The 60,948-nt window shown below is 45.7% G+C and overlaps 1 protein-coding gene across 1 annotated transcript; it reads right to left on the bottom strand.

Moving 5' to 3' along the window:
* Positions 1 to 216: 216 nt before the first annotated feature.
* Positions 217 to 28,665, bottom strand: Klf9 (Kruppel like factor 9). Its single transcript, XM_036207879.1, has 2 exons — positions 27,057 to 28,665; positions 217 to 3,690 (listed from the first exon to the last, which is right to left on the bottom strand). Exons 1-2 carry the CDS (start codon positions 27,559 to 27,561, stop codon positions 3,461 to 3,463), a joined length of 735 nt encoding a protein of 244 aa, XP_036063772.1. The 5' UTR covers positions 27,562 to 28,665; the 3' UTR covers positions 217 to 3,460.
* Positions 28,666 to 60,948: the final 32,283 nt, after the last annotated feature.

The following is a 60,948-nucleotide window of genomic DNA, read 5'->3' as shown; positions in this document are numbered from 1 at the left end:
GTTACCTCAACACATAAATATTCCCCTCCAGCATAAAGCAGTGGTTTCCAGTGGCCTCCATTCCATGCACCCCACAGAGGTCTGAGAGCAAACATGGCCGAGCTGAAAGGCACAGGGGTAAATCACCTCTGTGCTTGTCATGGAATTCTGTGAACACGGCTTAACACGGCAAACCGTGACCCTACAGAAGGACATAATGGCTGCAACAACTTAATCTTTATCATTTATTATTTTTATTTGGACAACATATATACATATGTACAAAATACCTACGGTCAGAATCCTCTTTTATAATTTCATTTGATTTACAAAAACGGGACAGCAAAATAACTTAGGTCACTAATACTGTACAAAAATAAAACTGATTAAAACAGTTGTAAAGATCAGTATCTTACAGTGTTACAGACCATTCATCCGCTGTGAAAGAACATCTTATCTACCCAGAGTGATGAGTACGGTGCTAAATCTATCTGCAAACTGACAAACTAATTGGTTTCTGTAATTGTAACTACCAAATATAATTCTCAAAAGAAGCGTGATGTGGAGCTTAAAGCCAGGGTATCATTCCACAATGGAGAAGGGCTTTCTTCTTCCCTAACCAAGGAGAGGAGATATCTTAACTCTAAAACTAGTATATTTTCCATGAATGACAACTACTTACAGTATTAGATAAAATGACTTCTCTTTCTTTTTAAACACCTGCGGTAGTCTCTCAAAAAATTCAGTTTGGTTAAAAAAGTAAACAAAAATTACTATCCTGCATTTGGATTTTTGTAAGTTAAATCCATGGTCTTTTTAATATAAAAAGTAACTGTTTCATAGTTTTAGTGCTCAATGAACTTAGTAGTCCTATTTGAACCGTATCTCCATGTAGTAAATCTAATTAGAATGCTGCTTCCTGTTTTGCAACACAAAACAGGACTGATCACAGAGAATAAAAAGCCTTGAGTTGATACGTTACGTTACTAGAACATATAAGAGAATATCAAATGTGTGTCTGTCAACAACTTGAAAAGGCAATTATAGCAACTCTTCCGGGAAGTATATTGTGCATTTTCTTTTTAAACAAGTTGCTGCGTTTATATCCATCTAAGTGTTTGACAAGAGCCACATACAGATTTACTCCTGAAACATTAAGATTGTCTTTCACTGACTTGGTTTTCCTTCCTTTCTTTCTACGAGGGAAAGCTGAGTTTATACAAGTTAGCAAGTTGCTAGGCAACCTCAAACTCCTCACTCACTAAAAGGCAGCGCGCAGAGTACCCTATGCATAGCCTTTTCCATGAGCTCAGGAAGAAATAGGCAGCCTAACCTATTTCATATGGAAGAACAGATGTCCTTAAAACTTATTTTGGACACAGAAATTAAAATTTGGTTTAAAATAAGCGTTTCAAAAATCTGAAACAGAGGTAGAAAGTGTTCTTTATTTTTCCTGACATGTTTTCTCGTGAGAAAACACTTTCCTTTTTAGCTCATGGACTGCTCCCAGTCCCTAATGTTAAAAGCAGTTCTCTGGATAGAACCACTATGACTGCGTTGGTTAAACAGAAAACACTGTGCTAATGATGGCTGTTGTATTGGAAGTCGGAGTCAGCTGTGCCCCGTGCCCACTGCCGGAGCACCGATGCTGAGATGGAGTGAGCATGTGCTGGGTGAAATGTGGAGCTCCTTGCAGGTGAGAACCCCGAGTTTACACACCATGTGCAGCAGCACATGGCTAAACTAGAGTGCACCATAGCTCCCTGTTTTAAATATCAGATAAAATCATCAGAAAGTGGTATTTCTGAAGGAAAAAAATGTAAACATTTCCCCACGATCACTGCTGACTCCCCTCAAATGAGGTTTTTGTTTGTTTTCATATGTTGTTGTTTTTTTGTTTTTTTTTTGTTTTTTTTTTAACTATGAAAACTGAGTTTGTCTTTTCTGGCCGTGTAAAAGCCAAAATTAAGTTTTCAGTAAATGGCATAGGATGGATATAGTGGTTCAGGCCATTGTAGACACCTGGATACAAGCTAAGTAGTGGTGGGACTACTGATGCAGACAGCTGGTGATGTGATATCACTCACGTGTTTCTTTGACCGGCGTTCACCATAAGGGGCTGTTCTGCAGAGTCGCCTTTGAAATTATTGTGGTGTCTTCCCTTGGTAGTTACTACTTATAGGGGCAAATATTTTTTTTTTTCATATTTCAGCTCCCTTTCCTTGGATATAACTCTTGCACCTCATAGTGGGAGTTTCATAGGAACACAAGAAGGTGACCAAGAAATCTGCCCCCCCCAACCCCAAAAACAAAAACAGGCATTTCCAGGCCTGGTGATGGTTATGCACCCAATTATCAACTAACACTAGACAGAGCCAAATGCTCGTGCGCTGTCTGTGTCCTGGTGCCGTGAGTGTATTAAGATGGCATTCTCTGAAAGGACGGGAAAATTCAAACAAATTCATGAAGTTAAAATTGTCTGCTCACTTTTCATCTTTAAAACACTACCTTCCTCCTCCCCCCACTTCCTCCTCAGCATGTGTTTTATACATTCTGCCCTCATATCTCTGCATTGGGTTCTCAGGGAAAACATGTATACTGTAAAAAAATAAGCAGATTATAACGTGGTGCCAAACAGAACGTCTGCCTCTACCCTCAAAGCATGTATTTACCTTATTCACCCTCGGTATTAGAAAATAAAAGTGCAGTTTATGTTCAGATAGTACGATTCATACAAAGCAGGGTTTGAAAGTTCCGGACTTATCATGACCTCGAGGAGGTTTATCGTGATTAGTGTAAATTCGGACTCTGCTTATCCATTGACTATAAGTAACTTTTTTTTTTTGTTGTTTTTTTGTTTTCAAGTCTTTAGATGACAGATCATGCTGGAGTAGGTGTGCTCTTGCTTGCATAAAAGACAGCTGTGCTATGGAGGGTTTTTTTTTTTTTTTTTTTTGTTTTTTTTAAATCTCAAAAGTTAAAATGATTCAAGAGAGTGGTGGTTCTGCTAAACAGACTGGAGCACACTGGTCATCACATGAAAAGAGAAGAAAACAATTCTGAGGGTCAACAAGCATCAAGGACCCAGAGTCACTGTGGGAGGCCAGGGGTCAACTCACCCAGTCAGACATATGTACACCAGTGTGAATCATCAAAATCCTACCCCGAGTCTTGGCCTTGCCACCCCCTCCCGCCCACCCCCCAAAACAAAGGAGAAAATACCAAAAGCATTTGCCTGCCCTCCAACAGTCAGAGACGGTCCCAAGCTGCCTCTGCAAAGGGACCAAACGTTGACTTTGATCTTAGGCTACCGTGTGCTTTTTGGAAACAGTACAGGGAGAGTATCAGAATATTAACCAAAGAGCAGTGACCTCCCGTGGCCAGCGCGCCGCTGCTGGGGCGGGGTTCCACGTGTCCGTCTGTTTCCTGGGAGCTCTGTCCTTCCGGGGACCATCTCTGCCTGGCTGCCATGGGGAGCACCTCACAAGGGGCTGGAGAGCGCCTTTTTGGATCGCTTGATCATGCTGGGGTGGAACTCAGTGTGACGCCGGGCATGCTTGGTGAGGTGGTCACTCCTCATGAATCTCTTCTCGCACAGCGGACAGCGGAACTGCTTTTCGCCAGTGTGGGTGCGGTAGTGACGGGTCAGCTCATCGGAGCGGGAGAACTTTTTAAGGCAGTCTGGCCACGTACAGGGGAAGGGCCGTTCACCTACGAGAAGGGAACCAAGACAGAACACTGTTTAAAGGGCATGCCAAAAACATTCCGAAGGCCATCTGTGGGTGACAATCCCTATGACACAAAGGATAAACCCTTTATCCTGAGTTTTATGGGTTCTGCTGTGTGTCTTCCAAGCTCTCCGTTGAAGTCCTAACCCCTCATACACACATCTTAGAATATAGCTGTCTGTATAGCTGTTTCTCCCCAAACCCCCATCCATGGGGTCCATATCTAGATTCAACCAATAATGGATGGAAAAAGTTTTGGAAAGGAAAGACTGTCTCATTCATGTACTGACTTTTTAACTGTCATTTTCTTCATGACAGAACACACAACATTTACACTGTATTAGATACTGTAAGCAAATGCAGAGACACTCATTCAATGCAAATGCTTGCACTTTTAAAATTCAAAAAAATTTTAAAGGTGATATATGTGTTGTGCACATGGGCATGTGTGTTATGACACTCGTATGTATGTAGGTCAGAGGACAAGTTTGTGGAGTCAGACCTCTTTATCCATTTTTACTTGGGGCTCTGGGATTGAACTCAGGTCACCAGACTTGCACAAGAATGCTACCCGCTCAGCCCTCTCACCATCCTCAAGGCTCACATTTTTGTTTAAGACTTTGCACCTGAGGATCCTGGTGCGGAAAGGGGCGAGGTCCCTACCCTGAGTCCTTAAAGAGGTAATGGGGAAGAAATGAGGTCAATGGGGGTGGCACTTCATCCCATGACTGGTGTCCTTGTAATAGGGGACCCAGGACAGACAGGGGCATGAGGGCACAGTGGGAAAGCGGTCATCCTGAGAGAGACCTCAGTGAGCAGCCAGACTCCAGAGACGACTCTTGACACAGCCATAGGATGTCTGTGTGTCCTTCTTCTGGCCTCCCTGGCAAGCTAAGCAATAGGGAAATTGTCGAGGAAAAACCTCTAAGCAAATAAGCTTGTTACTTGTACCCAGTGATCACTCAGAAGTCTTTTTTTTTTTTTAAACCCCCTTCTAATTTTATCCCATACAATTGTTGGTTTCACCAGATCTTCAGATCAGGCCGGAGGCCAAGCCCTTTGCTACGTTTCCTGGCATTGTAGAGATGAAAGCAGAGAGCTTAGAGGCCACCTTCCCTCCCACTACAGGCATTTCCCTTCGACCTCCCTAGGACTGTCGCCACGTGGCATCTACCAGCAAGTCTGATGACAGGATGCCGCGACCTGGGGAGGCAGCCTGGCCGTGCCTGAGGATAAGCTGCACAGGCTCTTCTGTTGCTGTGAACTGTGCCCCCCTGCAAAGCCATCTTCTAAGTCAGTGTCTTAGCACCCAGCTGTCACTGCGTCACCAGCCATCTCCCGCCATCTTCCTCCCATTTAGTGCAGGCAGAGAGCTGGGGCTACCCATTCACTGCTTCGCTGGCTTCTCACAGGGTCGCCATCATAGAGATGAGAAACTGGAGATTTGGAGGGTTACATTACTTGCTCGGAAGCCATGAGCTCACTGTCTGCCTGATGTCAAGCCCTGGGCTGTCCTGCCTCTAATGGGTCATGAGGACTTGGCCTTTGCCCCACATCCCTTCTGGTTCCGACAGCTTTCTTAGGTTGGAGTCGCACCACATCGTTTTCCATGCTCCAATCTTAGAATACAGCTAAGTCCCACCTGGGAAACACGCTCATGGTAGCATTAACAGATACCCATCCCTTACACACCCACCAAGATGCTAGCAAGGGGGATGGGACTATGTCATCACCCCCAGAAGGACACATACCAGCACAAAACCAGACGATGCTGCTTAAGACAAGGACCTCAGTCAGTTGCTCTTTCAAGTACCTGTCATCACCTTGCTCTGGGACCACCTGCCTGCCCTTCACACTGTTCCAAACCAGCTGCTTTGTACACACAGGACACACAGGCTCCCACTTCCAGACAACTTTCCAGACACGCCTTTGGTAGGTGTGAGGAGCGATCTTTCCCACTGCTGTCCCAGGCTTGCTGGAAGCTGGAAAGATACTGCAGAGGCTGGGAGCTGTCCAGCACGATGCATCTGAGTCATCGGAAAGTCACCCTCTCCCTTCTTCACCTGCACCAACGAGAAAATAACGAGGCCAAGCCAGCCAACTGTCCAGCCCCTGCAGGATTCTATACCTGCTACCTGCGGCGTTTTCTATGCTCCAAGCAGAGCCCAGGTCTAACACTGCACACCCTACTTATTCTTATGGGAACTGAACTGGGCAAAGCACGGCTACATGCAAGCTTAGGCGGAAAATCCTTACAGCAAGAATACTGGCGCCAAGCACAGAGGAGAGCAGAGCATCAGGAGTGATCCTGCACAGAGGGTTCCCGAGGGGGTCAAGAAGAAAAGGCAGCCAGAGAGCTTTGCATGGAACAATCCAAAGCAAATCCAAAACAAGCGAAAGGGGTGGGGGCCGCAAACTCTTGATGAACAACAAGCTTTGCACCTTCAGCAGATCTTGGAGCCCAAAGTGAAATCCACACTGTAACAACTCTCTCTAATTGAGCTTCTTGTGGCAAGGAAAACATTCTATGTGACTTCTGCATTATCTATTATGCCCAGCATTTATCGAACGTCCAGTAACAGTGAAGGGGTGGGCTCTAAGACCCCCACCCCAACATGGATACCATAGTCTAAAGACTTTCAAGTCCCTTGATTGGCATATTTTATATATTGTATATTTTATGTTTCCACATCATAAGCACATCTTATATATCTTCAATGATCCCTAGGCTACTTATTTAAATAGTTGTTATATTTCATCGTTTAGGGACTAATGACAAGGGAAAAGATCAATACATGTTTAGTAGAAACACATTTTTCCTGAATATTTTTTATCTGTATTTGATTAAATCAACTGATGAGGAACCTGCAGGTGCGGGGCCAGGAAGGTGTGTAGGGGTGTGTGTGTGTGTGTGTGTGTGTGTGTGTGTGTGTGTGTGTGGTGGGGGTGGGGTGTGCATTTATTTCTACACCACTAATATTGACCAAAACCTCCTCAGAAGTAGATTTCAGGACTCTTCTAGAATTAGGTTGTAGTCCTTCTAACTGCAACAAAAGCATCTATAGGAAAATGCTTTTATAAACAATGGTATGTTAAAAATAACAAAACTGGAGCGGGGGTTGACGGACGCCTTTAACCGTAGCACTCGGGAGGCAGTAGCTTGGTCTACAGAGCTAGTTCCAGGACAGCCAGTGCTACACAGAGAAACCTTGTCTCGGAAAACTAAATAGATAGAATACAATCAATCAATAAATGAATAAATAAACACAATAAGAGAAAATTTTTAAAAAACAAACAAACAAACAAACAAACAAACAAAAAACAAAAAAACAAGCTGGGCTTGGGATCCCAGCACCCAGGAGATGGAGCCAAGAGTTCATGGCAGCCTGGGCTACATAGTGTGAATCCTATCTTTAAAAAAAAAAAAAATAGCCAGGCGCACACCTTTAATCCCAGCACTTGGGAGGCAGAGACAGACGGATCTCTGTGAGTTCGAGCCCAGCCTGGTCTATTCCAGGAAAGGCACAAAACTACACAGAGAAACCCTGTCTCAAAAAACAAAAATAAAAAATAAAAATTATATATATACATATATATATATATTCATATATATAATTGGAAAATTGAGATAGAATTCACAGAATAATCCTCAAGTAGAAAAAGAGACAAGGCTCTCGCTTCTGCTCTCGGAACCTCTATCCGCTGCGCTGATGCTCAGGAAAACCGGGGAGGCAGCCTAAAATAAAGCTCTTGTCCTCCCAGAGCCTGTTAGTGAAGCGGCTTTCTTGGCAGTGTACCATATGGTTTAGCTTTCTCACTGGCACCTGTAGTTGTGAGTCAACTGAGTCAGAAAAAGGAGGAGTTAATCCCGTGATCTGAGTCTGGATCCAGGGGAAAATAGACTTCCCTCAATTAGAAGACAGTTGTATGCATGTCTTTAATCCCAGCACTCAGGAGGCAGAGGCAGGCAATCTCTGTGCGTCCCAGGTTAGCCTAGTCTACAGAGTGAGTTTCAGTACAGCCAAGGCTATTCACAAAGAAATCCTGTCTCCAAAAACCAAAAAGAAAAAAGAAAGTGTTTCCAGAGAAATGTCACGAATCAGCTACAGGCGACTGCAGCGTGCTTACTATTCATGCTTACACACACACAGAGAAAATTATAAGGGTAGCCAGGGTTCATTGTCACGACACTCACTTCCAATACAGCTAGTCACCATTTGTGATTCTTCCCTTTGCTCCTAATCTGGGTGCTGACACGGGGGAGCTTCCTTGGCCCCGAGCGTTTCAGAGAAAAGAGACTAGCCCAGATTCCAGAGCAAGCCCACAGTCAAGAACAGCCTTTGATGGATTCTTTTCACTTATACACCAAAGCTGACAGTTCATAAGTAGTCAACAAAGCCAGCTGTAAACAGCAGCTTTGAGTCTTATGGAGTACTTTTTGAAGAAAAAAAAAATTGGAAAAGCATCAGACGGGGCTTAGCAACCTACAGCCCACAGGCCAGGGCTGGCTTGCCAGAAGCCAAGACCAGATGGTTAAGAACAAGAGAAGGGCGTCTGTGTCAGAGTGGGATGAAATCAGCATCCATGGCTCCCTGGATCCTGGGTTGGGGTAAGGTCCACAGTCACCTGCAGAGTGATATCCTCTTGACTGACAGCCATGCAGACTCAACATGATAAAACCAGCCAGTTGTGGTGATGTTTTGTTGGTGCTCTAACAAATAAAGCTCGTCTGAAGATCAGAGGGTGGAGCTAGCCATTAGCTAACCAGAGAGGCCTGGAGGTCGGTGGGGACAACAGGCAGGAAGGGATAAGGCAGGACGGAGACAGGAGCTCAGCCCTTTTCGGGTCTGGTCTGAGAAGTCGTGGAGGTAAGAGGTGACGCTGGTTCCTTTACTTCTCTGTTCTTTCAGCATTTACCCCAAAATCTGGCTCCAATTAGAATGTGTGCTTCAGCCATTGGTGTATATGCAGGCTGGACTCTGCCTGGGAACCTACTTACTGTGTTCTCCTCTTCGTCCTGGTGAGAATGTTGCACAGAATCTATTATGGGATACACGTGAATGGCAGAGACATGGTGTCATTGGCAAAGTGTTACAGGGTTTGCACCTAAAAAGTGTAAGACAGAAGCCAGGCATGGTGAACACACCTGTAATTGCCACTCTTGGGAAGCTGAGGCAGGAGGTTTGCTCTGCAAAAGCCCATCTCAAAGAAAACAAACCACATGGGCAGAGAAGGAGGGGGAGAATGGAGAATCCTTATGCAGAGAGGAACACCAGGCTGAAGGGAACAGAGACCTTGCTGAGAGGAGAAAACAGGCCTAGGAACCCTGACCGCTCATGCCGCACTTCCACTCTAAGGGGGAAACCAAGTCAGGCTCACTCTTTCAGCTCAGTGCGGAGGTCAAAGGGCAATGGCCAGCCTTCTTCTCTCCATGGTACCCACAGCAAGGCAAGCATCAGTCAGAAGATCCTTAAGTCCGTCTGCAGTGGTAATGAGAGTTACCATTCTCCTGGGGGAAAAGCAGGCTGTTGCTAGAGTTGGTTTCTGGCCTTCTCAGGAAAACACACCCAGGGGCACTAACACAATAAACTCTGCCTTATTGGATCAGAGCTGCTAAGAGACCAAGGATCTGAATTCTCATGATTTACATTCACACTCCCCGCCCCTCTTAGCACAAGTTAAGCACCTCTGACAGACTCTTCAGAGTATAAAATAAACTTGACCAAAAAAAGCTACTGAACTTGGCACAGCGTGAGTAACAGACTTGCTCTGTGGAGACAACCAGGCCTCCGGAATGCTCCCAGGCCCACCATGGCAGGAGACAGACCGAGCTGGGCCTTCCAGCTCTGCTCACATTGCTTCTTAGAAGGAATTTCCTGGCTACCAGCAATTAGTCAGTCCTAATGGACTGGATCTCAAATGCCTCTCAGAGGCCGCTGAGTTGAAGGCTCGGTCCCCAGTAGATGGTGCTATTAAGAGGTGATGGGTAGGCTAGGAAATACAGCCTCATGGGGAAGTTAGGTCATCGAGGGTTATGTCCTGGAAGGGCATATTGAGACTCTGGCCCTTCTTCTCTCCTAGTTTCACCATGAGGTGACCAGCCTCTACTACCCCACACTTCCACCATAATGCACTGCCCCGTAGGTTCAAAGAAATCCAGGCAAGCAACCATGGCGGACCCTCTAAAATCGTGAGCCAAGATTAACTTTCTTCTCAAAACTGACATATCTTGGGTCTTTTGTCACAGCGTGGAAAGCCAACTGACAGAGTTGATGGTAAATATAGCTCGTTCTTGTTGGGAAAGTCCTGAAGTGAATGGAGCTGAGGCTCCATATATGAGAAGAGGGCACAGTGCTTGGCAGGTACACAGCCTGCCCATGGGCCCTTCCCTTCCTTAGCCAGAGAGGGCTCAAAGGAGAGCTAACCTTGCCATGTCAAGGTTACAAATCTAGAAATCAAATGCCCTCAACTGCTTCTTTCTGGCCAAAGCCAACCAACCAGGTAACAAATCTGAGAGGAGGAAGCTTCCTTTCCAGACCAGAATTCTACAAGTGTCAATCAAGAATCAGAGCTCCCTGCAAGTGCATAAAACCAGGCCTGCTTCTTCAGGAAAAACGGGTTTGTTTTTGGACAACAACAAAAAACTCACTCACTGTCTATGGGAAAAGGCATAATTTGGTATTGGAAAAGACATTACGGCGAGTGCACTTACAGACAGATGTGCACCTTGACAGATGCAGAACACTTGATAAAACTTAATGTTCCTCTCTAATAAAAGCTTTCGGGAAAACAACATTATTTAGCAAGTTTGAAGAACACACATCTGAAAGCTTCCTTCAGCTTAGGGCAGTTGTGAAATGAAAGTCCAAAGCCGTCAGGGACACCTGCCCTGCATTACAATGGATCTCTCTGTTCAGGAAAAGGGAGTGGATGCAGTTAGGTGAGGAAATCAGGGTGATTCAACCTTTTTGACTGAAAAGTGAAGGTAACTGGGGGAAAAAAATCCCATCTAAATTACAAGAGCAGGAGTCACGGCTTTGTTATGATCTGATCAGGAGCAGTCAGGATAGACCTATAAATGAAGGCTCAGGACCTTCACAACAAAACCACAAGATTCAAAGAAAACACGTGATGGACGATCATTCTCAGGTCCTTTTTAAAGCTATAATAATTAAGATTGTGAGACACCAGCTCAGCAATGGAGCAGAACTGAAAACAGACCCAAGAATCTATCGGGATTGAGTGTAGGATTTAGCACATGGTAAAACTAAGACACTGTAGGGATTTTGTACATGGTAATGGAGTATTTCAAGTCAGTGACTACACATATTTTTTTTTCATAATAACAGGGACATCAGACAAAAAGTTAAATCTGCAATCCTATCTTATATTTTTTACTTAAAGAGATTCTAATGGGCTATAAAGGTAAAAACTAAACAAAATACAGATCAATGTTTTTGAATCATGGCGGAATACAGGCTTTCTAAGCACAAAGCCATGAGCAAAATTTAAGGATATTTTTCTTAGTTTTGTTTTTGAGACAGGGTCTTTCTCTGTGTAGTCTAGTCTGGCCTCAAATTCACCATCCCCCTGCCACAGGTTCTACATGGATATGAAACTTTACACACATTATAAAACTTTATGAAACAAGAACTTGAGCGATGAGTTCATGAAACTATAGCACATAATAAAGATTAAAATCTATAATACAATGAAGAACACTTGCAAATCAAATAGCAAGATGGCTCAGCCATTAAAAATGCTTGCTGTCCAATACAGGCCACCGTAGTTTGACCTCTAGAAAAAGATAGATTCAGAGATATTCTCAGCATCCCCAGAAAAATGGGCCGTAAAGACAAAAGAATCACTTAGAAGCTGGAGGACCAGCATGTCTATAGCATGCAGCACGTAGAAACAACAAGACTCCACCCTCAACATGTTGAAAGAAGAGAACCACCTCCTAACAGATGTCCTCTGACCTACACACACACACACACACACACACACACACACACACAAATGTATGAGTACTCTGCATGTACGCCTGCATGCCAGAAGAGGGCATCAGATCCTATTATAGATGGTCATGAGTCACCATGAGGTTGCTGGGAATCGAACAGCGCTCTTAGCCTCTGAATCATCTTTCCAGCCCCGACTAAACAGGTTTTATTTAGGAATATACATGTATATACATATATATATATGCATATAGTAACAATTAGTGGAAAAAAAGAGACCATGAATTTGAAGGAGAGCAGGGAGGGGTATATAAGAGGGCTTGAAGGGAGAGAAGGTAGAAATGTTATAATTACAGTATAATATCAACAATTAAGCTGGGCAGTGGTGACACATGCCTTTAGTCCCAGCACTTGGGAGGCAGAGCCTGGCTGATCTCTGTGAGTTCAAGGCCAGCCTGGTCTACATAGTAAGTACTAGAATAGCCAGAGATATGCAGAGAGACCCCCACCTCGAAATTAATTAATTAAATGGGGGAGGGAGGGAAAACTTTGGTCGATTATATATATATTACGGGGGGGGGGGGGTTCGAGACAGGGTTTTTCACTGTGTAGTTTTGGTGCCTGTTCTGGGTCTTGCTCTGTAGACCAGGCTGGCCTCGAACTCACAGAGATCCATCCACCTGGCTCTGCCTCCCAAGTGCTGGAATTAAAGGCATGTGCCTCCACCGCCCAGCAGTCAGGATATATTGTATGAGAGAAGAATAAATTTTAAAAATAGGACAGCTCTGTGTTCCTTATTTAACAAGACGGTTACATCTACACACTTGAGATCAACCTCTGGCTTCACTCTGCACCTGCACAGACATGAACATATCATACACACTCGTACAAAATAATAGCCTACTGTAATAAAAGTGGACAAAGATGCAAATAAGAAATTTTCAGGAGGTACTAATGATCAAGCAATACTATGTAACTAGGCATAATGGGGCACATCTTTAACCCTGACACTGTGGAGCCTGATGTGGGAAGATAGCCATAAAAAAAATCAAGGCATGCTTAGACTACACAGTGAGACCTTGCCTCAAAATAAATAGACAGAGAGACAGACAGAGAGAGAGAGAGAGAGAGAGAGAGAGAGAGAGAGAGAAAGCAAAGAAAGAAACGCAACCGTACAAAGCCATCAAATCATGTTGACCAAGGCACCAATGAGCCAGGGATGGTAGCTCATCTACAGTCCCAGTACCTGGGATACTGAGGCAGGGGGACTGCCATGAGCTTGAGGCCAGTTTGAGCTACTTAGTGAGACAAGTAAAAAAGAAAAAAAGAAAGAGAAAGAAAGAGAGGGGAGGGAAGAAAGGAGCAGAGGGTGTGGCTCACTTGGTAGACTGGTTGCTTCCCAGCATGTATGAAGCCTAGGGTTTGATCTCACATAAACCGGGCCTGTAATTGCAGCACTTAGCAGGTAGAGGCAGGAAGGTCAGAAATTCAAGCTCATCTTTACAGTGAGATCTAATAAGCTTGAGGTCAGCAGAGGCAGAGAAGGTGCAGCCACCTCCATTGTGCAGATACAGATGATGATAGATGACAGACAGACAGACATGTATCTGACGTTTAAAGGAGCATGGTGACATATACACCTGCAACCCTAGCATTTAGCAGGCTACAAGAGGAGGCTTACAAATCCAAATCCAGCCTGGTTTACACAGTAAGCTCACGGCCAAACTGAGTTATGTGAAGACATTGTTTCAAAAACTAATAAACAGAGCCAGGCGGTGGTGGCACACGCCTTTAATCCCAGCACTAGGGAGGCAGAGGCAGGAGGATCTCTGTGAGTTCCAGGCCAGCCTGGTCTACAGAGCGAGATCCAGGCCAGGCACCAAAACTACAGAGAAACCCTGTCTTGAAAAACAAAAACAAACAAACAAAACAAAAAACCACCACCACCACCACCACCAAAACCCTAATAAATAAATGTTTCCTATATGAATATACATGTTTACTGAAACAATGATGCATTTGAGCTTAAGCTATTCCACAGATTATCAAGGAGTATTCCAAGATTGGTTGTTGTGCCATGTGCCTATAAATCAGCATTTGGGTAGCTGAGACTAGAGTATAGAGTCTGAGGCCAGTCTAGGTGACAAAAGTAAAACTCTGTCTAAAAAAAAAGGAAAAAAAAAGAAAAAAGAAAGAAAGAAGGAAAGGAAAGGAAAGGAAGGAAGGAAGGAAGGAAGGAAGGAAGGAAGGAAGGAAGGAAGGAAGGAAGGTAGGTCAGGTGGATCTCGAAGTCTAAGGTTAGCCTATACAGTAAACTCCAGGCCAGTCAGGGCTATGTCCTAAACAAAACAAAAAACCAACCCAAAACAAGCAAACCAATGTGTTCTGTGGGAGCAGAGATATATACTTCCTACAGAGAAATTAGTGGGTACTCTAGGTGTCTAAAGGAGAAAGAAAAGGAGAAATCACTGTCTCCTACTCCAACAACCCATTAGAAAGTGTGACCCTTTCGGGATACACAGCGATCCTCTCAGACTTCTTACATCTCCTGTCCTTTTTTCGAATGCTCTAGAAATGGCCCTCACCAAGAACAAACAAAAGGCATCCCTCCTCCTGAGTGGGATGTTCTGCCCATATTTTCAGGGCTGTCCAACTACTGCCATCCTTGCCAGGCAGAGGGCCAGTCCAAGAACACACCCTCAACCATGGTGCTTGCTGCTGTGGCTGGGTCCCACACAGACCCGCCCACTCTCCTGGCTGTCCACCTTGTCACCTTCCCTCCACCCCTGGAGGGTCTGCAGGGGCAGAACAAGCACAGGTACCCCCATTCTCCAGCGCTCTCATGTGCAAACTCAACATAACAGTTTGTGAACTTCGCAGGCAGAATCCCACCTTCTCCTACATAAATCGTTTTCGTGAACACTGGACTCAAAAAAAAAAAAAAAAAAAAAAAAACCACTGGACTTCTTAAGTCTCCTGCTCACCAGAAGTGTTGCCACACCCAAAAATGTTCTGAATGAGTAAGGATGCCTGGCAGCGTCCCCCACGATTACCCACCCCAGTACCACCTGTTCCACCCCTCTCCAGCAGCCTTTGCGGTTTTACTCTCTTCATGTTTGGTGGGTTTTTTGTTTTTCTTTTTCTTTTTCTTCTGGTGCTCAGGCTGTGGGAAGGAAAGCAGCTTGTGCACCAGTGTAGGCTCTTTTTTTTTTTTTTTTTTGGTTTTTCAAGACAGGATTTCTCTGTGTAGCTTTGTGCCTTTCCTGGAACTCACTTGGTAGCCCAGACTGGCCTCAAACTCACAGAGATCCACCCGGCTCTGCCTCCCAAGTGCTGGGATTACAGGTGTGTGCCACCACCGCCTGGCCAGTGTAGGCTCTTTAAAGGAAGTGGGTGTGTCCCAAGGCAATGCACTTGTATCTGTGGAGAAACCTGCCTGCTATTGCTTGCACGACCCCCACACTCAATAGATCTGTGAGAAACCCACAGGCCCCATGAAACTCCAAGGAAAGATGACAGACAAGATTCTCGAGCCTTCCAGTACTTAGCACAGCAGGATTGGAGTCTTGTGGCCTCATCTCAGAAATTCTAAAACTAGTGCAGAGGCAAAAATACGAACCCCAAACAGATCATTTTAAACACAAGAAAGGTCTGCAGCTTGGTACACATCACTAGAAGGCATTATTTAGGTCATTTACAGAATTTAGAGCTGGGGGCTCCTAGCCATGCTCCAAAGGCCTCATAACCACACAGCTAGTTCCAAAGAAACCAGATCCCAGCTTCCATGAGCTGGTTCTCAGGTCAGCATAGGAGATGTGAGGAACGAATGGCTCAGTGGTCCTACCATATCAAACCAGAAGCAAATACTCAATAACTGTCTCCGACACATGGATTCTCTTTCTCACTCCATTTTTATGATCACTGATTTCTAACCGGTCAGGTTTCAGAAACAGCCAGCACAAGGGGCGGGTGATTTGCCCAAAGACACCGCACAGAAGTGCATGACCAGCTTAAAACCCAGTTCAAATGCTTACTTCGGTTTTGTGCATACAAAGAGATACGATGTGATTACAAGAGCCAAGGCTTGAACGGAAAGCAGAGAGGCTCTTTCATGCCCGATTTTGCTTACTGTCTTCCTGGCCCTTCTTTCTATATGCAGTTAAGGGGCAGGGGTGGCACTGTTAAGGCAGTTAAGTGGCCATTCTGCCAGCTTTAAGTTTCAAAGTAACATCTTTAAAATGTAGAGCACCCAAGCCTGGAGCTGTGGCACACATCTGAACTTCCAGCACTTGAAAGGCTGAGGCAAGCAGATCATGAGTTCAAGGTCATTCTTCGCAGCCTAAAGAATTAAGGCTAGCTTGGGCTACACGAAGCCCTGTCTCAATAGACAAAAAGCTATACACCTTAAGCTTATTCTCCCTGGATCTGCCAAAACTTCCAAGACCTTGGAGTCCACATGCCCCCCAGGCCTACGATGGCTCTGCTTAGAATCTAAGCCTTAGATTGTTCATCTGTGTGATAGTGCAGAAGCAGCAGGCCTCAGTAGAGACTGTGCTTGGAATTTTGATTGTTTCCTGGGCTCATACCCTCTGCTGATGCTGGGCAGCAGTAAGCTACAGCCCCCAGCCAGCCACAATCAGGAGGGAAGCCCTATGGTCCACAGTGGCTGTGCTGCTAAGTAAGCTATGTTTGAGGCTTACCCGGGCCTTTTCTACTTTCTGTTATTTTCAGCCTACAATAGGCTTGTGATCAGAACAGGATTCAAAGAACAGCATTCGTATAGATAGGTGTTAGAGGTCTCTAGGGAGCGCCAGAGCTCTTCACTCCTTTTTACAGACACACCCGGAAGTGCTTAGGAAAAGCTGCCTTCCCTCAGCCTCTACTGAACACAAGTCTGTGGAAGCCCAGGCTAGGTAGGCCCCACTAATGGCACCTGAGGGGCTGGACTGCTGTGGCCGAGTGGGTCATTCCTCTATGCAGATCTGGGTTTCCTCCCTTCCAAATGGGGAGAGAAAGGACTAGGTGCCATTGGAGGAAGACAGTGTCACAGAGCCCCAGGATCTCACTCCTGCAGCTGCTGTGCAGAAGCCCTCTTCAGCACATACTATCAGTGAGGATGGGGCATATAGTGGCCGTGTGAGAGCCAATGGAGACCACCAAGCTGCAGGAAGGACTGTCGCATGGATGACCCTTCATAATGCCAGAGCAGCAGGTGAGCTTGCTATTCCAGATGAGATATCACTCAGGGAAAGAAAGGCAAAGGACCCCAAATTAGAGTGGCTGCTTTAAACTTTACCCTAGGAAAAAAAAAAAGAATAGAGCCGGGCGGTGGTGGTGCATGCCTTTAATCCCAGCACTTGGGAGGCAGAGACAGGTGGATCTCTGTGAGTTCGAGGCCAGCCTAGTCTCCAAAGCGAGTTCCAGGAAAGGCGCAAAGCTACACAGAGAAACCCTGTCTCGAAAAAACAAAAAACAAAACAAAAACAAACAAACAAACAAAAAAGAATATAAATACATTAACAAGCCATTTCTGCAATCCTAGCACTTGGTAGGCTGAAGCAGGAGGATTACCTTGAGTTTGAGGCCAGTGTAGGCTACAGAATACAGTCTTTAAACAACAACAACAACAACAAACTCACTTGTCCTAAATAGAGATGTGACTAAGAACTCCTAAACTGCCAAGACAGCATTATTTTCCAACAACAGACAGGGGAAGGCTGGAGCCTGACTGTCTATACCCACTCTACCAGCTAGCTAGGCTGTGACAAATGAGGACTAAAAGTGACAGGTGATGCCACACCATCACGTCTCCAGCTTCTTCTCCCCACTGGGGCCCGCACAGCGCTGGTATCAGGATATGACTGTGGTGACAACAGTCTTATTCCACACAGGTCCCCATGAAACAGCTTGAGTCACGAATTCCTGAATGAGCCACAGATTCCCCTGGTTTAGTGCTTTAGGCTATGAAGTGCAGGTCTGAGCTTTCCATGCAGGAAGCAGCCACACTACCATGTCCCCACAGGATCTGACAAGGGGCCCAGCTGGCCTTGGGTGTTCTCAGAATTTATTCCTCCTGCCTAACCTTCCCCAAGTGGTCAGATTAGAGGCATGCCCTTCACGCCCAGCTTCATTCTGCTTTTGTCTTTGAAACCATAATGTTATAAAGCTACAAGGGAAATATGGCAACCCAGGAATTTAAGTCACTTTGGTGTTTTGTTTTGTTTTGTTTTTTTAAAGCTCTATTTTCTGTTTCTTGTATTTAGTGTGGTGTTTCTGTTGAGTACTGTGCACACACACTGAAAGGATTTTGGAATCTCAACTGGAACCACTACATGAACGACTCGTCTTTACACAGACTTTATCTACAGCACCGTGCATAATAAATGTTCATGTGAGTGTGATTCACTCCTCCGAGCTCTGAAATGGACAATCTGGAGTGGAGATCATGTAAACACCTTTGACGATCACGCTACTGCTGGTAAACTTGTCCCGTGTGAAGTTTTTGGTCTTAGTCTCTTGACCATCTCCTCAGGAGGGGCTGCCCATGTGTGTGAGCACTTGCAACACATGTTGATATCACCTGTTCTCTGCAAAGTCCTTTCTGTCTGTTCACTCGTGGCCTATCTTTTCCACTAGGCTCCAGAGAGCTGAGGAAATAAATGCTGCTCTTTGGTGCATGTTGCTTGCAAGCCTAAGTGGACATAGGTGTTCTATTTGCCTTGTCTGGCCTAAATTCCATCTTCCTGTGTTCCAAACAGTCCTTCCTCTAAGTCCTCGTAGTTCAGGAGCTGAGCCCACACCTTCAGACTTGAGAGGCTTGGATGAGATGGAACCTAGTCCTGCCACACTGATGGTTTTCATAAGGGACACACAATTTAAGCTCAGCCGTGGCTGAAAGCCTGGGCCACTTGCTGGAATCGTTAGGAATGGGAAGTAGTCTTTCTGTGTGGCTTTGCTGAATTGGCAGGAAGTGTGTCTGGTGTTGCTTGGCAGCCATTTTAGCACCATTCAGAGAGAAACAGTTAATGAATGAAGCCAGAGCCAGCAACAGGGTGGCAAAGCCATAGAGAGAAGGGACAGAGAGGACACTGAATGCCTGCATCCTGAACCTGGAGCTCTATTTTTAATTAAAAAGACATTTTTGAAAGCTTTGCTAAGTAGCCTAGGTTGGCCTCTAACACATGGCCCTCTAATGCCGCAGCCTGTCAGGTGTTGGGATTATAGTGTGAGACATCACACACAGAGCACTGTTTTCTATTAAGCAAGTCTATGAACTTTCTTGCTTAGAACCTGTCTATGGGTCCCAAACCCAGACCCTGTAGTTGGAGTTGCACGGGCCTATAATCAGAGCACCCGGGAAGCTGACACAGGAAGACCAAGTGTTTGAAGACATCCTGGCTAGCCTGAGCTATATGGCCAGACCCTGTCTCAAAAAGACAAAAAAGAAAGAAAGAAAGAAAGAAAGAAAGAAAGAAAGAAAGAAAGAAAGAAAGATGAAAGCAAACAAAATAAAAGCAGATTGAAACAATAATGAGAAAATGGGTTCTTTTTCCAGTTGGAAGTGATCAATTTCGAATGACATGGGGAGTCAGGATTTGTGTGGACTTTCCCAACCAAGGCTCAGGAAAACCATCTTCACACCAGAGCTGGGACACAAAGAAGACAGCCTAACAAACACCAAAGAGCCCTTAAGAAACACCGAATCGGGATAAAGAGATGGCTCAGAGGTTAAGAGCACCGACTATTCTTCAGAGGTCCTGAGTTCAATTCCCAGCACTCACATGGTGGCTCACAACCATCTGTACTGAGATCTGGCACCCTCTTCTGTATACATAATAAATAAATAAATCTTAAAAAAAAAATTAGAAGAAACACCGAGTAACTTCTCAGCAGGAAAAGAGTCATGAGGTTAAGGTCAACAGCCCTCACTTACAATCTTCCAACCTAGAAACATAGTAGGAACTCGCAGCACAACTTGGAATAGGTTAACTAACTAGTCTGACTCCTCCTAGTAAATGAGAAAAACAGTACATTTCTATCTCATGGGAGTGCTGTTTAAATATGACACACGTTGCCGGGCGGTAGTGGCTGCGCCTTTAATCCCAGCACTCGGGAGGCAGAGGCAGGTGGATCTCTGTGAGTTTGAGGCCAGCCTGGTCTACAGAGTGAGATCCAGGACAGACACCAAAACTACACAGAGAAGCCCTGTCTCGAAAAACTAAATAGATAGATAGATAGATAGATAAGGCACACGTAAGCTGTTTGGCCCAGGACCTGACACACTACATACCCAACATGACAGCACTCACGAAGTCACAATGGCCATTTGCAGTTGACACACCTTTCACTTGTAACAGTCACTCAGAATCACCCAATGATACTAAGTCCACCTAGAATTTTAAACAAAAATTCCAGGACTCTCGAAGGTTTCTGGGATATATATGTAAAGTATTTACCTTTAATTGTAATAATTCTCAGCCTAAGATTAGCATGCTAAATCTTTTAAATGCCGCCTCAGAACTTGGCCTCAGAACTTCAATAACATGTAATTATGGAACTCCATTTTACAGGTGAGAAGCCTGAGGTTCAGGGACATAAAAGCTTTGCCTGAGTCCCTGTGATGACTGTAAGGCAGTCAGGGATAGGCCCATGAAGAGTATGCTAAATAAAGGCCATGTGCCCAGTCACCGTGCCCCCGCCCCGTGCTGAAGGTAAAGGTTCTTCTAGAAGCCCCCTCCCTACCTTCTAGCTCCTCAGGAGTCTATTCTGATGGGCCAGGGCTGCCTCTTCACTGACTGAAATCTTAGAGCGGGCCCCTTGGAAAGGGCAGATAGTGAAATTTCCCCACCCTTCTCCCATTTTTCTGAGCAACACTGATCTGTACAATTCTTCCCAGTCTAAACTGTCTGGTGTCTGGGCTGGTGAAACGGCTCAGTAGTTAAGAGCACTTACTGCTCTTTCAGAGGCCCTGAGTTCAGTTCCCAGCACCCACATCGAGTGGCTCACAACCGTCTGTATAATTAATTCCCTCTCCAAGGGATTGGGCACATCTGGCCCCTGTCAGCACCTGAACTCATGTGTGCATGCACAGGCAGACCTTCATATAATGAAAACTAAAATGTCCATCCTCCCCAGACTAGCGCCTGGGCCATTTATCCTTGTGTCTACCCAGTGGTTCCCATAGCCAGTTGTCACCGACTCCCAGAAGCATTCATTCACTTCCACAAAGAGGGAGGGAGATTCTCAAACATGTCTAAACTTCACTGAAGACAAAACATGGCACTGTCTGCATTTCAAAACCTAGTCATTAATTTTGTATGGTATAAGCTCCCATGGTTTTATTTTAATCTATTTAAATACTGTCTTCTCACTTTTTCAAAGGACTCAATCTGGTCAGTCAGAGATGAATTCCACTCTCTAGTTCATAGGAGTGATCATTCTCAACCTCATTTTAAAGTAAATTCAGGGTGGGCGGTGGTGGCTCATGCCTGTAAATCCCAGCACTCCAGAGGCAGAAGTGGTCAGATCCCTTAGTTCAAGGCCAGCCTGGTCAACAGAGTGAGTTCCAGGACAGCCAGGGCTACACAGAGAAACCTTGTCTCAAAATTCAATAATAATAATAATAATAAAATAATAATAATAATAATAATAAATATATTCGGAGGCCTAGGGATATAGTGCAATGGCTGCTTGCCTAGCACTCGGGAGGTTCAGGTTCCATCTCCCAACTCAACACATTCATTCACTCAAAGACCCAGCAGCTCTGGCCTTGGATGATGAAGTGGGAAACCTTTGGATTCCAGGTCCAGATTCTCATTCTCACCAGAAAAAAGGGAGCTTGAAGGCAGGCCTCACTAGCACCAAGTGTCCAGGCACAAGTGGAAATGAATGTCCAGGAAGACCCCCGGGGGTGGGGAGAATCTGCTTTTCTCTTCTCTATTGGGGGAGCCTATTCTCTTTAATATTAGCATTAGTCCTACACTTGCTGAGGAGGCTGCTTGAGGTCAAGACAAGACAAATACTCACTCTTGGCCTGAATGCACCAAACTGGTATTAAAGTTCTTGGAGCCTTCCAGGAAGGGAGAGCAAGGACTCTCCCTGAGCTTTGCCTGGGACTGCTTCAGGAAGTGGGGTTGGCTGGTAATAAAAGGGCAGAGGCCGGGCCATTCCACCAAGCCCCTTTGGAAGATTAATTCCCCTAAGCAGTATTTTAGGAATAGATTTAAAACAACAACAACAATAAAACCCTGTTAATTACAGAGTCAAACCCTCAGGAACTCACAATGGAGGGAGACAGGGGCACTCACAGACACAAGCGGGCGGCCACAGGCTTTGACGTTTTCTACAGAAAATTGGAGGCACTAGAAGATTCCAGGATAAGCTCAGAGTCACATGCTAGTGAAGGCAGGAGGGCTTTTGTATCCTGGCAGTGTGCCTCCAAATCTCCCAAGTTCTTCCAAATGCTTCGGCAGACCAAACCCATCTCAGAGGGTGGGCACATGCTCTTTTACAGACAAAATGATGGATGAGATGACCTTTCAAGGTCACGTCCAACCTCTGAGGTCTATTCTTTTCAGACCAACAACAACTACTGCCACCAAGTGCTGAGTTAGGCCTAGGCCTGTGACTAACTTCCAACAAAAAGTGGGGCAGACTGGGAGCCAGGATTACTCAAGACCACTGCTGGAAGGATCTCTCTTTCCCTTTTTAACAGCAGTGGGTTTTTTCCCTTCTTTATTGCCTCTCCTTTTTGCATGTGCTGCATAGAAACAGAAAGTGCCTTTGTACCAATTACTAGGCATTAATTTACGCTCCTCCGTGGGCGCTGGGCTTGCTGGAGAAACACTAGGGAAGGGTGGGAGGGTGATGTGGGGGAGGTTTCTAGCTGTACGCTCCCCCCACCCCGGAATCCTGAGAATAGATAAGGCAAGAGAGAGAATAAAAAGCAGACTAAGAAACACAACGGCCTGGGTGTTGTTTTTCAATACTAACAATGCTAATGATAGGGAGGCATCCAGAAACCTAGCTGAAAGCAGGCTCCAAGCGGAGCCAGCCCTGTGGTTTTAGGAGCTGCTGAAAGAGCGCTCGGGAATCATCTGCCCACTTTTCCTCTCAATGAACTTATTAGGGAAGATCGTTGTCAGCCACTTTCCCAATATGTCCTCAGCTGTTTCTCCCTGGGAAGTTCACTTTGGGAGTTTCCCACAGACACTGCAGAATGACACGGGGTCTTGGGAGAAGCATCAACAACAGGAATGGAGCCCCAGAGTCCTCTTCCCTTCACAGCATTGTGTCTGAAGGCAATGGGGTGCCACCATCCAGAGGACCCTGTTTCCTGTGGGGGCTCCCACCTCCAACCCTGGGCCCACTCACATTCCTTGGAGAGGGAAACCAGGGAAACGCCCACGTGCTTTGTAATTGTACCCCATTTGCATTTCATGCTGTGAAGCAGAGATGCTTGCCAGCTTCAGAAGAAGGCCACCCTGCTTTTTCAGTGCTAGGACAAGGAGATGGGGTAAGTAAGAGATGGAGGAGATCCTTCTTTCCTTCCATACTGGGAACACGAGTCACCAGGGTGGGGCTCTATCTCCAGAGGAGATTTCAACTAGGCCAAATAACCAAAGGCCACCCAGTCCTGAACTCCAGAGATGTGCACCTTATCTGGAATCTACTAGCAAACCCACAAGAACCCAACAAACTCAGACACCCATCTTCCCTTCTGTATGTGGTTCTGCACACCCTTCTCTACAATTCATTGCTACTTCTCTGCACAGGGCACTTGAAAGTGAGTCTAGACATTCTCACTAAGGTGGGGGGGTGCCCATCCCCAGGTGGGCAAAAATTGGCTCTTTGATAGTCAAAAACAACGTGGCCCTCTAAAGGGGCACAGTCCATAAGTAGCTCTATAATTTATCCTCTCAGTGTTAAGATACCATAGAGTATCAGGTGGGCATTTGTAGAATAATGTCATCTCAAGTCTCCTTAGGGGATACATATTGGGAATATAGTAGAGGAATACTCCCATAGGCAAGTCACCTCCTCACCAGTTGGGTTCAGTTGTAAATACATCCAGGAAGGATGCAGTTTATGAAATACTATCCCATATCACTGTGGGAAGCTGCCTGGGAAGACTAGGTCAAAGAGCACACCTCCTTAAGGACCAGAGCACAGGGTTTCCTAGTACTCATAAAAAGAGGAGGAAGTGATAAGGACCAGGTGACAACTCCAGGGCCTCTCAATCTAGGGCTTGCGGCCACAGCCAGAGTTGGCTCTGGCCCTGAAATCCAGCCTCCCTGGGCTTTGGTTTGGGTGCTAAGAATTGAACCAGGGCCTTGGGCATGCTAAGCATACACTTCACCACTGAGCACCTCTAGGCCTAGAAGTGGCTTCACATCACATTTCTTTGTTTGAGACAAGGTCTCACTATGTAGCCCTGGCTGGCCTGTAACTTATACAGATCTACCTTTCTCTGTATACAGATCTACCACATCTGGCTATATCACACTTAGACTACCACTAGACTCTCCTTGACCAAACAGGTAACTCCAAAGCTACAGAGAATAGTGACAGAGCCACTGAGTAAACTGGAAAGAAACTTTTCCACATGAGTTAGAATTGCCAGTATAGGGCATTCCTAAGACCACCATACATTCTATTCCAAAATTGGAGGAAGGCTTCTGTTATGGACACTTTCTCAGTCCTTTCTGCCAGACAGTCTGAGTATACAAGGAAAAAGTATAAGCCTGGTGTACATGCCTCTAACTTCAACATTTGGGAGGTGTCGGGGGTGGGGGATGGGTCGAGGGGGATCCAGGAATATTTCAAATTCAAGTCCAGATTAGCTATTTTTGCAAGACCTTGTCTCCAAAAACCCAAAATAAACCTAACTAAATGAGGTCCACCCAAGATAAAGCAGTTCAGACCAATTGTTGCTAAGGCAAGGATCCGGGCCCACCACTATTTGCCAGATCTTCTGATTTTTCCAGAGAACTAGAAATCAGGCCTTATGCCAGAATCCTGATTTTTAGATGCTGGTAACTAATGAAATTTTTATAAACCCTGTGCCGTCCACAGCAAACAAATCTGCAAAGCAAATTCTGCAGCAGGATACTCTGGTTTGCAAAGCCCAAATTATGACAAGGCTGCTTAGGGTCTCAAGGAACAGAAAGGCAAATCCGAGCCTAGTTCAGCCCCCTCAACTGTGTCCTTCCTCAGGACACCGTGGAAAGAGCTCCACGGAATTAAATAAAACAGTTTTTGAAATGATTCCACTTTTAAAGCTGCCCTATGGAAGCAGAGCTGCACAAGGCTCTATAAGGAAGTGAGCAAGCAAGGGGGATTCTCAAGGGAATGTGTGGAGCAATACTGAACATGGGGGCGTGGCAGGGATTTCAGCTCTGAAGCTCCGAGGCTGTCTCCAGGCCCCTTCAGGATTTAAGAACCAGCAGACAGAAAATCAGGAAGTTCCTTGCCCCACCCAACCATGATCTAACCTGAAGCTCTCTGAGAATCCAAGTGCCTTCTCGTCAGTACACTTTAGGCAACATCTGTAGAGGCTGGAGTTTCTGTCCACACTAGCAGGACAGAGTCCTCCACCCCTCCCCCAAGCACCCCCCCCCCCAAACATAAACAAGACCCCTGCAATCACCACACCACCAGAACCTAAAGAATGACTTAAGTATTTAAAACAGGAAGAGTATTTATTTCACTTTCTTTTCCACTCTGAACTGTGTGAAAGGTTCTCCTGAAACAGCTGAGCCTGACATGCCTTATGGAGAATTAAAGAGCAGCACGCATGCACGCACACATGAGCAGCCATTTCTATAAACGCCCGAGAAAAGCACTCAGCCGAAATGGCCCAGAATGCTGGGTATCTACTGCTGAGCCACGGAGGCACTGCGGGCCTCCCCACTTACACCATTGGGCAGCCCTCCTGAAGGAGAAAATGCCTTTGCTCAAGGTGGCAGTGGGTGTCCATGTGAGCTACTGAACCCAGGGAACATGGCTGACATGGCCAGGCCCGCCCAACAGCTGTGGTGAGTAACACGCTGAGTTCATCATACACCACTCTTCGCCTCCTAGGGCCCTACTAAAGGTCACACCCCTCACTGAGGGTACAGGCCTGTCTAACTGCCTTATAGATTCAAACTTCCAAAGGTGCTGTTTCATATGGCAACCTAGATGTGGAAACCTAAAAGCACCTGTTTTTTCATGATCACTAGGAAATTCAGATTTATATGGGTGTTGGCAGCCAACCTCCAAGAGACTCATTTTCCAAAGGAAATAAAGAAGAGGTGGTTTACACAGTCCTTCTTTTAAAAGGCGAACAAAGCCGAAAACCCTTACAAGAGCACCATTTTGAAACCAAAGGTTCAGGATCTCTCCTACAAAATATCAAACCTTCACACCAAAAATCCTCTATGCCTTTCCACACAATGCCAACAACTTCTTAAGCGCGCTGTCTCAGGGCCGAAGGGAAGGGTCTGCTGCCTGATCCTAACAGCAATTACAAACGATCCTTCCCAAGCTGATCACACAGCACGTCCACATGTGAATGCTTTCCAACTTGTCCTGCGCATGTTGAATTGGAACAACCACAGCCAGTTGACCAAGGTCCCTCTAAGTCCCTAATGCCCATTCCACACAGCAGATGTCTTTCCAGCCACGTTGGTGTATGCTGCTTGGCCTACCGCTAGCAGAAGCGCCCCACATTTCATCCCCGAGGCCCTGAACTCCAGCAGAGACCACACCTCTCTACTTAGGGTTCAGGTGTGACAGATCAGCACTGATTCACGTCCCTTAGGAAGGCTAACTGGTCGCAAAGTTAATCTGCCAACCATTCCTTCATCAGTCTCCCCTGCAGCCTGGGGCAGTTTTATTTTAAACCTCTCAGGGGGCTCTTGGCCAAATTTAAAACCACCTTGGCAAGCCCTGAAAAGTAGCCGCCATCCAGCTAAACGAGTCCTTAGTCATCCCTAAAAGGATTCACGCAGAGTGCGGCTTCTCCCCCACGCCGCGACCCCTCCGCTGCAACCCCACCAGGGAAGGGAATAAAAAAGCTGCGCCATCTGACTGCCCGCCGCCAGCGTCTCCCCAGGTGGGGCGGCCCCGCAGCTCCGGGGTGCGGAGTCCCGGGGGCGGGGCGGGCAAGGGAGGGGCGGGCCCGCTCCCCGGCCAAGCCACGCAAGCCACTCTCTCAGGCCGGCAGTTTGGGGGCTCCGGGTGGCTCCTAAAGGTTGGGGCCAAGTAAGGAGAGAGTGCAAGGGTTAAACAGCATCTTCTCCAAAATGTTTGCAGCCTCTAGGCCGAGTGCGGAGACCTGGGCGCCCAGGAATGCTGGCCGGCCAAAGGTTAGCTAAGCCCAGAGCGGGGGAGAGGCGACGCCGCTAACCTGTATGCACTCTGTAATGGGCTTTAAGATGGGAGGATTTTCCATAGACTTTCCCACAGCCACTGTAGGGGCACTTGTGCCTCTTTTCGGAGGCGTGTTTCCCCTTCGCAGCCACTCCAGAGTGGAGGAGGGAGAGCGGGCTGGGCGTGTTGCCAGAATCCTGTCTCTCCTCCGGGCTGTGGGAAGGACTCGACCCAGATTCGGTGGTCACGTCGCTGTCGGATCCTATATCCTCATCGGGACTCTCCAGACTGTCGCTGCACACCGAGGGGGTCTGGATGGGTCTGTACTTGTTCAGGTCCAACAAGCTCTTGGCGATGGTGACCAGCGTACAATAATCCTTCCAGGTGTCCCCCGGGTCACCGTGCTCCTTGGTCACCTCGCGCTCAGGTAGTCGCAGCCGCTCGGCGTCCGGAGCGCCCCCATGCTCCGGCACGGCGGTGCGGTTGGAGATGGAAACCAGACACTGGGCAGCCACGAAGTCCATGTAGGCGGCCGCGGACATGGTGCGGGCGACGGCACCCCGGGCGGTGCGGCCAAACTTGACGGTGGCTGCGGAGCTTCGGCTCGCCCTGCCCTGGCCTCGGACGACGAGCGGTGCGGCGAGGCCGAGGGGGCGGGGGCGCGGGAGCTTGCGACTCGCGGGAGCGCCGAGGCGACCTCAGCCCCTCATCTTTACGTAACCGGCTGCGCCTCCGCACGCAGCAGCCGCGGCCGGCTCCGCCGCTGTCGCCGCCGCCCTGCCCGGCGCCCCGCGCGATTCCCCGACGGGCGCGCCCTCCTCCTGAGCCGCCTCCTTGGAGAGATGCCACACGTGGCGGTCGCAAGTTTATTCGACTGCAAACGCGTCCGAGTCGCGGGGAAAGGCAACTGCGAGCCAGGCGCACGCCCTCGGCCGCCTCTCCGCCGAGCTCACGCCCCGGGGCATCAGCCGAGTACGCGGACGCGGGGGGCGGGGACCGAGCGGGGCGCCGCGCCTCCTAGAAGACACTTCTTCCCGCGTCCGCCGACGGCCGCCGAGCCCCTGGTCCTGCCGCGCCGCGCCGCTCCGGCATTCTCCAGCTCAGTAACAATTTCGCAGAATCCCATCACGTCACAATCCAGGCCCCCTCCAATTGGCCAGTGGGGAGGGTGATTCAACTCTGTTTACTTTCTCCCCCTGCCAGTCAGAAGGGCCCTTCGGTGGAGAGGTGCGTCCAGAACTACGGCGCGCGGCCAATCCGACCGTTCCGTTCCGCCGCCGCGTGCTGCCCCTCCAGCCCCGAACGCTGACATTTAAAAGGGAAACTGTTCGGTGCCGGGCGGCGCAGCCCCGCGGATGCCGCCCGGTCCGCGCGCGCGCCCACGCCTCCCGGCCCACGTGCCAGCTGGCGTGGCTTGGAGACGTATCTCCCCCAGGCGGTTACACCCGTCCCTAGGGACGGAACAGAACTTCAGCTTCGGGTTTCTAGCCCTCAAACAGTTAAGTGACTTCCTGCAAACGCTACAGTCCCAGCAACCGGCCTTCCAATCAAAAGTAAGTTGGTTGATGTCACTGGCATTGGCTCAGCCAATCAGAAGGGCGTTCCGAAAGCAAGCGCTCGACACTTGTAAACCTGCGGAGCTGTAGTGGAACCGGACAGATCTTTACATTTTGTGTTGCTGGTGGTAACCCTGAAGGATAGGTGGGAGGATGTAGTGATTAGTAAATGCAGCATGAATCTAGTTTTAAACAACCCTTCAATATGGCAGGCCACGTTATCTAAGGACAAACTGAAAAGACAGCATCAATTCTTTCTTGTTTGGATTGCAGCACTTTGGACCTGGCTAAAAGTTCTTCCACCCCACACATAAACTGTGAGAAATTCATCGAAAAAAAATCACAGCTAACAAAAGATCTAGTTCCATATCCAATAGTCCTTGCACAGAAGCACCACATCTTGGTATTTTGCTATAACCCAATGTTCCTACTGCCCCAAATGCCCTCTTAACCTCGGGAAGACCAGCGGAAGCCCCTCGTTTGCCTGACTTTAAAATCCTTTTCAGGGACTCCTCCCAATTCCTGCAGGGTACATTTCCTTCCCCCTAGCTTTACAAATGTGGGGAACCAGACTTTTCTACCTTATCAGGTAGATAATGGCAGAACTCAATAGAAACCACAGGGTTCCTGATTCCCAACTCTCCTTTAGAAGAACCAAGTCCCCGTAAAACATTAACTATGTTAAATAGATTCTTAAGAACTGGAATCAGCCAGAAATCCTAACCAGCTGAATCTTGTGGCATTACTTGATCAACAATTAGTGTGGGTTTGTCATGAATGCTGGGGTTGTTTTCCATCTTGATAGCTGAGCAGAGAAACTAGAGCCAATATCCCTACCAGGGCCATACTGTGAGGGGCACTGCTGATTAAAAGTCCATCCACTTATCCTGAGTATGAAAGTGTCTTGTTTCTATGAAATGCTAATTTTGCTAATTTCACAGTATCTAACCCTGACTCCCACTGCTGATTAACCTTTAATATTTGGGATGCTTACACTGGGTTCTTCTGGGTCTCAGTTTGAAGGTTAGAGTAGATTGTTTTGACTTTTTAAGTGATTCAGGAAAGACACCACACAAGGTCATTTCCTGGGAAAAGCACATTTAGAAAGGAGGGGCTGACCCATGGAGCATTACCACCAGGATCACATCAGTATCCAACCCCTTGAGAGCATGGAGACTTGCTCTGTGCCAGGCCCAGACCCAGCACCCTCATGCACCCTGTAGCAACCACGTAACAGGGAAGCCATTTTGGATTTTTTTTTTTTTTTGCATTCTAATAACCTTAATTTCATGAAAGAATTCACAGGAGCTGGCCATGAGGGTGCACACCTGAAGTCCCAGTACTTAGAAGGATGGAGCATTTGAGGAGGTCAGCCTGGGGGTAACCTGGGCTCCAGAATGAGATCATTTCTCAAGAAAGAAAAGTAAAAAGGAGGAAAAAAAAAAGGAAGGAGGAAGGGGGATTGAGTCTGCCTAATTTGTGATCATTTTTTCTAGAATAAACTCTCTCTAGGATACATGATTCTTAGAATTTGCCCCTCTACCTGTCTCCTAGGGCACAGCACAGATAACCAGTGGATCTCTCTAGGAACCTCATGGTCGAGGCCTACACACTCTCCCAGACCTGTGTTTCTACTCACAGAAGTTACACTCGTGAAAAAGTCCCCTCTGTCTGGGTCTGAGTAATTTTAAGACTAACATCAGCATTATGAGAGAGAGAGACAGAGGAGAGAGAGAGAGAGAGAGAGAGAGAGAGAGAGAGAGAGAGAAAGGAAGGAAGGAAGGAAGGAAGGAAGGAAGGAAGGAAGGAAGGAAGGAGAAAGGAAAGAAAAGCCTGTATCTTTCCTTAAATATTGTGATTCTGAGTTTGAATACAGTAACCTCAGGAGTTCTTCATATGTAAACTTTAACCTCCCTTACTTCTTCACTACCTTCTCTTTAGTGCCCTTTGATTTCATGCAGTTTGGACTGAATTCTCTGATACCCTCGATTCAGTTATAAAAGATCAAGAAAGCAGATTTCATCTTTGTGAATTTCTTACAGACGTGCAAACAAATTGCTAGTTGATTTAGAGAATGGTTTCAAATTCAGCAATTCTAACGTTGTACACCATGTCCCCCTTTCCTGACCGTTCATTCTCAGATGTTTATGTTCTTGTCAGCAGGGCATGGGGACAGAAATACAAGGGAATCTGTCCTAGATGAGAGCTACATGTTAAAAAACATGCATGTGTTTGATAGCACATAGCACAAGAAGTGATAATTCCTACGTCATAATTTTCTTCCCTGTATTTTTCAACAGTTTCCTTGCTGTGTTGGAATGTATTATAATAGTTTTATGGTTAAAACCAGCTTATGCTATTTAGCCAGCATTCGGTTGTCTCAATTAAATTTTGGCAAGTTATCCTGTTAATATTAGGCCACATAAATATAAGAGGTCTGCTTTCCCAAGTCACTCTTTATCACATTTCTACTCCAAATGCCCCCACCCAGAGGAACACTAGAATTCAAAGATTGTACTTCTAGTTTATATTGTCTGCCTCTCCACATTCTCCTTAAGCTTATGCTTTATTATGCAAATTCTCAAGGCTATGACTTATGAGCCTGTAGCCAGAACAGAGAGCCTTGTTTACAGTGCTCCCTAAAATAATTATCATTAAGTGATCTAGTACAAGGTAGTGCCTGAAGGGTGCAGGCCTCTTGGACCTAAGATGAGATCTGTGACCTCACCCAACCTCTCAGAGGCTTCTCCTTATCTGCAGACTGATAGGATTAGATTAAGACTGTAGCACAGACTCTTTCAAACTCCTGCCTCGCAGGGGTCTTTAAAGATTCCTAAAGGACAGGCTGGGGTGTGGAAGGGCACGCCTTAACCCCAGTACTGGGGAGGAGGAGAAAGGGAGACTGTGGGGTACAGGCCAGAGTGGGCTGCAGGAGACTGTCTCAAAAATCCTGGGGCAGGGGCCACAAAGTAAGATTTGCTTTCTCAGAACGTTGTTACGGCAGTGAAGGTTGGAGAACCTTAAATCCGGTATTTAATGAGAACTCATTTTTTTTTCAAAATTATTCTTTTTACAAACAGGGTCTAGGGTAGCCTCCAACTCCAGCACCTCCCAAAAGCTAGAGTTAACATAATTTCCCCCCCCTAATTTCATAATCTCACCTCCACTCACTTCTTTCACTGGTTTGTAAGAAGTGGCCTGGAGGCTTAGAATCTGTTCTTTTTCCTAGGTAAGCCCCAGTAAGGTATTTCCAGGCTAATGCTGCTGATTCCTCCCAGGAGATTTATTTAGACCTGAGGCAGGGCTTCCCCATTTTGGTGGGTGGGGCTAATCACCTGGCACTCTGCTTAAAACACAGATGGCCAGGTATCGTCCCTGCTCTAGGCCCGAAGTTCAGCCTAAAGTCACATGCTGTAGATACAGGGTTCTGCCGATTCTGGCTTTTCGCAGTCTTTTCCTGCTGAGAGGCGTGGACTGTGCCTGGACAGAGTTGCCAGCCTCCGGGCGGGAAGGAAAAAGAACAGATGGCCCGCTGGGGGTAGGGGATCACGTGTCAGACCTCACATTGGGCAGGATCCACACCTCTCCCTTTCCTGGGCCTGGGCTCTGCAGCTTTAGCGATCCCACCCAGTGCACATTAAGGGCCTACTTGGTAAAGTTATGTTCGTTTCACTGAAAGCAGAATTAGGGGAGGTAGTGGGCTTAGGGAGGACATAGACAGGGCTGAAGGGGTGGGCTCTCTATTACAGTGATGTGCCTGGAACGGAAACACAATCCGATAAAGCCGGATCTGGCGAACCGATTGTGGCCAGGTTGAGTTAACACCCAAAGTCTGGAGGGGGCGGGGAGCTCCGGCAAGCGCGAAAACTTACACGACGCCCTACTTTACTCTCGTTCCACTCAGCAGCCTACCGCAAAACGCCAGGCCTCTCCATAGCAGAGCGGAAAGGCCATCCGTTCATGCATATGCAGCAGGATAAGTTTAGCCCGCAGCCCCCTGTGCTCAGAGCAGCCCCGCGTGGCGCTCGGAGGCGGGTGCTCTGCTCCGGCCGCAGAGTGGCGGGCGGCTCAGCCACTCGCGCGCCGAGCGTCTGGGCCTGGCATTGCCCTTTTAAAAAGTCTTCCGCAGGCGGCCGCCGCCGCAGCAGCCGGAGGAGGCAGGTTCATCTGAGGACAGTCCCAGTTCTCAGAAATCCCTTCCCTGCTGGAACATCAAGCTCTCTTTGCTGCAGTTGAACAAACTGCCCTAGATTGGGGGACGAGGAACCCGCCCCAAACTCGTGCAAGGAGCTCCGGGCGCCCGCGCCCACGTGAGCTAACCTTGAAATTAGCCCCCTACACCTGAGCTGGGGGTGGAGCGACTAGGGAGGGTTGCTGGCCCCTCGGGGCGCTAGCCACTGGGTTGGCACCCTCCACGTGCACGCACCGCCCTGTTTCGTAACTCTAGAGAGATTTTTTTTTTTTAAAAATCTCTGGGGTACCATGGGTGTAAGGTGTGCTGAGAAGGCAGGCCACCTTCCACCCCCACATCCTCGAAGATCAGGAAAACCTCCCCTGCGGTACCCCTGGGAACACTGCAGAGTAGGGTGTCACGATGACATCAGCCTCTAAACATAGTCTGCACCGCACCCCAACTCTGGGCGCTGCGAGCAAGGCGCGGGGGTGGGGGTGGGGTGGCTGGTGCTGCTGTCCCCGGGCGGGGCGGGGCGGGCTGACCGGCCGGCCAGGCTGTGCGGGTGAAGATGACTTTGCAGGAATCATACTCTCGGCGACTGCGGGCAAGCACAGTCTCTCCCGCGAGGACCCGGCCACGCGGCCAAAAGACCAGTAACGTCTTTCCGCACCCTCCCTGGCCCCACAAAAGCTACGCGCACACGCCTGCAGCCTTTCGACCCAGTGTGCCTTGTATTTATAAGCCAACCCATCCCCAGCCCGGTACCCGGGTTCGGTCCGGTGCCGGCGTCTCCCCCAACCCCCCAGCCCCGGGCTCCGGGACTGCCTCGGGGCTAAGCTTGCGCTGGGGTCGGCGCGGCCCTCTGGGTGAGTCAGAAGGGCTGTGTTTCCTGTGGTTGTTGTGGAACAGTTTGTCCTTTTTACCCCCTCCCACCCGTCTCCACCCCCTTGGTAAATATAGCGCTCACGTTTCATCATCTCTTTGTCCAACGAGCGCCAGACACCCCGGCCCGCGGCCCACGCCGCCTCCCTCCTCCTCCAGGCTCGGTTACCTCGCATAACCCCGCGCACTGGCGGCAGCAGCAGCCGCCCCTCGGTACCGGCGCCGCTCCCCGGCGCTTCCCACCACAGGACACTCCCGCCCTCTCTCATCGCTTCCCCTCCTCCCAAGTACCCCCAGGCCCTGGTCCCACCCATTCTCCCCGAGGTCCCCTAGATGTTGGGAGGTAGACACCCTAACACCCTGGCCGCTGGGTCCTCCACCCCCTTCCGTCGCAAGTCCCACGTCCCAAGGATGATGCCATGTTCCCCTCCCGAGTGAGCGCAGGTGACAGGAGGCTGAGACAGTTCTGATTCACCGACAGTTGCTCCGTACTTCGGGGTGGGTGCTTGGCGAACTGCCTTCCTCCCACCTCCTCCCACCCCTACCCCAGTAGGGACGTGGGCTGCAGGGGTCGGGAAGGCGAGGTGAGTGGGTGACAGGCAGAAAGTGTGTGCTTGTTCTTCACCCTCCCTCCCACCCCTGGTTTCATTTCCACACATCCAGCCACCCACCGGGACCGGAGGCGGCTGGTGTTCTCTGAACACCGGGAACTGGCTCTCAGTGGTCTCCTGTTACTTCCTTCCTCTTCTCCCTCCCTCCCTTGCCCATCACCGGGGCTGCCTCCCTCCTGCCTAGAGCAGCTGGGAAACCTGCCGCAAAACACTGCAGTCATGGGACTCTCCTGTGCCCATGGGCCTCTAGTTTGCCCTGTCCTGCCCTGCAACCGCTTGGGGCGCGTCTTCGAAAGGATGGCACTTGAGGCTCCTAATCCAGCAGCTCTCTCCTTCACTCTTGTCGCCTCTACCCTCCTCTGCCTCCCATACCTTCCTGCGAAGGCAGGGCCTGGCAAGCCTTTTTGGCTGGAATTCTGGGCCACCCCCATGAGCAGCCACCTGTCTGGGAGATGTGGTGAGACCAGCTGACGACAGATCCTAAGAACTCTACACCCAGGAGGCGAGAGAGCTGGCTTCTTTGCCACCACAGACTGTCCTGTGTATGCCAGCTGCCCCAACTTTCCCTAGTGGCTCCCCAGATCTATTCTCAGGGACACACCTCGAGAGAGGCAAGCCCTTCAAGCCTTTCAGGCTTGCTTCCCTGCAGGCAAGAATTCAGCTTTTCCTCGCGGTTGAGCTGAATGAACAAAGGGCCCCAAGAAGGACAAGGGGTTCCAGCTCTGTATGCTGCTTGCCTGAGCTTCACCCCGTTTTAAAAACCACCTCTTCACCGCCCTCTGCTCACTGCCATGGTTACCACCGCCCTGTCCTTGAGCAGCACTGGTGGTATAAAGGCAGAAGCAAACAAGGGCATTTTAAGAGTTCTTTTAAATATCCAAAACACTGGGTTGGTATTTGGGAAGCAGAGCAAAGGAAATAAAAGGTCTGGCTGTTGCCTGTTTTCCTGCTGACTCCAGGACCCTGAATAAATCCTTCACCCTGGTTAGCCTCTTAGCCCCCCAAGAGAGGATGGGGTTTACTAAGGCTCCAGAGTGGCATTCAGAACCTGTTGTCAGCAGCAGCAGCAGCAGCGTTTTCCCTGAAGTTGGTCTGACTTCCCACCGCCTGCAGCTTTAGACCTTGTCCCCAGGCTATGCGAGCCCCGCCTTGTGCCTTTCTGCTGACTTTCACTCTCCTTCACGCTCCAAGAGTCCCACTCACTTGACTCAAAACTCTCCACCCCCACCCCGCCACTGTTAACACTGCTAAGGAATGTAGCATTCGAGTAGGTAAATGGCTTACAGAGACCCTAGTCCCCGAACCACCCCATAGTTATGTGGGTACCCTAGACCTTTGCAAGACCAGTTAACCATAGCCAGTTTTGAACTCTTGACCTGCACCCTACTTCCTGACCACTTCTTTCTCTTCTAGTTTATTTATTCCAATAACCACATTTGAGCAATTCTTTCACTCAGGTCTGGCCTCCAATTTCCCTTTTCACTGTTTAATCTTGTCCTTACATCCTTCCTACCCAGTCATGACGCCATGGTTTGTACGCATGCACCCCTCACCTGGTTCCTGGGACCTCTTGGCAAAACAGTTTCTCCAACGCTGAACTAAAATAACAAGGCTACGCCGTTGCTACTCTAAATTTATGATCATGAGTCTCTAGTGGGCTCTCCACATTGCCCTTTTGCATATCCCTAGGGACTTTCCTCTCCCACACTCTGAAATAACTAAATTGCACCTTCTGTCCTCAGACACTCTCCTTGCTCCTCACTCTATGAGCCAAAAGCCCTGCTGTTTATTTCACTGAGAAAATAAAGGCAATCTGACAAAGGACTTCACCTTCCACCTCCTGCACCCTCTAGGCTCTCTGTCTTTCTGTCCAGGTGCTGTTCACACTTGTCCCTCAGATACTCATCCATACCTCACCCACAGCACTGGGATGCCTCCCCCTTGTCTATTGCCATGGGCAGGAGAGTTTTGGAATGGCCCCACGGCTTCGTGTGTTGAAATCTCATCCCTACTGTGAGACCAGAAAAGAACAGGCCAGGATAGCTACATTGGTAGAGCATGGTGTATCATTTAATCTGGGAGTCCAAGGTTCATGTCCCTGCTCACTGTTTCCTTGTGCTTTATGCTTGCTGGATTCCCAGAAGCTGTGTAAATGCACGGTGGGCAGGGCAACATAATTCCTGACATCCACCTCAGGCCTCCACATGCATGTACACATATGTGCCCCCCAATACACATTACACACATGAACATGTACACACACACACACACACACACACACACAACAACAACAACAACAACTCTGGCTACTGTTGAATCTCTTGTTGCTCATCTCCTCTCCCCCTCCCCTGTCTAATCTGGGTAGCCAGTGATAATGTATTGGGCTTCCTTACAGAGCACAGGTAAATGGATACTTACAGGGGTATCCTCCCCCTCCAGTTGGCCACCCCAGGAAAGCACCAGAGATGAGAGCTTCCCAGCAGCCTTATAGATTGAGCTCCCCTCCACAAGTTTTCTCAGGTCTTCATACTCTACCCGTCCCCTTACATGGGTTGAAGGTAGAGTTGCATACAAGAGATGGTAAGGAGTGTTAGGTACTCATGTGAGGGTCTCCCAGTCCTCCCCACCTCTCTGTGTCAGGGTGTAACAGGTAATAAAGCACAACTGATAATCCTTCTGGCAGGGGGATATAACTGAACTCCCCAAGAGGGCAGTTGCTTGGCTCAAAGGTCAGTCATTGGCAACACTCCCATAAGCGAATCTTGCTAGCTTTATAAGCAGGTGAGAGGCAGGTTCCAGTGTAGCTGGAAGTTTCTCTGGTCCTGCCTGGCACCGAGATCCAGATGAATCTCTCCCACCTGTGGTCCTGCAGCCACTTACAAAATAATTACTCAGAGGCTTATAATAATTACAAACTGTATGACTTATGGTTCCAGTTTCTTGCTAGCCAGCTCTCCCATCTTAAATTAACCCATTCCTATTAATCTATATGTTGCCACATGGCCGTGGCATTACCAGTCCGCTGATATCTTGTTGCTCCTTAGGCTGCAGGTTGGCATCTCTCCTGACTCCACCCTTCTCTCTGTAGGTGGCTGTAAGCTTTCTTGCCATAGGCCAAAACAGCTTTATTATCCAATGGGAACCACACATGTTCACAGCATACAGAAAAACATCCTACAGCATTGCAGCATCTTTGCCTCTTGCCAGCTGATGCTCTAAGTCTTCAATACCATCTTTACCCTCCTAGGCCTTGTATCTCCAGAACCTTAAGTCAAACTATACCTTTCTTTGTAAAGAAGTCTGCCTTATTTTGTTATAGTAATGAAAAATGGGTTAAAAAACAACTTTTGAGCCAGGTGATGGTGGTGGCGGCAGCGGCAGCGCACGCTCTTAGTCCCAGCACTTGGGAGGCAGAGGCAGGTAGATCTCTGTGAGTCTGAGGCCAGCCTGGGCTATAGAGTGACTTCCAGGAAAGACGCAAAGCTACACAGAGAAACCCTGTCTCAAAAAACAAAACAAAACAACCAACCAAACAAACAAAAACTTTTAACATTTTTATTATTGTGTATAGATGAGTGTGGGTTCATGAGAGCCTGTGTGTGTGTGTGTGTGTGTGTGTGTGTGTGTGTGTGTGTGTGTGTGTGTGTGATGACTTTCCCAGGTAGGGTTTAGAGGCAAGCACTTATTATACCAAAGCCATCTATTAATAACTTCCAAATTTAGTCCAACCTGCTCATCATCAGACTCATTCACATTAGTGCAAAAAAAAAAATGTGTTTACTTGAAAACACAGACTCTGAAAGCCAATAGAAAGTCTTTATTCACCTACTAGTGGGCTACATGGGGAACTTACCCAAATTGTGTAGCTACTTGCTTATCATTCTTGGCTTTTTATGCGCAAAAAATCATATCCTGGTTGACACACTTCCATTAGTAAGAACCTTTAGCAATAAGCAGAGCTACAAAAGTCACAAAGCAAGGTCAGCACACTTACAGACTTTCTGAGAACGGTGGACTATGATGGATTAGGTCTTTGTTCTTGTTTTTTGGCAGATGTTGGGGTCTATGTGCTGGGCTCTTAGGTCAGAACTGTGCCTTGGTGCCTGTAACATGGCATTAGTTTGCTAAGGTCTGGGGGCCTGTTACATAGTCTCCTGTCTCTATACATGGGTACACATATGTGTGTATGAGTGATTTTTCAAGGACCCCATCCTCCTCTGTAATCTTTACTTATGTTTTTGCCTGGCTGCACAGACCCGGCCGGGTTGGGAGCACTCACTGCATGCTCCTTCTGTTCTCCCCACATCTCACACCAGTCACACTTTGACCCCATCACTGGACCAGAACTACTCTTGTCAAGGTCACAAATGACTGTCATCCTGACAAATCTCTAGAAGTCATTTCTATCAGCTGCCTTAGAGCACAGAAGACGAGGAGGAGGCAGTGAGGAATCACAAAAAGAACAGACTCCTAGAAGCCAAGGCAAAGAGAGGCCAGTTCCTCAGTTGGCTCCTCTGATGACCTCCATTAGTCTTTCTTTCAAAAAGTTTATAAGTGACTGGAGAGATAGCTCTGCAGTTAAGAGCACTTGCTGCTCTTCCAGAGGACTCTTGATTCCCAGCACCGCACGGAAGCTCACAACTATAAATCCAGTTAAAGGGATCTGACATCCTCTTCTGGCCTCTGGGGGTACCAGGCATGAATTTGATGCACAGACATACGTGTAACAAAATATCCATACACATAAAATAAGATTGAAAAAAGGCCAGGCATGCCTAGTATTTGGGAGGCAGAGGCAGGTGAATCTCTCTGAATATATATATATAGATATAGATATAGATATAGATATGAGAGAGAGAGAGATAGCAGAAATGGTTCAGTGGTTACAAGCACTGGCTGATCTTCCAGAGGACTCAAGTTCAATTCCCAGAACCACATGGCAACTCACAACTGTCTCTAACTCCAGTTCCAGGGGACCTGACACCCTCACAGCGATGCACATAAAATAAAAGTCAAATTATTTTTAAAAAAGACTTCACACCTTCCTGCAGTGGTTCCCTGTATTACTTGGTGGCTTGCATCAAAAGCTGATGTGACAGATGCCCATTTAGAGACAGTCTCACTGGGTAGCACTGGCTGGTGTAGAATTCACAGTAACCTGTCTCAGCCTCTGGAGTGCTGGGATTATGTGTGCATCATCATGTCTGGCTAGCCCTGCCTTCATGCCCCACAGGATCTTCTATTAGTCAAATTCCCCTCATGTCTCCATAACCTGACCTTTCCTCTCTACTGTGCCACCTTCTTCTTTTGCTGTGGTCACTGCACTGGGCTCCCAGCTGGTCTCCTTGCCTCCCCTGGTCCTGGTATCTCTTCCCACCCAACTCCCAGAGACTCCTTACAAGATATCAAGTTAAAGGACATCTCTTTGTAAAACCCTCCGTATCCTACAGAGCACCTGCCTCAGTCTGCATGGTAGGAACACGCCCCTACAGCATAGGGCCTGGCCTAGCTTCCTGAACTTTCTGAGTCCCTCTTCCTCACTCCATTCCAGCCACTCTGCTCACCTTCCTTGCATGGGAGCTAACCTCCTGCTCCCCTGCCTTAGAAATCTTCACAGAGACTCATTCCATTATCCTGGATCCTTCATGGCTTCCCTCTCTCCAAGGTCCCCCCACCCCTCCCGGAACTCCTTGATCTTTTTGTTATTCATTCATTCATTTGCTCATTTATTATTTGTTTGTTTGAGACAGGGGCTTGGCTTGGCCTCAGATTCTCTAAACCGCCAAGGCTAGCCTTGACCTCAGGATTTCCCTTCCTCCACCTCCCAAAGGCTGTGGTTATGGACATGCAAACGCTACTGGCTTTCCTTCACTCTTTTCAGGCCTCTGCTCAAATAGCCGTCCTGAGAGAAAACTGCACTGGCCACCTTTGCAAACCCCGCCCCTTCCGATTGCCCTGGCACTGTTTTACATACTCTTTTCCAAAGAAAACATTTGTTGTCCTTTTTTTTTTCTCCTTGGCTTTGTTTTCTCATTTCATATTAATTGCTAATTCTGGGTCTCTCTCTTGCTGAAATACAAGCTATTTTGTTCAATGATATATTCTTCGTTCCTACAACAATACCTAGAAGATAATACATTCCCAGCAAACATTGCCAAAGCCAAATACAGAGGATAAAGCCCTCTAACATTTGAACTCTTATATTTCCCAGACACCGATAAAATGTGCACTTGGTGATTTGGACACTCCATGTTTATTGATGAGGAAATTAAGGTACAAAGCCAAGGTCACATGGGGCAATGCTGGGATTTGCTCTCAGGACCCTCCATCCAGGGCTTATGTTTTGAGCACTCCATTATCCCGCTTCTGCCTGTGAGTAAGGCAAAGAACTGTAAACAAGTTCTTCCCGCTGTGGTCAGCTGCCGAAACACACAATGGCATTTCCAGATGTCATCTGTATGTGTGGGGGAGCAGGGTGTGTCGTGTCACATGGGCCGTTTCTCCTACTACAGACACAAACAATGAAGAAAGAGTGTCGTGCCGAGTGAGGACAGGGCTGTGTGTTTGTCTTGGCTGGAGTATTTGATTCCTCATGATTCTGAGCAGATTTATGCAAAGGCATCATAGTGTCATGGGGAAAGCTCCTGGCCCAGAGGGCCCGCAGACTTAACATGACCATAGCATGATGTCTCTTTTCATCCTCACACTCCACCCATGCCCCTCCCCCCAGCCCCCTTGCCCCTCCCCCAGCCCCCTTTCCACTCTGCCATCACATTATCCTTGTCCTTCTGGGCCAGTTCCTCACATTGTAGGAAATGTCAATCTGGGACAGTGGTATAACGTGCCTTCTTGTTCACAGTGGTCATAATAAAGAGGAAGACATCCATGGCATATGCAAGTCTGATTGGGCTAACTTACGTTGCTTCCATGGACCTGTAACATGGCCAGGGAATACTTGGTGAAGATAGCCTCAGCATTTTAGAGATTCAGCAGCCCTTTCTAGAAGGTTTTGGAAAATGTAGATGAATTGCTAAACGGTCTTATTGGTAAAACACAGAGCCAGATATTGGGGTAAAAATCAGAGAGATCAGAAAAGCAGAAAGAAGACAGACACGTTCTTACCACTTGGAGCTCTTCCGCCAAAGAGACCTACTTCCTCTACACCCATGCCTATATGCCATTCTGTTCTGCCATCTCATTTCCTCTCTCCGCCCAGCTACAACACTTCCTCTTCCTGCCCAGCTCTGTCGCTTCCTGTCTGTCTGTACAGACCTCCAGATCTTTATGGTTAGTGCTGGGATTAAAGGTATGAACCACCATGCCTGGCTCTGTTCCCAGTGTGGCCTTGAATTCACAGAGATGCAGATGGATCTCTGCCTGCCTTCCGAGTGATAGGATTAAAGGCATGTGCTACCATTGCCTGACCTCTATATTTACTATAGTGGCTGGCTTTTTTCTCTGATCCTCAGATAAACTTTATTGGGGTACACAGATAAAATATCACCACAGGAAAATGTATAAAAAAGTTAGAGCCAAGTGGTGGTGGCCCACACTTTTAATCCCAGCACTTGGGGGGTAGAGCCAGGTGGATCTCTGTGAGTTCGAGGTCAGCCTGGTCTACAGAGCGAGATCCATGACAGGCACCAAAACTACATGGAGAAACCCTGTCTCCAAAAACAAACAAACAAACAAACAAACAAACAAACAAAAAGTTAATGAGTAGCAACATAGCAAAGCCTTTCATTGGCTAGGAATTGCATATCAAGGAAAGATGACACATTGACTGCAATGCTCAAAACAGTTTTGCTAAAAAAAAAAACCACTGCAAAGCATTACACATGGGCTCACACCTGTGGCCCCAGTGATTGGGAGGCAGAGGCAGGAGGATTGCCAATTCAATACCCTCTCTAAAAACGAAAGGAAGGAAGGAAGGAAGGAAGGAAGGAAGGAAGGAAGGAAGGAAGGAAGGATGGGAGGGAGGATGGGAGGGAGGGAGGGAGGAAGGAAAGAAAAAAGGAAGGGGTAGGGAAGTGGGGGAGAGAAGGGGTGGATGAAAGAGAAGAAGGGAAGGAAGGGGAGGAAAAGCAGTCAGGACCCTAGGGCTTGTTAGATAATACTTTTGGGTTTAGAAGTGGATTTCTTTACTATGGTCATGATGGAAGTGTGTGGGATATTAGGAAGGAAGTATGGACAGACAACTGGTGTTTCCTTTGCAGGGTACCTCCACCTGCTCCATCCACCCCTCTCTCACTGGCCTTTAGAGATGGACTCGAGTCCAAGTGTCTCACTGACTATGGAGCTCACTGTTTTGGCTAGACTGACTTTCCAGTGAGCTGCTGGGATCCCTGTATCTCCTCATCCCTTTCCCATAGCACTGGGGTTACAGGCACATACCACCACGCCTGGCTTATGGCTTTTTCCTGGATGCTGAGGATTTGAACTGGAGTCCTCATACTTACATAGAAAGTCTTTTTCTGTTTGAGTTGTTTCCCATCCCCACAACCACCCTCTTCATATTTTGTTATAGCTTTCACTATCTATAGGCTGGCTTGGACTTTGCTCTGTAGCCTGTGTAGACCTTGAACTCTCAAGCCTCCTGCCATCAGCCTTCTGAGTAGCTGAGATCACAGGCCCAGCTACTGGGCCCTGATCCTTTTCAGTTTTAATCATTTAATTCTTTTTGCTTGTAGTTTTAAAGTTTTGTTTATTAGTGTTGTGTGTATACATGGTGAGCACATTTGGAGGTCAAAGGGCAACTTTGTGGAGTTGGTTCTCTCCTTCCACCTTTATATGAATACCAGGGACGGAGCTGAGGTCAGCAGGCTAGCATCCTTGTCCACTGTGCCATCTTGCTGGCCTCCTTTTTGAGACAGGGTTTCCTTACACAGCTATGGCTGGCCTTAGATTTGAGCAATCCTTCTGCCTAGTACTGGGTTAAGGTATGTGTACCAGGCCCTGCTTCTTTTCAGTCATTTTTGTTTTTGTTTTTTGAGATGGGGTTTCTCTGTGTAGCTGTCCAGGAACTCACTCTGTAGACCAGGCTGGCCTTGAACTCAGACATCTGCTTGCCTCTGCCTCCCAAGTACTGTGATTGAAGGTGTGCACCTCCATGTCCAATCTTTCTAGTCTTAATATGAGAATATGAGAAATTCTATGGATTGGAAGCTACCGTGTGTTCTTTCTGAGGAGATGCAATACAATGAGTGAACAGGCTCTAGGGTTAAGCCAGTTGGCCCTTATCAGTTGGGTTCTACCACTCATTATTTCTTCGAAGTTGAGAAAGTTATATTCTTTTAGAATTTATGGATTTAGGGGGTTGTTGTTTGTTTTTGGAGATGGGGCCTTACACAGCCCAGGCTAACATGGAACTGGTTATCTAGTTGAGAATGGCCTTGAACTTTAGATCTTTCTGCTTCCACCTCCTGAATACTGGGATTCCTGTTGTATACCACCACACTGTTTTGTTTGTGATTTTTTTTAAAAGTCAGTCTCACTATGTAGACCAGGCTGGCCGTGAATTCTTGGAAGTTCTTCTGTCTCAGAATGATTGGGTTTACAGACATGAGCTGCTACACATGGTTCTTAAAATTTCATCTAAAAAGGGGTAAAAATAGTATCTCTTCATAGAATCGATGCAAGTACAACATGCTATAAATGACAAGGAATTCAGCAGAGGGCATGGTGCTGAACAAGTCCTGCCTTGGTGTTTGCCGTAGAAACTAAACTGGAGACATGTAGCTTCTCCATGGATGATCCCAGGGAAGGAGAAGAGCCAGTATTTGAGAGCACAGTTGAGGCCCCCTTCTATAGGAAAGTCTCTTACAGCTGCCCATTCTAAGAATGGGAAGCCAAGGGACTTATCCACCAGCACTACATTCTCACTGAGAGTCTCATCCAGAAAGATCAACCCCTCCATTTCTGGGCTCCTTGATTTGAAGAAAGTTCAGGGGCAGAGAGCATTGAGGAATCAGCCTGAAATTTGCACTCCACAGTAATGTTCAGTGCAGATGGGGTTGGAGGTGGATCATGAGTGTGTGAGGAAGAGCACATGAAGCACCTATTGAAATGGCTCAATCTGTGTTAGCCATTGTTATTAGATTAGATGACTCACCCCAGTACACCTCATCTTTACTGAATGAGAGGCTCACCTGGGGAGCTTGTTAAAATGAAGATTCTGGTTCAGTAGGTTTGGGGTGGGCCAGAGTGCTACATTTTAATGAGCTCCCGTGTGGTGCTAATGCTAATAGCAAGATTTTATTTAATTGATGCACACTTATTGAGCCCCTCCTCCATATGAATTACTGTTTTAGAGACTGCAGCATTTGGTTTGGTAGGCTGAATATTAGTCTCCTCAGAAATGCCAACGTCCAGATCCTCAGCCTTTTGAATACATGACCTTACATAGCAAGAGGAAGTGTTCAGTTGAGGACCTTGAGATAGGAAGTTTATCTTGGATTAAGAGAGTAGGCATGAAATAATCTCAGGCTCTTATGAAAAGGAGAGAGAAGGCTGGAGTCATGCTGCCACACCTAGCTCTGCAGATGGCAGAGAAGAACACAGGCAGCTTCCAGAATCTGAAAGTTAAGGGGATGTTTTCCTCAAGAACCCTCTGAAGGAAAACAGCCCTATAGACAGATTTTAGACTGCAGAGATACTTTTTGATTTTTAATCCACTAAAGCTGTGGTACATTGTCCCAGCATAATACAAATGAGAACAAAATGAGGCCTGGATCAGTCAGAATAGGTCAGGTGAAGAAGTCATGATAACGTAGGACTCCCTAATGTTAGTTGTTTAAATTAAAAAACAAACAAACAAACAAAACAACAACAACAACAAAACACTTGTTTATTGTCCAGTATCCATTTAAAACTAAGATTGGTTGTGTGTCCGTCAGTTCAGGGCCCAGGTTGATGGGAGAGCCACCATCTGGAACATTGAGAGCAGAATGTCTACTCACATCTCATATGTTGCCATCCCACCCTTAAGGGGAATAGAAAGCACGATTCAGTCACATCCCAGAAGGCAGAGAGCTGGAAATAGTTGTTGGCCCTATAACTAGTATAGCTGAGTAAGCTCCTGGGATATACTCATCTAGATATAAGAACAAAATAAACTATGTACTCTGAATAAAATATACAAATAAACTTGCCACGTGGTACATGTCTGCAATCTCAGCACTAAGGAGGCTGAGGCAGGAGGATTACCAGTTTGAAGCCAGCCTTAAACAAAACAACCTGTGTAGCTCTATAAAACAAAACTCTCAATGAAACAGGAAAACAAACAAACAAACAACAACAACACAAATACTTGGGGTCCTGGAGGACAGCAGAGCAGGTAGCAGAGACAGTTGACCTCTGAAGGGGGATGGTGATGAAAGGTCACATAGGTACACAGAAAAGAGGGCGTTGACCAAAGCTCTGCGCTCTAAGGCGGGGACAGGCGTGTCACTTCATTTGATTGGTGTAGTTAGTTGCTGTGGACATCACTCTGTATAAATAAAGTGCTGATTGGCCAGTAGCTAAGGAAGGATAGGGTAGGTGGGACAAGGAAGAGGAGAAGGCTGGGAACAGGAAGGCTGGGAGGAGACACTGCCAGCCGCTGCCATGAAAAGCAACATGTAAAGACACTGGTAAGCCACAAGCCATGTTGCAAAGTATAGATAAGCAGAAATGGGTTAATTTAAGATAGAAGAAGAAGATAACAAGCCGCCTGCCACGGCCATGCAGATGGTAAGCAATGTAAGTTTCTGTGTGCTTTCTTGGTTGGGTCTGAGTGACTATGGGCCTGGCGGGAAAGAGAGATTTGTCTTGACTGTGGGCCAGGCAGGAAAACTCTAACTACAGTTAGTCATTGCTATCATGTTGCATATATGATCTTTGTCAATCAAATATTTAAAAATTTAGGGATTTAGGGTGTAGCTTGGTGTAGCCTGTGAGATATCCCTAATATCACACACACACACACACACACACACACACACACACACACACACACACACACACAAAGAAAAAGCAAGCAAGAAGGAAGGAAGGAAGGAAGGAAGGAAGGAAGGAAGGAAGGAAGGAAATAACTTCTCGCTTATAGCAGCTTTGAGAGTGATGGTTAGTTATTTGTCAATTTGATGCAAACCGGGCTCATATGGAAAGAAGGACCCTCTACTGAAAAAAAAAAAAGCCTCTATCAGATTGTCTGGTGAGGAAATCTGTGAGGTATTTTCTTGATTAATGACTGATATAGGAATGCTCAGTTCACTATGGGCAGTGCCACCGCTGGGCAGATGGTACTGTGTTTCATAAAAAAACAGCCTGAAGGAGGAGCAAGCTGGTAAGCATCACTTCTCCATGGTATCTGCTTCAGTTCCCAACATGAGGTTCCTGTCTTGAGTGACTTCCCTCAGCGATAGACAGTGACCTGGGAGTTGTAATAAGAAATAAACCATTTTTTTCAAGTTGCTTTTGGTCATGGCATTTATCACACAGCAATAGAAAGCCAATGAGGACAGTACTAATCTATCCCACTTAAAGTGGCTAAATGTGAACAGGATGTGTATACACAAATAATCTTGTCTTCTTCCTTCCTTCCTTCCTTCCTTTCTTTCTTTCTTCCTTTCTTTCTTTCTTTCTTTCTTTCTTTCCTTCTTTCTTTCTCTGAGACAGGGTTTTATTCTGTAGTTTAGGCTAACCATGAACTCACAGACATCCTCTTGCAACTGCCTCCCAAGTGCTGGGATTATAGACCCAAGGCACCATACCTGCCCTTATTGTCTTAAGAGTCAGAGGACAAAGTTTGGCCACCCTTAGCTGATGGAAACCCAAGGAAGAAATTCCAGAAGAGTGAGAACTAGAAAGGAGAACGTAGGTTGTGGTGGATGCACTATTTACAATGTCCAGAATAGATCTGAAACTCAGCATGTAGAGAAAGGGAGAATCACAGCCTGCTACCACCAGAAAAGACAGTCCTGCATAGAGGTTGACCAGATGTTGGATATTGGAGCTAGGACCTCTATAGCAGCTATTACATGTATGAATGTTAAGAAAGAATCTACTCACATTGAGTGGATAGGAACCTCAGCAGAGAAACTCAAATGGAAGTTCTAGAATTTGAAAGCATACATGAAGGGCCTGGAGATGTAGATCAGTGGTAGAGTCCTTTCAGAGCAGGCACAAGGCTCTGGGTTCAATCTCCAGCACCACACAAATAGAAAGAAGGAAAGAAAGGAAGGGAGGGAGGGGGAGGGAGAGGGGAATGAAGCAGTCATTTCAAGGGTTAAAACAGACGACAATGATTAATGGAGAGTCAATAGCTTGATGATAATCAGTTGAAATTATGCACTCAGAGGTACACAGAGAAAAAAATTTGGAAAGAAAACAAAAAAAGAAAGAGCAAGCCTTGGGGACTTGGTGGACAACATTAGAAAACCTAACACATGTGCTGTGTAGTAACTGAATGAGAGGGGGTGGTGGTGTATTTGAAGACATACGCCCAACCTTGTTATCTACTGCCAGCTGCAGGTGAGAAATATTAACACAATACAATAAGATTTTCTTTACATCTTTTCTTCACATTTAATTATCTATTTGTTGGGGGACATGCATATTATGGCATCTATGTGGACATTGGAAGACAGTGTGCAGGAGTCAGTTCTCTCCTTCAATAGTGTGGGTCCTGGGGATAATGTAGAATATTAGTTTAAGATGTGTTACATATGTTTATATTGTGGAACATTTGCTTTAATGATGCAAAGATACGTTGTATTCTTTTATGTTGCATCTGGTTAACTCTGTGAAGCTATGATATTGTGCCTGTTTAAAACACCTGATGGTCTAATAAAGAGATGGATGATCAATAGCAAGGTAGGAGAAAAGGATAGGCAGAGCTGGCAGACAGAGAGAATAAATAGAAGGAGAAATCTGGGAGGAAAAAAGAAGAAAGAACAAGAGAAGGAGAAGAAGAGGACATGAGGGGCCAGCCACCCAGCACCCAGCCAGTTAGCCAGCCATGAAGTAAGTGTGAAAGTAAGATTTACAGAAGTAAGAAAAGGAAAAATCCCAGAGGCAAAAGGTAGATGAGATAGTTTACAGCTAAGAAAAGGTGGCAGAAAACAAGCCAAGCTAAGGCCGGGCATTTATAATTAAGAATAAGCCTCCATGGTTGATTTATTTGAGAGCTGGGTGGTACCCGCCCCCAGAAGCAAAAAGCCAAAAGAGTTAAACAAAAAATAAAAATAAAAATAGCTACAGGATAGAACTCAGGTTGTCAAGCTTGGCAGCAAGTGCTTTTACCCACTGAGTCATCTTGCTAGCCCTATATATTTATTTTGACACAGAGTCTTGCTATGTACCCTAGGCTGACGTCACACTCACACTCCTCCTGCCTTGGCCTTCTAAGTACTTAGATGACAGTGTGCAATACCACACCTGGTTCAGCACAAGATGTTTTGAGAGTGGCAGGAGAGAGAAAGAGAGAGTGAAAAATCAAATAATTTTTATTACGGTTATATTGTTACAATTTTCTGAGGTCCAGGGGACCAAACCCATAGTTAGTTAGGCAAGCTTTATCACTAAGCTACATCTACAGCCCATTAATGTTCTATTTTATCATTGGTTGCTATTAAGCAAGCACTGTCTCTCAGCTCCATCCCTAGCCTTCAGTTATTGCTGCTAATCTCTCATTTTGCTGAATTTATGAACTAATCTTTATCATATACAGATATGTAACATAATATATCTGTATTCCATGTCTGACTTGGTGTTATCTGTGGTTTCAAGCATCTCCTGGGAGTCTTGGAACACATCCCCTGAAGCTAAGGGAGGAATAGAATAGTAAGACATACGTTGACAGATGCAAAAATCTCAGTGCAACTTAAGCAGGATTAGCACAAAGAAAATAATAAGTAGGCATATCACAGCCAAACTCTGGGAATGTGAAGATAAAGGGAGAATTTTCAAGCTGTCAGAGGAGTAGTCATCCGGTAAGCACAGGAACAGATCTGAGCAGCACAGATTTCCCATCAGAAGCAACAATGGCATCTTACAGGACTGAGAGAAAAACTTCCTGTCAGCCAGATTTCTGTGTCTACTGGAAATATTCCTCAGGGATGAAGGTGAAATAAAATATGTTAAAGGAAAATGAGAATCTGCTACCAGCTGACCCATAGAAGAAGTTTTTGAGTATAAAAAAAAAAAGTGAGTTCTGATGTATCATGGGGGAGGGGAAGAGCCCTTGTTTTATTTAACTTTTAATTTGCTCCTTTCTCCCCACTCCTTGCTTTTTTCTCCCCCCATAGGTTCCCACTCTTTAGCTCAGGCTGGCCTAGAACTCACGGCAGTTTCACTAATCTCAGGAGGACTAGGGTTACAGACATGAGCCCTTAGACTCCTTCGGAAAGAGTGCAGAGCCTTGGCAATGATAAATATGTGGGTAAATTCAAACAGCTTTTAAAACCCTTTATTTAAAATACATATTAGGAGGCCAGGTAGGCGTGGTGGTACACGTCTTTAATTCCTACACCAGGGAGGCAGAGACAGGAAGATCTTTGAGTTTGAGGGCAGCCTGGTCTACAGAGGGAGTTCCAGGACAGCCAGAGATACATAGGGAAACCTTTCTTGACAAACAAACAAACAAACAAACAAACAAACAAACACATATTAAGTATTTAAGTCCAAAGTTAAAACCTTGTAAGGTTTATAATAATATAAATTCACTACATACAGCGATTCTAGCATAAAGGACAAGGTAAACCCTATCATTACAAGTTTTCTAAGTGGTATAATTTAAAATATGAGCAGATGTATCTGATGTATAAACGACTGCCACAGTATATCTCCCCAAGATGTCACAGTACAGTGAAGGAAGACAGCTCTTGCTTCTTGGGAAGCTTTTGCCTGGAAATCTTCTTAGTGCTGGGCTGTGAAGGGTGATGAGAAGCTGAGGAAAAGGCATCTTGTAAGTGGCCAACAGCAGGAGTGAGGCTGCAAGAGCAGACAGTGCCACACCCATTTAATGTACATAATAGTCATTGGACTTGCCCTCTAAGAGTGGCAGCGACTATGACTACACCAAGAAGGGCCTTGTATTGATCCGTGAGCTGCTATGGCGAAGTGTCATAGTTTTGGCCTTTTTTTTTTTTAAAAAAAAAGGAACTTATACATTAGTTCTTGAGGCTGAGAAGTAGATGACCAAAGTGTAAGTAGGTCCAGTATCGAGTGAGGGCCCACATCTCTGCTTCCAAGTTGGTACCTCAGATGTTGTGTTTTCACACAGCTGAAGGAATGGAAGAACAGAACAATGCAGAGTCTACTCCCTCCCTCAAGCCCTTTCCTAAGTGCCCTAATCCAGTCCCCAGGGGTGCAGCCTTCTGAGGGGGACTCTCCAAAAGTCCCATCATTTAATATCATCTCATTGATACAATGTGTGAATTTTGAGGACATGTAGTCCACAATCTCATGGGAGAAAATTGCTGTGGAATAAGATGGAAGGTAAACTGAGGCAGATGGAGCCAGGAAACCAGAAGCAAATTGCAAGGTAATTATAAAAATCTTGATTAAAAAACGAGGAGGTGATGTTGCACGCCTGTAATCCCAGCACTTGAGAGGCAGAGACAGGTGGATCTCTGTGAGTTCGAGGCCAGCCTGGTCTACAAAGCGAGTTCCAGGAAAGGCTCCAAAGCTACAGAGAAACCCTATCTCGAAAAACAAAAACAAAAACAACAACAAAAAAAACTTGATTAAAGATACAAAAACCATGCCGGGCAGTGGTGGTAGCACACACCTTTAATTGCAGCACCCAGGAGTCAGAGGCAGGCGGATCTCTGAGTTCCAGGACAGCTAGGACTACACAGAGAAACCCTGTCTCGAAAAACCAAAACCCAAACAATTAAACAAAACAAAAGTTACAAAAGCCTGAACAAGGTCCTGGGCAGTGGGACAGGGATGAGAACATGCTAGGAAGATAGTCAGGAAGCAGCAATAAGGGGCTTGGGATAGGTCAGAATACCAAGAGGAATCTAGACAAAGCTGAGGTTTCTGACTCTGGGGGCTGATATCAACTAAGACAGAGGAAAGGCAATGGAAGAAATTGAAGATAAAAGCATAAAGGAGATAATTGATTAAAGTACAGAGAGAACAACACTCAAGTGCCTGACAAGGAAAAGGAAGGTCACATTGTCCTCTGAAGCAGAAAGGGAATCTGAGCCTGTCTAGAAACAGGAGAAGTCAAGAGATGGAGAAGATTAAAAAAAAAAAAAGGCTTGGACTTCACTGCTGGTGGTATTCATTTTCTCTCTTAAACAGGAGGAGGTAATTGGTGTAAGGTGTGTGTGTGTGTGTGTGTGTGTGTGTGTGTGTGTGTGTGTGTGTGTGTGTGTGTGTGTGTGTGTGTGTGTGTGTGTGTGTGTGTGTGTGTGTGTGTCAGAGACACCATGAATGACAGGGGCAAGAGTTTGTAGCACTATGTGACTGACTTGTGACTTGAGCTCAGGATCTGGCATGTTCTGTCTGCTGAAACAGTGAGTTGGCTCTATGATATCCATGGGGGACTGGTTCCAGAACACTCTGCTAATACCAAAGTTTAAATGTTCAAATCTCTTAAATGAAGTGGCATACTATTTGCATACAATATAACCTTTGCACATCATTTTAAATTATCTACAGATTACTTATAATACTAAATACCTTGTAAATCTGTGCAAAAGTCATTGAACTGTGTTGTTTATGGAATTAATAATTCAAAATGTATGTATATGTTTAGTATATATACAAACACCAATATATACCTTCTTTTTGTTGTTGTTGTTGTTGTTTTGAGATAGAGTCTCTGTAGCCTTTGCTGTCCTGGAACTTACTCCAGAGACCAGGAGAGCCTTGAACCCACAGAGATCTGCCTGCCTCTGCCTCCCAAGTGCTAGGATTAAAGGTATGCACCACTGCTGTAGAATAATCCTCTTATATACTATAAAGATTTGTCATTCAAATTGGTTTAATAAAATGCTGATTGGCCAGTAGCCAGGCAGGAAGTACAGGCTGGGCAATCAAACTAAGAATGATGGGAAGGAGAAGGGTGGAGTCAGGAGTCGCCAGTCAGATGCAGAAGGAGCAGGAAATGAACATGCTGTGCTAACAAAGGTACTGCCATGTGGTAGCATAAATAGAAATATGGGTGAATTTAAATGTAAGAGTTAGCTAATAACAAGCCTGAGTTGTTGACTGAGCATTTATAATTTATATTAAGCCTCTGAGTGATTATTTTAGAGTGGCTGCTGGACATAGGAAAACTTCCATTTACACACCACCACTATATATACTTTCTTCTTGATCCACAGCTGGAATCTATAAATACAGAGGACTATGTCATCAAGTGTGAGGATTGTTTAGCTGTAGCAGCTGTCTCCATGAGAAAGAAAACTTAAATTAATCTTGACTATTGTGTGTGCACACACTTGGAGGCATGAGTGTGTGTGCATTCAGCACAAGTATGGTGTGGGAGGGTCCATGCCACACCTGGGCAGGCAATCCTGGGTTGTATAAGAAAGCAAGCTGATCAAGTCAGGAAAAGCAAGCCGGTAAGTACCATCCCTCCATGGTTCCTGCTTCTGTTCCTGCTTGAGTTACCACCTGACTTCCCTTGGTGATGCAGCAAGTCAAATAAACTCTTTCCTCTCCAAACTGGTCATGGTAATTGCCACAGCAATTGAAAACAAACTAGAACATTGTTGGCAAAAGAAAGCTTTCTTCTTTAATTAACACCCAAATCATGAGGTCATAATGACATTTTCATACAAGTGTTTTTTTTTTTTTTTTTTTGCTGCACCTCCCCTCCCACACCTCTCCCACAAGCCCCTTCTCTCCTACACTTGTGCCCTTCTTCCCAGCAGTCCTCTTCTCCTCTTCATGTCCCATGTATTCCACTGCTTTCCCCATTCCTTCCTTAAAACACTTTTCCCTTCTCGTGTTCATCTTTAATCCTGCTCAAGATATTTGATATATATCTAAGCCAGTCTACACATCCTCCCCGACTGTGCACACATCACTACTATTACAAAAGCACTGCCTCTTACCTTTCTAACAGTAATAAATCTTGAAAGTTACCACATGAAGGTCAATATGTAGTTTGCCCACGTTTAAGGGGCTGCCATAGAATCCCAATAGAAATGTACATTACTTTATTTAACAAATTCCTCTTGCTCAGCATTTAAGCTACATCAAATCTCTTGGAATTTCAAAGGCTATTATAACAACCTTTCACATTGGGGCAATATACCTGTAACATACAAGTTATAGAAACCCAACTGCTGAGTTAAAGGGAACATACATTGATATTGTTTTGAGACAAACTATGTAAGCCAAGTTGGCTTCAAACTAGCAATCCTGCGGCCTCAGCCTCCAGAGTGCTCAGATCACATTTGTAACTTTAGTAAAAATTAAATTGCCTTCCTTAGGGTTTGTATCAGTTTGTGTTGTTTTTACTTTTTAAGATGCTCCTTTCCTTTTTTGTGTATGAACTGTTCAAGCTAATGAGTATCCTTGTGATGTTTTCATACATGCATATAACATACTTTGACCACATTGTCCACCATTACCGTTCTTATCCCTCTCCTTCTAAGTTTGCTTCCTCTTCAATGAGTATGTTAAAATTGTGTTTGAGCTGGATGAAGGCAGGTGGTGGATCTCTTTGAGTTCGAGGCTAGCCTGGTCTACAGAGGGAGCTCCAGGACAGCCAGGGCTACACTGAGAAACCCTTTCTTGAAAAACAAAAAACAAGCAAAAACAAACAAGCAAACAAATAAAAACAAATGAACAAAAAACCCTGTGTTTGACTTTTGCTAGTCTGACTGATAAGAATGATGTTATTGATGTGGTTTTAATCTGCGTCTTTCTCTATGGGGAGGTTGATGAATATGTTTGAGAGCTCTTGTTATTTCCTCTAATCTCTTTCTTTCCCATTTCCTCCTCAGATTCTATAGACTTTTCTTTCTTGAGTCTTTCTCTATCAGTGTGATAGCCCTTTTCCGTGACAGAAATCACACATATTTTTCCCAACTTACTTGCCTTTTAACTTTGTCTTTTGAATTCTAGTCATAGAGAGGTTTTTAGATCATTGTTATAGGAGCTAGAGAGATGGCTCAATAGTTAAGAGCACTTGTTGCTCTTGTAGAGGACCCAGGTTTGGTCTACAAGACCTAGCACCCATATGTAGTTTACAACCATCTGTAACTCCAGTTCTATGAGATCTGACACTGTGTTCTGACCTCCACGCATACATATGGTGCACAGACATACATGCAGGCAAAATACCCACACACGTAAATGAAAATCCAAAAAGTTTTTATAAAAAGTTGTTACAATATTTGTATTCACCAATCTATCATACCTCTAGATGTTATTTCATAATTAGAATGCCTTCCGCACTCAGATGAAAACTGTTGTGTGATGCTCCCTAGTCCCTCTGGCTTCATCCATTTATTAAAAACGTCTTTCTGGTACAATTCGTGAGGTGTGTACCTTACTTATTTTTCTCTAGTTGCTCTCTGATTGTTCCCAGGTTGGATTTTACTTTTGCTTTATATGATCACATCAGCCCTGGGTAAGGACATCTCTCTCTCTCTCTCTCTCTCTCTCTCTCTCTTTTTTTTTTTTTTTTTTTTTGGTTTCTTGAGACAAGGTTTCTCTGTAGCTTTGGAGCCTGTCCTGGAACTCACTTTGTAGACCAGGCTGGCCTCAAACTCACAGAGATCCGCCTGCCTCTGCCTCCCGAGTGCTAGGATTTTAGGCGTGAGCCACCACCGCCTGGCAGGACATCTCTTCTTTCCTGGCCTTTATGCCTTTTATTTCTTTTTTCTTTCCTTGTTGATTTCACTACAACTCTAGTAAAACGTTGACTAGTGTAGAGGCAGTGGGCATTGTAGCTTGTTTTCCACCTCTCTGCAAGCAAGTAGGTAAATAACTATTTATGTGGTTCTTTCTTCCTTTTCTTTCTCTTTCTTTCCCTTCCTTCCTTCCTTCCTTCCTTTCTTCCTTCCTTTCTTCCTTCCTTCCTGCCTTCTTTCCTTCCTTCCCTCCTTGTATATATGTGTTTGCTCTTGTGTACATGTGAAAGTCAAAGGACAACTTGGAAGAGCCTGCTCCTTCCTTCCACTAGTCAGTGAATACCAGGGATCAACCTCAGGTCATCGGGTTTGGTAGCAAACACCTTTTCTGGCTGAGCCATCTCCCTGATCCTGGCTATGAGTTTTCAGAATGCTATCCACAATGTTTGCTGCTTTTTTTCTTTTTCTTTTTGCCAACCTGAACCATTCTTCAGAGTGTGTGTTGCCTAGGAAACCATAAATAGTAAGCATGAGCTTAGCTGTAGTTTTCTGTAGGTACCCTTTATCAATCATATTGAGAAAGTTCCCTCCTGTTTTATTATTAGCTTGTTGAGAGTGTTTGTCATGGATTTTGACAAGCTTTTCCCTTAGTGGTAGAAATCATCTTGCTTGACCTTTATCCTTTTAATGTGGTGTTTATGTATTTCTTCTTTTTGAGACAGGGTCTTGCTACCCAGCTTAGGTTGGCCTGGGACTCACTATTGGGCCATGCTGTCTTTCAGCTCAGGAGTCTCCGACCTTGGCCTCCTGAGTGCTGGAATTACAGGTGTCAATCACTGCACTCAGTGGCTTTTTGTTTGTTTGTTTTGTTTTGTTTTCTTTATTATTATGTGTTTTAAATTTTATACATCAGCCATGGGTTCCCTTGTCCTCCCCTCTCCCGTCCCCACCCCCACCTTCCTCCCAGCCCCTCCCCTCCATTCCCATGTCCTCCAGGATCAAGGCACCCCTGGGGATTCATTTAAACCTGGTAGATTCAGTACAGGCAGGTCCTGTCACCTCCTTCCAGACTGAGCAAAGTGTCCCTATGTAAGCCCAAGGTTTCAAACAGCCAGCTCATGCACTAAGGACAGATACTGGTCCCACAGCCTGGGTGCCTCCCAAACAGATCAAGCTATTCAATGGTCTCACTTATCCAGAGGGCCTGATCCAGCTGGGGGCTCCACAGCCTTTGGTTCATAATTCATGTGCTTCCATTCGTTTGGCTATTTGTCCCTGTGCTTTTTGCAATCTTGGATTCAGCAATTCATGCTTTTGCAGACCCTCCTCTTTCTTGACAGTTGGACACCTGGAGCTCCACCTGGGGCCTGGCTGAGGATCTCTGCATCCACTTCCATCAGTTATTGGATAAGAGTTCCAAGACGACTGTTAGGGTGTTTGGCCATCTGATCACCAGACTAGGTCAGATCAGACTTTCTCTCAACCATTGCCAGCAGTCTACAGAGGATATATCATTGTGGATTTCTGGGGACCTCTCGAGCACTCTGCCTATTCCTGTTCTCATGTGGTCTTCATTTATCGTGGTCTGTTATTCCTCATTCTCCCTTTCTGTTCTTGATACAGCTGGAATCTCCTGCTCCCCTAAGCTTTCTTTCCCTCAAATCTTGCCCTTCATTACTCCCACCGTCATCCAGGTTGTTCATGTAGATCTCATCCATTTCTCTGTCATTGGGTGATCCTTGGGTCTTTCCTAGGGTCCCGTTTTCTAGGTAGCCTCCCTGGAGTTGTGTAGCAGTCTAGTCATCTTTGTTTTACATCTAGTATCCTCTTATGAGTGAGTACATTCCATGTTTGTCCTTCTGAGTCTTGGCTACCTCACTCAGGATGATTTTTTCTAGATCCATCCATTTGCCTGCAAACCTCATGATGTCATTGTTTTTCTCTGCTGAGTAGTACTCCATTGTGTATATGTACCATATTTTCTTTATCCATTCTTCAGTTGAAGGGCATCTAGGTTGTTTCCAGGTTCTGGCTATTACAAACAAAGCTGATACAAACATAGCTGAGCAAATGCCCTTGTGGTATGATTGAGCATTCCTTGGGTATGTGCCCAAGAGTGCTATAGCTGGATCTTGGGGGAGATGGATTCCCAATTTTCTAAGGAAGCACCATATTGATTGCCAAAGTGGCTGTACAAGTTTGCATTCCCACCAGCAGTGGAGGAGTGTTCCCTTTGCACCACATCCTCTCCAGCATAAGCTGTCTTCTCTGCTTTTGATCTTAGCCATTCTGACAGGTGTAAGGTGGTATCTCAGAGTTGTTTTGATTTGCATTTCCCAGATAATTAGGGATGTTGAACAATTCCTTAAATGTCTTTCAGCCATTTGAACTTCCTCTGTGGAGAATTCTCTGTTTAGTTCTATAGCCCATTTCTTAATTGGACTGTTGGACATTTTGATGTCTAATTTCTTGAGTTCTTTATATATTCTGGATATCAGCCCTCTGTCAGATGTGGGGTTGGTGAAGACCTTTTCCCATTCTGTAGGCTGCCGCTTTGTCTTGTTGACTGTGTCCTTTGCTCTACAAAATCTTCTCAGTTTCAACAGATCCCATTGATTGATTGTTTCTCTCACTGTCTGTGCTACTGGTGTTATATTTAAAAAGTGATCTCCGGTGCCAATGCATTCAAGAGTACTTCCTACTTTCTCTACTATCAGGTTGTTGAGGTCTTTGATCCACTTGGATTTAAGTTTTGTGCACGGTGACAGATATGGATCTATTTGCAGCCTTCTACACGTTCACATTCATTTATGCCAGCACCATTTGTTGAAGATGCTTTCTTTTTTCCATTATACATTTTTGTCAAAAATTATATGTTCATAGGTGGTGTGCAGGTTAAAGTCAGGGTCTTCAATTCGATTCCATTGGTCCACATGTTGGTTTTTATGCCACTACCAAGCTGTTTTTATTACAGTAGCTCTATAGTAGAGCTTGAGGTCAGGGATCGTGATGCCTCCAGAGGTTGTTTTATTGTACAGGATTCTTTTGGCTATCCTGGGTTTTTTGTTTTTCCATATGAAGTTGAGTATTATTCTTTCCAGATATGTGAAGAATTGTGTTGGTAATTTGATGGGAATTGTGTTGAATCTGTAGATTGCTTTTGGTAAGATCGCCATTTTTACTATGTTAATCCTGCCTATCCATGAGCGTGGGAGATCTTTCCATTTTCTGACATCTTCTTCAATTTCTTTTTTCAGGGACTTAAAGTTCTTGTCATATAGGTCCTTCATATGCTTAGAGTAACCCCAAGGTATTTTATATCATTTGTGGCTATTGTAAAGGGTGATGTATCTCTGATTTCCTTCTCAGCCTGTTTGTCTATTGTATATAGAAGGGCTACTGATTTTTTTGAGTTGATCTTGTATCCTGCAATGTTGCTGAAGGTTTTTATTAGCTGTATCAGTTCCTTGGTTGAATTTTTGGGGTCACTCATGTATACTAACATGTCATCTGCAAATAGGGAGAGCTTGACTTCCTCCTTTCCAATTTGTATCCCCTTAATCTCTTTATGTTGTCTTATAGCTCTGGCTAGAACTTCAAGTACTATATTGAATAAGTAGGGGGAGAGGGGACAGCCTTGCCTTGTTCCTGATTTTAGTGGTATTGCTTTGAGTTTCTCTCCATTTAATTTGATGTTGGCTGTTGGCTTGCTGTAGATTGCCTTTATTATGTTTAGGTATGTTCCCTGTATTCCTGATTGCTCCAAGACCTTTATCATGAAGGGGTGTTGGATTTTGTCAAATGCCTTTTCTGCATCTAGTGAGATGATCATGTGGTTTTTTTCCTTGGGTTTGTTTATATGGTGTATTACATTGATGGACTTTCATATGTTGAACCACCCTTGCATTCCTGGGATGAAGCCTACTTGATCATGGTGGATAATTGTTTTGATGTGTTCTTGGAATCTGCCAGAATTTTATTGAGTATTTTTGCATCAATGTTCATGAGGGAGATCGGTCGGTAGTTCTCTTTCTTTGTTGCATCTTTGTTTGTTTTAGGAATCAGGGTAATTATAGCCTCATAGAAGGAGTTTGGTAATATACCTTCTGCTTCTTTTGTGTGGAACAATGTAAAGAGTATTGGTATTAAGTCTTCTTTGAAGATCTGGTAGAATTCTGCAGTGAAACCATCAGGTCCAGCGCTTTTTTTGGTTGGGAGACTTTTAATGACTGATTCTATTTCCTTAGGGGTTATTGGACTATTTAAATGGTTTATCTGGTCTTGATTTAACTTAGGTATGTGGTACCTATCCAGAAAATTATCCATTTCTTTTAGTTTTTCCAGTTTTATGGAGTAGAGGTTTTTGAAGTATGACCTGATGATTCTCTGGATTTCCTCATTGTCTGTTGTCATGTCCCCCTTTTCATTTCTGATTTTGTTAATTTGGATGCTCTCTCTCTGTCTTTTGGTTAGTTTGGATAAGGGCTTGTCTATCTTGTTGATCTTCTCAAAGAACTGTTTCATTAATCCTTTGTATTGTTCTCTTCATTTCTATTTTATTGATTTCAGCTCTCAATTTGATAATTTCCTGGTGTCTGTTCCTCCTGGGAGACTTTGCTTCTTCCTGTTCAAGGGCTTTCAGGTGTGCTGTCAAGTCACTAGCGTGAGATTTCTCCAGCTTCTTTATGTGGGCATTCAGTGCTATGAATTTCCCTCTTAGCACTGCTTTCATAGTATCCCATAAGTTTGGGTATGTGGTATATTCATTTTCGTTGATCTCTAGGAAGTCTTTAATTTCTTTCTTTATTTCTTCCTTAACCCATTGGTGATTCAGTTGAGCATTATTCAGTTTCCATGAGATTGTAGGATTTCTGTAGGGTTTTTTTTGTTGTTGTTGTTGAAATCTAACTTTAAACCATGGTGGTCTGATAGAACACAGGGGGTTATTCCAAATTGTTTTGTATCTGTTGAGATTTTCTTTGTGGCCAAGTATGTGGTCGATTTTAGAGAAGGTTCCATGGGGTGCTGAGAAGAAGGTATATTCTTTTTTGTTTGGGTGGAATGTTCTGTAGATATCGATTAAGTCCATTTGTGCCATAACATCAGTTAAGTCCATTATGTCTCTGTTAAGTTTTAATTTGGCCGATCTGTCCAGAGGTGAAAATGGGGTGTTGAAGTCTCCTACTATTAATGTGTGAGGTTTTATATGTGATTTAAGCTTTAGCAATGTTTCTTTTACATGTGTGGGTGCCCTTGTGTTTGGGGCATAAATGTTCAGAATTGAAACTTCATCTTGGTGGATCTTTCCTGCGATGAGTATGTAATGTCCTTCGTCATCTCTTTTGATTTATTTTAGTTTGAAGTCTATTTTGCTGGATATTAGGATGGCTACACCAGCTTGCTTCTTAAGACCATTTGATTGGAAAGTCTTTTCCCAGCCTTTTATTCTTAGGAGGTGTCTGTCTTTGAATTTGAGGTGTGTTTCTTGTATGCAGGAGAAAGATGGATCCTGTTTTCGTATCTATTCTGTTAGTCTGTGTCTTTTTATAGGTGAATTAAGTCCACTGATATTAAGGGATATTAATGACCAGTGATTGTTCATTCCTGTTGTTATTTTTATTATTTGGTGGTAGTGTGTGTGTACCTGTCTTCTTTGGGGTTTACTGCTGTGGTGTTATCTATTGCCTGTGTTTTCATGGGTGTATCTGCCTTCCTTAGTTTGGAATTTTCCTTCCAGTGCTTTCTGTAGGGCTGGGTTTGTGGATAAGTATTGTTTAAATCTGGTTTTGTCTTGGAAGGTCTTGTTCATTCCATCTATGATGATTGATAGTTTTGCTGGGTATATTAGTCTAGGCTGGCATCCATGGTCTCTTAGTGTCTGCATTATATCTGTCCAGGTACT

This window comes from Onychomys torridus, chromosome 1 (genome assembly GCF_903995425.1).
Source record: "Onychomys torridus chromosome 1, mOncTor1.1, whole genome shotgun sequence".
Taxonomy (NCBI): domain Eukaryota; kingdom Metazoa; phylum Chordata; class Mammalia; order Rodentia; family Cricetidae; genus Onychomys; species Onychomys torridus.
Note: the sequence above shows the minus strand (reverse complement) of the source record. Positions and strands in the feature narration are given on the sequence as shown.

Excerpts from the sequence above, each read along its gene's own strand:
- Klf9 (XM_036207879.1), bottom strand. The coding sequence starts at position 27,561 with ATGTCCGCGGCCGCCTACATGGACTTCGTGGCTGCCCAGTGTCTGGTT. Across the intron at positions 3,691-27,056 it reads CCATTACAGAGTGCATACAG|GTGAACGGCCCTTCCCCTGT; the intron begins GTTAGCGGCGTC and ends CCCTTCTCGTAG.